Below are 72,089 nucleotides of genomic sequence, written 5' to 3' on the forward strand. Positions count from 1 at the left end.
CTTGCATGATGCTTGTCTGCTTATTCTGCTTCTGTTTTCTCATTGTTTACAATCTCATTAAGAGTGCATTGTCATCTAATTTACTTAATTTTAATACTTGCAGCTGAGAGGCACTCCATTTATGTCCGCAATTTGCCTCTAGATGTTATTGTAGCCCAACTTGAGGCTGAATTTAAGAGACATGGGCCTATTAAACAAGGAGGTGTAAAAGTCAGAAGTAATAGGGTTGGTTCAACACACATTATATTCATCTTGGTTCACTGACTCCTACTAATCGTTAATATGTGTCCACTTATTCCCTTTTCTACAGCAACAAGGATTCTGCTTTGGCATTGTTGAATTTGAAGATGAAAGCTCCATGCACGGTGCCATACAGGTTTGTGCCCCCTGAAAATATCTACTTCTAAAATTTAGAATGTGTTAAATTCCTAGACTTGGTAGTATATGATATGTTTCCTCATTAGACTTTTCAAGAAGATATGAAGGACCCTTGATCACAAAAAAGAGTGAATGTACATGGTCAATGACATGCCAGATTTTGAAGTTAATTTTATTTGGAATATAATGGTTAATGACATGCTAGAATTTGATATGGGTGTTGTTCAACATATAATGGTTATTTCTCGAAATAGCAATTGTTCGCTTAGAGGAGTAACGAACCTATCACACTCAAGCCGTGGGCAAAGTCCTGTGCTATTGGGCAAAGTCACACATCTTGCAGTCGTGGGTGCTAAATTGATATAATGCAAGCTTTAAAATATTCGTTCAACTTGAAAATTGTTGATGCGAAGGGAAGAAAATAATACGAGAAGATAGAATTGTAATTTTTTTAGTAGATAATTTTTATTAAAACTAGTACCGAGGAGCTAGTGCAAAAGTACAAAAGAAGAGAAATTACATCTTAACAAAATGATCTTCAGCTCATTCCCCAACCATCTGTTCCTTGCACCAACAATAGAAATTCTGTAACATCCATAATTTACAAATGAAATATGTTGCTTTTCCTTATTAAAATATCTCTGATTTCTGTCAAACCAAAGAACTCCATATGCTATATACAGGGACAACTTTCCCTGCATTCTTAAATCTGCCATCAACTTTCTGCCATACCAGCTAAGAAGTATATTCTTCACACCTTATGGTATGACCCATTGTACTCCAAAAGTGTTTAAAAACATATTCCGAATCTGCCAGGTAAATTCACAAAGCAAAAGTACGTGATTAGCAGACTCTCATTCCCTTTCACATGGAATACACCTATAATACCGGATCCCATCATACTTGTAATATTAATAGACACGACAAACGTTTGTTCCTGTTAATGACCGCAAAGCCCTTGTTTGCTCCAGCTTGCTACTTGCCTTTTTTTTACTACTTTGACTAGTGCCCAGCTTTCGAGACTCCTTCATATAGTTCCAACAATTTCTCATGCTCATCAAAAGCTCATAAGAACATAATTGATTCTCCTACATCCTTAACGTGAGGATTTGTTTTTTTAAAAGTGATATATGTGTTTATGTGTGTGTGCGCGCACATACATATGTGTATTTGTAAAGAAAAGTTATTGTCTAATAGTGCAGAGCAAATGTTGTCAGTAAAAGGAGATTTATTTTTTTATCAAATAAAAGTATTTTCATTCATAAACATGGCCAAAGAACGACCGTATACAAAGGATGTACCAAAATATAAAGAACCGACAAAATATGATTCTCTACAAACTCCACCCATTGCTCTATACAACTAGGAACATTCTGATTACACCAAAAGAAAATAAGGGAGTGAAGAATACTCCTCAGTTGAGAAAAACTTGAATCTATTCCTTCAAAATCTCTCTTGTTTCTCTAATTCCAAACTACCCACATCAATGCAAACGGAACAATGTTCCAAGACCTTTGTCTTCTCCTATGCCTCTTGCTCTTCCAACTGACCATCAACTCTTTCATAGTTCTTGGCATTACCCAAGAAGTGTTGAACCACCCAAATATGTCCCACAACAGTCTTATGGTAAACTACAATGTAGAAGAAGATGGTCCACGTCCTGCCCCGTCTCCTTGCACATGTAGCACCAGCTGACGCAAACAACCTTCCTCTTTCTAAGATTTTTCGCCATCAAAATCACTCCTAATACTATTGAGCAGTTCATTTCTTCACTTCTCTTTCTCTCTCTACCTCACTTGCACAGTTTCTGCTCCCGTTTGGTCATAGATTCTGGGAGCATATTTTGAAGATTTATATTCAAATCTTCGTTTGGCCATAAAATTTTGACAGATTTTGAAAACAAATCTTCAAATTCCAAATTCTAGCTCAAAACTGTTTTTGGGCCAAGGTTTATGTTTTGGCCTTTTCAAAACTTATAAAAACTACCCCAAACTTTTGTATTTTATAAAAATCCCCATCTATTTATGACCCAACTAATTCTATCTACCATGCTCTTCCATTAAAGTCGTATCTACCATGCTCGTGGTGAAGGGATTTTTGGTACCATGTGGGAAGCTTATATTGAAGAATAATAAGTTACTATAATTTATTTATTATGCAGATGGATCTTTGTATTGTAATTTGAATGTAGTAGCTAGTAACTGTGTTATTAGCGGTTGCTATTAAAATATCATGTTCTGGATAATTTGGGATTAGCAAAGTATGTATGTTTTGTATGGTTGGGTATTCTTGATAGTATTTAGAACTTATGGGTATAAGTAATGTTTCATGTTTTCCAAAACAAAAAGTAAAATGTGTTTTGAAAAACTACGGTCTAACACATTTTCAAAACTTGAAAAATTAACCCAAATCGAATCTTTCAAAAACAAATTTGGGAATCTATGACCAAACGCTAGCTAAAGCTCGAGAACTTGTGTATGTTGAAATTAACAAATATCATAAAGATATCAAAACAACAATTCCATTAGTTTCTTAGACGTCCCGTACATAAGATGTCAATTTTTCAACTTTCTGCCAACTTCTAAAAAATTATGGAAAATGAGGTACGGGACGTACATTATCTCGTACTTCTCATATTTGCGATCTATTAGTTGAATTGGAAAGAAAACTCGCTGAACTTGAATTTACATAGGTTATTCATTCCATAACTCCTCACATTCTAAGAGATATACCTCCCTCAAGTTGGACCAAAAATACTGTCTAGAATTCTGCCAAGTTTTCCCAAAGTTTCGACAAACTTAATTTCTTCGATTCACTTGATCCCGGAACCTTCAATAGGCACCTAACAACATGCAACAACTTCAAGTAAATCACCAACCAAGAACTTGATGAGATCATATGCTATGCAATTTTATGAAGTACAATACAATTGGAATGGAATGCAGTGCTATACAAATGCTATGTAATGCCCCTCAGGCCTCCTTTATGTACCGTACACACATGCTAAGGGCAATGCCTCAAAGGCATGACCCATGTAGGACTCGGGAAGTCCATGTACCCTCGTTCAGGCAAATGACCTCGGACACGATCATTCTCTCACTCTGGTAAATGACCTCGGATCACGAGCACTCCTTTGCTCCGGCAAAGACCACAGATCACGAGCACTCTCTCTCTCTCTCTTTTATGTTCTCCGGTAAAGACCTCGGAGGCTACACTCTCTCACTTATCATCATTTCCAATCACAATCATATCAAATCACATATGAAATATGGAATGCATGTCATGCACGAAATCAACCTCAACAACACCGCATATCATTGGATCCGCAGATACTTTTCATGAAATGCAAATCAAAACTCAATTCATCCATATTATCCTTCCTCTTCATGAGATAAGTGAGATATCAAGCGACAGAGATAAATACATCAAATTCACGAGTATAACAAACATGGCGACAAGCCCATATAACAACGTCCATACCAAACCAGTGGGTTTATCAACAACACTATGCCCGAAGGCCTATCATGTTTTTCTTGTCAATAATTATCATCTACATACGTTTCTCTAATAGGAGTCTAAAAAAGGTAAGTCGTAACCTACTTCAATGTCGAACAGGTACCACGAACTATCCAACTTGAGCCTTCCCCTTCAGAAATGTATCCGAATGGTCAAAATCCCGATCCAGACGAAGATTGAGTCTTCCGGAAGCTCTACCGTGTCCAAATTATCCAAACGAGTTCAATATAGTCGAAATAGTATTCTATAAGGTCAAACAAGTCTAACAATACCCATATTATTATACTTCTATTCGGAACCCTAAAACGAACTCAAAATAGTCAAACCCGAGCCCCAAGGGTAAAACTAGAATTTTATTAGTCAAAACAGTAATCTACGAGTTTAAACGAGTCCAATGATACCCATATTGCAATACGTTGATTCAGAATCCAAAAAATGAACCCAAAAAGGTAACCCTGAGCCGCAAGGGCAAAATTGGAAATTTATTTTAAAATTAGTTTATCCATAGCGTAATTAGCCTAGATCTAGAAAAACCATTCAACCCTCCATCATCTTGATCCTCAAATCCATGATTTATAACTTTTCAACTTTTGGGTTCAAAACCACAATTTTCCCTAACCAAACACGGATAAAATCAATAACCAATGGAAATAATCTTGAGGAAACAGCAAAGTAAAGTTTAGATACTTACCCCTTTATTAAGAAGAGAAGAACGCCGCGAAAATCACCTCAAACAGAGCTCTGGAACTCAAGATATGCTCAAAATACTAAATTGACGAAGTCTGATTTTTTAATACACAGTGATTTTCGCATCCGCAGCCAAAAGTCCGCACTTGAGGCCTGTCATGTGGCATTTACGCACTTGCATTCCTATTTCCACACCTGCGGCTTCACAGGTGGGCCCTTTTTTTCTCACCCACGGCCACACCAGAACAACAATCCTCTCTCATACTAAAATGGGCATAATATAGTGTTAAAACTTGACGATTCTTTTTGCTATGGCTTTGTAATTTCGATACGCATTTAATGATTCAATCGAAACACAAAACAAAGGTAGTTTGATCAATATGGTATTCTTTATGGCCAACGAAACTACATCGAAAACATTGAATATGACCGCGACACAACCCAAATCCATTCGAAACTCATCAGAATCTCACCAAAACTTGCGGACAATCCAATATCATCATACTAACTTGTTGAAACTTTCAAAACATTGGTACGGGGTCGTCTTGACCCTATGTTGACCGTGGTCAACTCTAATTCCTTAACTTAACTAGTTTCTCGACCCAAATCGCACCCGAACCCTTCGGGAACCGAACCAACGACTTCTCTAAGTCATAAATCACATTATGGACCTAACGGAAGTATCAAAAATCGATTCCGGACGCAATTACCCAAAACTCAGCTTTTGGTCAACTCTTTTCACTTATTCAACTTACAAATTTCTAAAATCCTCAAAACTAGTCAATTGCCTCTACGTCCGGCAAATTTGGTTAATATTTTTAATGTGTGTATCCTCGATAATCTCATTTCAAAAGTCTGATTGCCTCGGGAACCGCGCCACCCATCCCTGTAAGTCATAAATACCCAAAGGGACTACAGGAAGGGTATTTTGAACAAAACAGAGTAAAAGCTCAAAACAACCAAACGGGTCGTTACAATTAGAATCATAGCTGTCCCACTAATACTACAAGAGCTATCAACTGTACATAATAATCATAACTACCAAACTGATGCTAAATGGGCTGTCAACTGTATATAATAATCAGAACTGCCAAACTGATGCTACAAGGGCTGTTAGCTGTGTAAAGTAATAATAAGTGTCAGACTAATGCTACAATGCTATCAGCTGTGTATACTAATCATAACTGCCATCGCGACCAACATGGTCGCTATGAGCTCGGGTAGCGAGATCCCTTTCGGCTCGGACAATATATGGTAGAATGCTCATAACTTCTTGCTCTGACGTCATATCGATGAACGGTTTACTGCATTGGAAACTAGATTATTAGACATTTGATTTGATAGGTAGATCACTCCTTAGCTCCAAATACATAGGGAGAAAAGCTCCGAGGAAAATGATCAAAATATAGAGGAACTCATGAATGCTAACTTGCGACGACCTTTGTCGACTTTCAAATTACAACTTACTTGACTTCAAAACTTAACGTACGACTATTATATGATTTAAATACTTTATGACACGACTTACTTAACATGACAAACACTCCTAGTATTATTCCGGAGGTACGGATCATTAGAATACAAATGCTAATAGCTTGTCTGATTTGTTATTTTTAGCATGAAATTCTGCATTATGAATGTATTGTTTGGTTTATAGTAAACATCGTATTACAAATTGTTTATGTACCGTGTTGTTTTGGTATAAAACTCCACATAAATTATATTTGCACAACTTATGTGACAATATATCACTTCACACGTGATAGCATGCGAAATAAATATATGTGTATTCAATATTATCATGATAAAATTAATTGTTGATTTCGGTATCATAATCCTACATAATTCAAGTATTATTGTCACCTTATAGTTATTGCCACATCATAATCTCAGAATAATTGGTATGTGAAGCAAAATACTCTTATTAATATGTTCTTTTTATTTGGTAAATTTGTAAAGTCACTTAAAAACATGTTAGTATAAAATATTCACATATAGATTAAACGAAATACTCCACTTGGTAAATTTATCTTTAATCGTTAGCTATTATTTGTCCAAATTATTGTAAAAATTTCTCCTTTTAGAATACTCTCGATAAATATTTTGAAATAGTTCAAAGTTTTTTTTTTTAAACAACCATATGGTATCTGAAATATACTAACTCAATTAATTTAGATTTGGGTTTGCCTTAAGGCACATTTAAAGATGAGAGATAGATATACTAAATAAATTTATATTTACAATAAATAAAAATACTTTTTTCACTTTCAAAATATAGCAACAAAACCTTTACAAAACACATACAACCTCAATCAAAGCTCACAAAATTAAGGAATTTGGAGATTCTCCTGTCTTTTTTTCCCTCAAGTTCTAGTCGGTGTTGTTCTGTCAGTACAATGTCGCCGAAGTTCTCCTCTCAACTCCATTTGTGGTCGTCAAAATTCATCTAATTTGTGATGCTTGCCGCTGTCACGACGGAATATATCATGTGTATGCTATATGTATGTTACACATACTTCGCCATACCATCACAAGAAATAGGTGGCAACTTTATTGCGATATTAAGTAAAGATCAGTAGGAGGAAATCAAGGTGCATTCACTTAGTATTTTGTTATTATTGTTGTAAAGCGCATCCACTTCCTCATCTCAGTCTGAGCTCATGCGGACGTTGAATTTTCTCGTGCTACCGAATTTTGAGCAGACTAAGGATCCATTCGACGATCTTTTTACACAAGATTCAAAGCTACAATCTTCCTACTTTTATTAATTGGGAGAAAGCATCCTATCTCTATCATAGCCACCGTCATTCCACCATAACAATTCAAAAATCATATAAAAAATACTAATAAATAGAGTTTCCACCTTAAGCCTTATGCAAGAGTATCGTATCGAGATCTAATTTGTCCGAAAGGGTTGTCTGCTAAGTACTATTATTAATGGTTCAAATGATCCATTAAAGATCAAAATGTTCAAGTACTTCTTGAGAAGTGTTACATATTGCTTTTGGAGGGAGGAATGATCTTTACCAGTTTTGATTTTTTCTAGGGAGAGAGGCATGAGACAGAGGGTTGTGGGGGTGGGGACAAAGATAGAAAATGGGAAAAATTAGGAGAATAGATTTATCAAGTTTGAAGTATAAAATTAAGGAACTGTTTATTCTCTTGAATTGTTATGTTATGAATAATCTTATTATGGGAGACAATTATTTAGAAGTGTCCATCAAGATGGTAATTAGGGCTCTATAATCCTCATTTTCTAATCTTTTTTGATAAATTATTACATCTCTTTTCATTATGTGATACACCACCAATATGAGGAATAAGCTTATTATTATTATTATTATTATTATTATTATTATTAAAAAAACTTAAGAATCAAGGTATAGCTATTGTTAAAAAAATATGAATAAAGAGTAAATTAAATAATAAGTAAAAGAAAGATGAGACAAACATAAGCTAATGACACAAATACACCAAATCACTGATGACCTAAGATGACAAATTTTCGTTATTATATAATAAACAAATTTAATAGTATTATATAATAAAATTTGAGTAACAAAGAAAATAAATATCCTACTCAATGTAATAATTACCATCCAAAAGTACCCAATCAAGATGTAAGAGTGTTTGAATTCACTTTTTAAAAATAATTTATAAATTAAAAGCTAAAAGTCTTGAGAGTATATAATTTTTTATTTCTAGCTTATTTTTGTGCTCTTTTGATCTAAAAGTAAGTGTAATAGATAAGCCTAAAAAAAAGAGTTAAAATAACTCAAGGCAAAGACCGTAGTGACCCTGATGAGAAGCTAAATTGGGTAGAAACGGAGTAAATGTAGGTGCGTACATTGGAGAGAGATGACAAGGGGAAAGCAAAAGATAGAGGCCCAGCGGAAAAATGCTGAGAAAAATCAGAAAGGCAAAGGATCTCAACTTGAAGCCCGTGCTGTTGGCCTCAAAGTCATCTGTCCCATTTGTAAGGTAAAAAAACTCAATCACCCTTTTCGTCACAATTCGACCTGCTTCTTTTTTTTTTTTTTTTTAATTTTCTTTTATGGGTGGTAATCTGGATCTATTAAGTCCTCTTTTGTATAGTTTTGGTAGGTGATGTTGTTGAGAAGGTATTTGCAATCATCTAACCTTCGTTGTGGAAGGGTCAGTTGAACAAATATGTATACATACAAGAAATTTGCATCTAAAGTAAAAATAAAGGGAACAAAAAATGATTGTTATGGTATTTGTTTGTTTGAAAGGAAATTAGGTTTTAATTGCAAACTGACGTCTTTCTTGTGGTAAAGTTTTTAAATTTCCTCCAGACTCTCTTGCTTACAATATTCACAAAGAAAAATTACACAACACTTTTAACATTCCAGCACTTTCTTTTCCTGTTCTGGGCATCCAAACAACACCACAAAAAAGTTAGCGTTGAAATGAAGCGCATGTGAATTTGATAGTTGGTTAATCGGGCTATCCATATGTATTAATAATAAAGTTCCAACTTCCTACCCCCGTTAAGTAGCTTCCGTTGCACCTGTTAGTTATCGTTTCTCATTTGTTATTGTATTAGCCTGAAGTTATCCCGTGTTCTTAATTCAACTGCCTAGTAATAGTACCTGTCCTTTTCACTTTACTCGCTTACTACTTTCCCACAATTTTTTTATTGTTTTTGGATTACATTCCTCATCTGTTATGGTTTTTAGATGTTTCTTGAAACTTTCCTGAAGGTAATTTTATAATTTCAAATATATTGGCAATTTGTGTTTAAGATAGAAATATGAAAATCTTTTTATCGTAAAAATATAAGGAAACATGGAGTATGTGATGATTTCTAGTGTTTGTATAATTGGATGGGTTATTATGTTTGGCGCCAGAGCTTCTGTATTTCCGTTGAACTAGGTTGCGGTGTGCAGTTTGTTAGATTCCTTGAACAATGCTTCATGGTGTTTGTTATTCCTTCATTTATTAGCAGTTTACCTTTTGATATACGACCCCCCCAAAAAATAATGCTGGAGGAAGTCACCATTATATTGAAGTATCTTTACTGTAAAGGGTCAAGGCTGCTTGAAGTCATTCAGCTGCCCATGACAAGTGGGAATGTTTCTGTTGAAAATTGGGAACAGCTAAATAATAACCAAGTGATTGCTTTGTTATCCAGAGTTCTTTAAACATTTTATATTTGCTCCCTGTGGTGATGTAGTAACTTTCCTTTATAGTGGTTAGCTTGGCCATAGTTTTCCTTTTGTCTATCTATTTTCTAGGAACTGTTCCAGTAAACTGCAGGATCTAGTGAGTCCAACACGTTACTCGTGAGATTAGTGAAATGTTGGGATTCTATGTTAGTTAGGGCCCAAGTCTATGTTCTCGAAAATTGGTGGTTGAATGACTTCTTATTTTCGACTGCCTCAAATCACTAATGAACCTTGACCCATTTTCTTTACCTTCCAATTAGCTATTTATTCTGCATTACAACTTCTTAGTACAATTATTCAGCTATATTAGCAATGGAATTGTGAGTTTAACACTCATGATAGTAGTGGAATGTTGGGATTCTACTTTAGTTAGGTGTTAACAATTTGTTATTGAAAAATGGTGGCTGAATAACTTCTCTTTTTTCATTGCCTCAAATCACTAACTAAACTTTGTCTCATTTTTGTACCTCCTAATTAGCTATTTATTCTGCATTACAACTTCATAGTTCTATTATTTCAGCTATTTTTGTTATAGCATTGTGAGTCTGAAACGCCCTACATGGAACTTTGTCCAATAGTAATACATGAGAGTTCTCTCAATTCTGCTTGCTGGATCTAAGGTAATAACTGCATAGTGGTACATCATATATAGTGGGTGTTCCTTGTTTATATTTTCTTTTTATACCATTCTCTTTATTTTAGGTAGCGAGAGTGGCATGTATAGTTGGTGTTCCTTGTTTATATTTTCTTTTTATACCATTCTCTTTATTTTAAGTACTGAGAGTGGCATTATTCGTGCTTTTGTTCCCTCAGGCTTGTTAATTTGTCTCTACTGTCAAGATTCTGTGCTTGTTTGATACTTGCTCATGGGACTTCTGTCTTAAACCAAATTCTTTCTTACATAGGGATGCCTGGGGTGGGGCTAACTTTGTGGAACTTGTTAGCTGTTCAAGTGTCTAAGTGGCCTGCTGATTGTGGAGTTCCTTTTTGTTGGTTGCATTACTCTTAGCTTAACTTGTCTTGAATTCGGGTCCCAGGGTGTGGGGAGGGAGGCATGTGGAGTGGCATGCTCCCCTGCGATAGAGATCGACAATTGAGTGTCTGGAAGAAACTTTGAAGGAACTCTTCATTTACCCTTTCAATGAGTGTGACATGGTGGGTACTTCATATAAAACCCTCAAAATACACAAAAAAGCTGCTAAAACCTGATCCATAGCCATAAGAAATATTTATTGTACATTTTGACACATAAGAGATACTGATTGTACATGTTGAAAACTAAGAAATACTGATTGTACAAGAGAGTTTCTAAGGTTGTTTAAACTGCTATCTTTGAGAAGTAATCTATTGGCATTAGAAATTTTCTTTGATTGGTCAATTGTCCTTCAGAATACCTATAATGAAAAGGAATGTGCATAATTTCTTCAACATATTGCCCTCCTTCTGACAAACAAAAACCCAAAAAGTATATCAAGTGAACAATGATTATCCGTTTGAATTCGTTTTATGGTATAACATCATTTGTGGAGTTGGAGTGAAATTAGTGATGCTGCTATATGCGTAGTGTTTTCAAATTCAGAGCGGACTGATCAGTTCAACTGTGATGGCTGTGGTTGAACATGGGAAAGAAGCAGTACATGTAATGAATCTCAAGTATTACAGAACAACAACAACAACAACCTCATTGGCCTTTTCCTCTTCTGTGTCCTTCCAATAGCTGTTCCTTGTCGATGTCCCCAAATACATTCTCCCGTAGAAGTTTTAGAGGATAATCATGCCTAGCACTGTCAATAAGTGATATGATGTGCTGCTCCTCGCCTGAGAGAAAAACAACTTAAAATTGCCATATTAAGCGGAAGGTGTTGGGGAGAGGGAGTAGTTAATTCATTATGACTTGCTCTATGACCTGTCCAAATCATGTCCAGATTTGAAGATTTGAGGCCACTTCCAGAGCTATGACTTGTTTTGTTTGCTCGTTACGGTGCAGTCCCCTTCTCATTATACTCAAAGCACATAACAATTTATCCCTTCTCAAGTGAATGCACTCTCGTAAACAAAAACTTGGAAAGAGAAAATCGGCTTTACCCCTTTGAAAGGGCAGTGGCTAGATGCTCCACAATCCCCTCTCCTATTCTCCCAGGAGTCCTTTCTTACCTGTCATTGCCATAGCAACCCACACTATCCGTCCTTCCTTGTAGTGATCCATGTGTAGAAAACTTTTCCCAGTCTTTAGAATTATCAAGGTCTATGTTTTTTCCTCGAGTATATTTGTTTAAATGGTCAAGTTTTCTTTCTCATGAAATGACGCTGGTCACAGACTCCTTAGTAATTTCATGCCTATGTTCTTTTTTTTTTTTTTTTAAAAAAAAAAAATTATTTTGAGTGTAGGAACAAGTTTTCATGTCATTATGTGTAAGATAGGAGAAAAACTTACCTGCACCCGCTGTTTACATCAAACCAATGAATGCAAAAGAAGTGTTACCTACATTTGTCACTTAACCATGATTAAGTGATATGCATTCTCGGTTTGATGAAAACCCGTGCAAGTAAGTCTTTACCAAATAAGGTAAATCAGCTTCTTCTGGCATCTAGACACTTGCCTTTGAGCCTTTTTCTTCAAATGATCAATGGTCACTGTGGGAAGTGATTTGTTCTCCTTCACAGAAATGTTCTTACAGAAATTTATGAGTCACACATCATTTTCTGTGAGTACTTGTTCTAGTGCTGATCATGTAGGCAGAACGCGTTTTAGTGAAAAAGCTCATTATCTTCTCGAGTCTTTAAGAAGCTTAGCAACATTAATATACGTGTCTTTGCTAGTTCATTCATGTGTTCTCTTATGTTCAAGTAGTGAATCTTGTTAGGCATTTGATTTACATTTAATCAGGCTTCAGTGCCTTGCAGATTACTGCGTTCAAGAGCTATAAGCAGATTTGTATTTTGGGTCCGTCATATTACATGTTTAGACCGGGAAAAAATTTGTACCACAAATGATTAAAACTTGCTTTATAGTTGCACTAGGTTTAATCAAATGCTACATGTTCTATGTTGAATTGTCAACATATGTGCTGTACTCCTTTTCTCAAGGCATGCAATGGTCTTTGTTGGTTTTATGAGGCTTTCAATTAAGCAGTTTGTTTTGTTTTTTCAGGCGCAGCTAGCAAATCAAAACCAACTTGTTGATCACTATGGCTCCAAGCATCCAAAGGAAAAGCCTCCAAGTAACTCGGAATAACATGTCCTGTTTCTTGGGAAATTGCTTGCTTTTGTTCTCAAACCTTTGAATTAGTAAATACTCTGTTAAAAAAGCAGAGTCCAAGCTGATGGTGGTTGCTTTGTGAAATAGAATGAACATTATGTGAATACTGTAAACTAGAAAACAATAAAAGTTCAAACACTGATGTTTTGTTTCTTTCTTTTTTCCTATAATATTTCCACGAGTTAATTTATATATGACCCTAATCTCTGCCCCCACCCCCTACTTCCGTGAGGGAAAAAAAGCAATTTTTTTTTTTGAAGGGAAATAGAATAGAAAGCTGCGTACCTGAGAAAAATATTTATGTGAAGAATAAAGTGTAGAAACAGCAAACCGCAACATCAAACCATGGATTCGTTGGTGGAACTTTAAGCTAGCAAAATTCACATATTTCACGCACAAATTAAAAAGAAAAAAATATCAACTACTCTACTTTGTTAAGCAATCAAAATGAAGTTCATATATACTCGAGAGAATTTGTCAAGATGAGTTTAATGTAGAGTAACTCTACACGCACTCATCTAAAGAATGTGTGATTGTGTGGGGCAACATAAATTAAAATGTTTTAACCTAGTCAAGTTTTATTCTTATAATTGACTTACTTTTAGGTCTAATCTTTTTCAAATACGTGCATTCACGTAGAATTTTATTACTACATTCTTGTGGTTTGTAAAGGAAATATACACAGACCAGTGCTACCAATTTGCCTGTAGATATTCGATTTTCATTTTCATATTTTCCTTGTTTTTCTCTAAATGTAATCAAACTTAAATCTTCTTACCTTGTCTTAAATAAGCTATGCAACTCTTTCTGTACTGTTCTTTCTCAAATTCTAGTAAATATTATTTTTCCTAAAATAAATTAACCAATTAAGGAAATACAACTTTTTACTCCTACTTTTCTTTCTATGACGCTTTGCACGAATAAAGGAAAAAATAGACGACCCCTTCTCCACTTTGAAAGGGGAAGAGATGCTGGCGGAGATGACAGTGGTGGAAGGAGAGGAGTAACATCATTGACATTTGAGTAATAATATTTGTTATAGGAAAAAAAGATGCATAAAATCTAATTTTTCATTTGTAATTGTCAAATCCTAAACTTAATCACACTTTGTATAACGAAAGAAAATCTATTAATGATGGAAATATAAATTCATATAATATTGTTTGTCATAAATAGTGTATTAAGATATTCAGTCAAAATCTCTACACTTATTATTGGTAATTATATATATTCTATTTTTATAAAGATGATTAGTTATTTATATTATCATAAGAAGAAGATAACTGTTATATGGGGGTAATTTTACAAAGAGCGTACTATTATAAAGGAGTTGATTGTTGCTATTATATGTAAAATGCTGTTATAGAAAAATAAAATATAACATAAAAAAATCGATTCCAAAAAAACTTAACTGTTATAAAAAGATGCTCATATACGCGGATGTTGTTACGAAGGTTGGACTGTATTGTCAAAAGGTGCTATGCTTTCGAAAAAAATAGCAAACATAACCCATTTTAATAACAAGGGCCCATTTAACCTCCAAGGGAATATCTTTATTTTACTACTATATATAAACGCTGATATTGGATTTTAGTCGTTCTCACAGGGGTGGGATCGTAATTTTGGTTTATTTTTTAATGCAATCCAGTGGCTACATATGGCTGGAAGTGGGTCCCAATACCCAATTTGTTTGTCCTCTTTCTTCGTTCCCAGTGAATCTTCAGTAACCAAACCACAATGTGCAACCTGTATGGCCCACAATGGACACTTGTCACGCAGAGGGACCCTCACACAACTGAGTCTCTTTGTTAAGACCACTTCCATTTGGACCTTTTTTTATTGGTATAGTGTAACTTTTTGTAGATCCGCCCCTTATTTTGTTACATCTCCGTTTCAAATTATTTGTCATGGCTATTAAAATAATTATTTCAAATTATTTATTGTTTTAGAAATTCAAGGCAAAATTATTTTTTTTTTTCATTTCACTCTTAGTAGAATTTTATCATTAATAAAGATGACATATAATAGAATAAACATTTTACTTTGTTTATCCTTTTACATTATCGTAAATTTAGGCAATGTTACCTGTCTTTTTTTCTAACCGAACCTTTATCAAATCTCATTATAGGTTAAATATATCTCATGTCATCCATACATGTTTTTTCAGGCTTTTTTTTTTATTATTTTCAATCCATACATGTGCTTGTGGAGATCTCTCTTGAATCATTTTCTAGCATAATTTCAAAAAGAAAATTATTTTATAAGTTTCTTGAATTATTATTATTATTATTATTATTATTATTATTATTATATTTATAAAATTATTAGATTTATTTGGAAACATACATTTTGAAATTTCTGTTATTACGTGTAATTGTTACTTGTTATTTCACTCATTTCTTTTCAAATACCTAATGATGTATAATAAATAATGAAAGCAGAAATCATTAACGAGCAATTCCTTATAGAATTCAAATGAAGCCGTTATAAGTCAACAATTAAATTATCTTAAAAACCTCTAATTTGATAAACCGATCAAGTAATCTTTTTAATCATAAAATATATTCTAAGAACTAAATTATTTCTTGAGGTTCATTTTAATGATTAATGAATTTAAATTTTTTAAAAATTTCGTCTAAAATTAAGATTAGATCATCATATATAAATAGCATAAACTCTCACCACATGAAATTTCCCCCCCCCCCCCCCCCACGGTCCCCGTTGAGTATTATTTGATTTTTTTAGTTGTTTGCACACATATTAAGAAAGTTATTTGAAATATTAATTAAGAATGTTATGACTACATTAACCTTTAACTTTTTTCACATTTACTCACAGAAAGAAGCAAAGACTTTTTAGAAAGTTAGTTTAAATCATCTGTTAAAAAGGGTAACTTTAGAAAGAAATTATTAACACCTTTTTAAAAAAATTAATTATTTTGGAATAAATAAAAATTCGTTAAAATGAAATAAAAAGGAATAGAGGAAGTTATAAATACCAAAAGAGTTTACTTCTATGAACAACGAAAGAATTATATGCTCATAAAATCATAAAATGCCAACATATTTTTAAATTTATGAGCTTCGCCAAGTGAACTTTATTTTTCTACAAAATAATGTTAGTTTATTAAATATTGAATCACTTGTATCTTTAATTTGGTGTTTGCTAATTCCATACCAAGCTTGCTTCCTAAAAAAAAATCTTTAATTTTTTTTTAATTTCTCATCCGGTGTCCGGTATATGCTTTGGGGTCTGACTAATTCGGATTCGCATTGGAAGGTCTTTGCTTTGCGGGTAAAACACTCCCTGCCAAAACGACTCTATCCCAAGGGCTCGAACCTAGGCCTCTTGTTAAGAATAAAAGAGCACTTACCATTTCGTCACAACTTTAAAGATAAAAATTATGTAACTAAGAAATTTTAATAATTGTGAAGACTTATCAACAAGACAAAATTAACATGTCATTACATTAAATTAATTATAACAAAAAAATATGACAAAAATTACACTTCCTTAATTAAAGTTATTACTCTTGTCTCATGAGTTTGGGCCCGAACTTAGCACGGCCTTCTCCAACTAGTATTATTTATATAAGTTCAGGGCAAATGCATAAAAGTTTTTTATGTACTAGAAAAGAAAAGAGAGAAGAAAAGGGGAGAAGACAAGAGTCCCTTTGACTATTCCAATTTCCGAATTTTAATTCTTCAAAAGTCAGAAAGGAAAGCCGCGGTAAACCGTGCGCTGCACAAATTATGCCAACAATCTTCCTTGGCAAGTCTTTTTTTTCCCTTCGCTACTAAGTAGTACTCAATAGTATATAACTTGTCAGCACTGAAAACATTCAAACAATGGCCACCATCGCCAAGCTTAAAGTGGATGACCTTCGTAAGCAGCTTTCAACTCGTGGTCTTGACACCACTGGAACCAAACCCATTTTGGTTAGCACTTACAACCTCACTATTATTCTTTTCTTTATTTTATAATGGTGTTATTCATGCCTGTAATAGTTCCCAGTAATTGTGTAGATGGAAAGATTTCACCTTGAATTGCCTTAGGCTCAAACTCTTGTGTCTTGCTTGTTATTACCTCAGTTTCAATTTATTTGTCTTTTTTTATCTGACACGGAGTTTAAGAAAGTAAACAATACTTTTGAGTTTTTTTTTTTTTTAGTGTGCATTGGGTAAACCCAGCTCCTCCTGTGCAATAACTCGCAAATCACACAGGAGAGATAACCCGCACTAGACAAGCCCCGTGCGACAAGCTCGACCCAGAAGGCAAATTCCCTGTTGTCGTAGGAGGCGGGGGGTTCGATCGTAAGACTTCCAAGCCCCATGCTCAACCAACTGAGCCTCCCTCGGTCCCATTCTATATGACACTCTTTCCTTTTTAGTCAGTCCCAAAAAGAATATCACCTTTCTATATGTAGAAATAATTTAACTTTATGAGATGATTTACGGCTACAAAAATATCTAAGGCTTAGTTTGGACCACAAATTTCAAAATTCTTCCCTTATTTCTTAAACTCTGTGTCCAATCAAACACCCTCATATATACTAAAGATATGTAAAATGTATCAAAATGCTTTTTAATCTTATGGTCTTAAACATGCCATGTGAAAAGTTGGAATTAAAGAGTTGTCAAAAAAGGGAAGAGACGTTCTTTTTGAAACCAACTAAAAAGGAAGTAAGACAAACAAATTGAAAAGGAGGGAGTATGTACTTTTTCTATAATGGTGTTAGTCAGGCCAGTTATAGTTGTGTTGCCTCAGCTAGGCTCAAACTTGTGTCTTGCTTGTATTTTTTGTTGCAGTTTTTGGTTTTAATCGAGTATCCATATTGGGGAAATTGCAGGTAAAGAGATTGGAGGAGGTTATCGAGGAGGAAAACAAGAAGAAACTGAATGGGGATAGGAAAAGATCGAGGGTTGATAATTTTGACTCAATTGGGTCAGGGAAAATGAATGCCGTGGAGGATTTTAAGAAGATGAGTGTTAAGGAATTAAGGGAGTTAGCCACTTCTCGTGGCATTTCCAGTAATGGGTCGAAGAAAGAACTTGTTGAGAGGCTTTGTGCTTCTGCTGATTCACAGAATAATGAGTCAAAAGATGATCTTGGAGGTATTCGACTTGCTATGTGGACAAATCTCTTTTTCTACTTTCTACCAAATTAACTGTCTCATAAAACTTAAAATTAATGAAATTTGACCATCAGTTAATTCATTAACATAACTAGCTTTGCTTTGGACAAAAAACACTAGGTGATTTCTTCCCATCTTTCCTAACCTTGGTGGACAAAGTTACCCGGTACTTGTTGCTGGTGGAAGGTGTCAGGTATCTAGTGGAATCAGGCAAGCTGATCCGGACACCACGGTTATCAAAACAAAAAAACTAGCTTTGCATTGGGACCCAAACATAGTTTCTTTGATTGCAATTCTATAACATAGTTTCTTTGATTGCAATTCTATCCAAAATTCGGATATCTTAAGTGAACTATCACCCTCAAAGTTAGGCACACCAAGGGGAAGAGTAATTTATACTGGTTTAGTACTCGTTTACGCGATTATGTTAAGTCTTGTCTTATAATTTGATTTGACATTTTACATTTTACTTCCTACTTCGTCGCATAGTTTTTCCTTTGACTTTGCAAAAGAAAGTGGCTATGACCAATAACTTTTAAGTGTATTATTAACTTGTCAATTTGAGATGACACCTTTGCAAATTATTAAACTTTTCATATAGCTTTGTGATTGTCTAACTTTTTATTTGCAAAGTGAATCGGTTTAATCAAAAGTGACTACATTTTGAAACTTAGGGAGTAGCTTTGTGCTAAGTAGAATTGAACTCTTTTAGGAAGCTTTTAGACAGTGGACTATTATCGTAAATACTTGTATATACTACAGTAGTTAATGCTACAGAATGGTAATAATGCACTATATTATACCGATTAACACAGAAATGTAGTAAAATGACTCAGGGCTACAGTCTATCCTGAAACTAACTTGACTATTTACTCTATCTATTTGGTTGTGCTTTTCATCCCCTTTTTTAGTGAGAAATGATCGTGTCTTGTTTACTGTTAAAATATTTGGCACCAGGGGATGAAGGTGAGACAGAGAATTTGGTCACAGCAGCAGAGAAGGGTGTAGCTGTTTTGGATCAGTACCTGCCAGATGACATCAAGACACGTTACCATGTCCTGCAACAAGTAAGTCTTTTTGGAAACTTTTTTCTTCAGGCTGCGAAGAAGTATTTGCATTGTTCTTTTATTTTCTTCTCTTATCCTCCTAATAAGGATCATTTGGATTCAATGAATTCTTGTTGATATGCAGGGCACTGAGATTTATGATGCCACATTGAACCAAACAAATGTTGGGAACAACAATGACAAGTTTTATATCATTCAAGTTCTAGGTTATTCTCTATCTGTTGCCTCATATATGCCTTAATTTGTTGGAGGCATACTACCTAGCAAAGTGTAAAAGATGTTTTGTTTTCCTTTTGAAGAGGTTTTCTGTGCTATGGAAGCAATATATACTATAAATTGTTCCAGTTAATTGGTGGCTAAATCATGTGTCTACTTAAGATTGGTGGGCCAACCCTAAGAACAACTGTGAATATTGTATTTTGGTTCATCATGTCTAGAAACAATTAGAACTGTTGCATAGTTGAAATGTTTGTGATGTTACATCGTTTCATTACCCTTTTCCATATGTTTGGCCTGATTCTATTTATCTGATTGCAGAGAGTGATAGTGGTGGGAATTTCCTAGTTTACAGTAGATGGGGAAGAGTTGGTATAAAGGGTGGAACGGAGATCAATGGTCCCTATATGTCCGCCGATGATGCCACATCTGAGTTTGAGAGAAAATTCTATGAGAAGACCAAGAACTATTGGTCTAAGCGCAAAGATTTTCTTTGTCAACCAAAGCAATATGCTTGGTCGGAAATGGACTATGATGGAAATGGCAAAGAGTCATCAGTAAGTTGTTTAAATTGTGTAGATGGGAAGGATGCACCGGATGCTGCCTCTGCTAGGCTCAAACATGTCTCTTGCTTGTTTTTTTCGTGCATTTCTTGGTTTCATTGAGTACCCATTTGGGGAAATTGCAGGTAAAGAGATTGGAGGAGGCTATTGAGGAGGCAAACAAGAAGCAATTGAATGGTGACAGGAAAAGATCGAAGGTTGATTCTGACTTAATTGGGTCAGGGAAGATAAATGCTGTGGAGGAGTATAAGAAGATGAGTGTTAAGGAGTTAAGGGAGGTAGCCACTTCTCTTGGGATTTCCAGTACTGGGTCGAAGAAAGAACTTGTTGAGAGGCTTTCTGCTGCTGCTGATTCACAGAATAATGAGTCAAAAGATGATCTTGGAGGTATTGAACTTGCTGTGTGGACAAATCTCTTGTTCTACTTTATACCAAATTAACTGTCATAAAGTTAAAATCTTATGAAATTTAACCATCACTTAATTTATTAACATAACTATTTTGTTTTGGAACCCAAACTTAGATTCTTTGATTGCAATTCTATACAAAATTTGGAGATTTTTAGTGAAGTATTACCCTAAAAGTTAGTCAGACCAAGGGGAAGAGTTATTTATACTGGTTTACTGCTTGTTTGCGCGATTATGTTTAGTCTTGTCTTATACTTTGATTTGACATTTTACTTCGTCGCATAATTTTAGATTTTTTGCTTTGCGAAAGAAAGTGGCTATGACCAATAACTTTTAAGTGTAATACTAAATCGTCAATTTGAGATGACACGTCTGCATATTATTACACTTTTCATATAGCTTTGTGATTGTCTAACTTTTTTTTTTTTTTTTTTTTTGCAAAGGGATCGGTTAAATCAAAAGTGACTAAATTTTGAAAGTAGGGAGTAGCTGTTAAGTAGCCTGGAACTTTTCTGAAAGCTTTTAGACAGTGGACTGTTATCATAAGTACTGGTATATACTACAGTAGTTAATGCTACAGAATGGTACTAATGCACTATATTATAGTACTGGTTACTATAGAAACGTAGTTAAGTGGTGTGTGTTCGACTTAGTGCGGCAGTCTAGCCTGAAACTAACTTGATTATTTACTCTATTCATCTTGGTTGTCCTTTTCATCCCTTTTTAGTGAGAAATTATTGTGTCTTGTTTACTGTTAAAATATTTGGCTGTTGGGGATGAAGTTGAGACAGAGAAATTGGTCACAGCAACAAAGAAGGGTGCAGCTGTTTTGGATCACTACTTGCCAGATGACATCAAGACACGTTACCATGTCCTGCAACAAGTAAGTATTTTAGAAAGTGTTTGCTTCTCACTGCAAAGAAGTATTTGCATTGTTCTTTTTTCTCTTATCCTTCTAACAAAATTCATTTGGATTCAATGAATTCTTGTTGATATGCAGGGCAAGGAGATTTATGATGCCACATTGAACCAAACAAATGTGGGGAGCAACAATAACAAGTTTTATATCATTCAAGTTCTAGGTTATTCTCTAATTGTTGCCTCATATAGTCTTAATTTGTTGGAAGCAAACTGCTGCTTGGTTTTCCTTTTAAAGTAGTTTTCCGTGCCGTGGAGCAATATATACTATAAATTGTTCCAGTTAATTGGTGGATAAATCCTCTGACTACTTCTGATGGTGGGTCAACCCTGACAAAAGCTGTGATATTGTATTTTGGTTCATCATGTTCTGGAAACAATCAGAACTCTTGCATATTTGAAACTTTCTACATTGTGTCATTACCCTTCTCCATTTTTGTTCGGCCTGATTCTATTCATCTGATTGCAGAGAATGATAGTGGTGGGAATTTCCTTGTTTACACAAGATGGGGCAGAGTTGGTGCAAAAGGTGGAACGAAGATCAATGGTCCCTATACGTCCGCTAATGAGGCCACATCTGAGTTTGAGAGCAAATTCTATGAGAAGACCAAGAACTATTGGTCTAACCGCAAAGATTTTTTCTGTCAACCAAAGCAATATGCTTGGTTGGAAATGGACTATGATGACAACGGGAAAGAGTCATCAGTAAGTTGTTTGAAGTTACTTGTACTCTGTTGGGACAATGATGTAGTAAACTTATTATTTCTGAATTGATGTAGAATCTATTGCTCTATAGCGCAATTGTGTAGATGTGTTAAACTCGTTATTTTTTCCATCAACTTAGAATCTTTTGCTCTATTTTCTGCTGTTGCATCCGAGTTCAGTTCTGACAAAATTCACGCAATAACTTGAAATATTCCTATCATATGAATAAGCAGTTCGGTTTGAAGTACCGTTCTTGTTTATCAAGTCGACAATGCTATATATATAAAGTGATGTATACTGATCTGAGGGCTTCATGAACCTCTCAAACAGGTCCAAGTACAGTCCAACCAAGTACCAATTCAACCTCGTGAGACTAAGGTGGAGGCTCCAATTGCAAAGTTCATATCCCTTATTTGCGACATCAATATGATGAGGCAGCAAATGATGGAAATAGGTTTAGCACTTCTTTCACACCATAATGATTCTTATCTTGATATTCATCACTTCTATAATAACTGATATATATCCTTGTTATTATTGAACAGGGTACAACGCCAACAAGTTGCCACTCGGTAAATTGAGCAAAACAACTATTTTGAAGGCAAGTATCTGGTGTGATTTATGCTTTAGTGTCTCATTTCTAAACCACTTATTTTTGTCTTCATTTATTTAAATCTGTGTGGTCCTGAATGAAAAATAGTCGATGAAGCTTATGCCAAATCATGTAAAGATTCCCTTAAACCTAAGTTATCTTCAAAGTTTGATATATCTTTGGTTCCAGTTTTACTTGATTTGACTTTACCATTTCCTCCTGATGTTCTATTCCTTCTATGTAGGAATGAAACATTCTAAATAGTATAACTTATTTCTATTATATAATTCTTTTTTTGATGAGATATAGTTTTACTCCCACTAATATTTCCTCATCAAAGCTTTGAGGTATTGATTGGTGCTGTCCTGGAGGGCGGAAAATTCTCTGTGTTGTTGCTAGATTGCCCGACTTGAATCTGATGCAGAGGGCTTTCACAAGGTCTTTGCAGAAGAAATGAAAAAATTAGGCACGGAGAATTAAAAGTATTGAAGGGTGTATAGGGAGAAAGTAGTTAGGTAGGACGACATCTATCATGCTTTACTACACTTACCAAGACATAAACAAATAAGGGCTGTTTTCATTTTTGACCCGTCAGCCGAAATTAATTACGAGCGCTAGCTAAAATATACAAAACATATACACTGATTATGTATATTTTGTGTGTATTATATTTATATGTATATTATCTGTACAATAAGTATATTATATGTATATTTATATTTACTATACAAAACCTATACATTTGCTGGCTATTTTGTAAATTGGATTACCGAAAGACATTGGACTGTAATTATCTCATAAGTAAATGGATTAACAAATGAGAGAAAAAAGAGAATTACTCTGGATTGTTCAACTAAAAGTTTGTCTCTGTTTAGGGCTATGATGTCTTGAATAGGATTTCTGATGTAATTGGCCAGTCTAACAGAACACTGCTTGAAGATTTGAGCAGGTAAGTTTGCTTCATCCCTACTGCAAGTTGTCTGCTTATCCCTAACCACGTTATTTCTGGAGCTTTAGAAGCTTCAGGAGTATTTTGTAACCATGAATGTATGGTTGCTGATATTTTCATCATTTTTATGTCGCAGTAAATTCTATACAGTCATTCCTCATGATTTTGGCTTCAAGAAGATGCGTAAGTCATCTTAGTTCCTTTTCCTTTTCCAGCAAAGCCTCATTTTCCCTCCTTGTCCAGCTTCATCTGCTTGCATGATCCTCCAGTCTTTCTTTTTCCCTGTGTCCTTTTTTTCCTCAGTTACTTTAGGTAGATGGTAATGTTGGTGGTTCTGTTAGATAATTTTCGTGTAACTTACTAATATACTCATTGTCGTACTGTCAGGTGAATTTGTCATCGACACCCCTCAGAAGTTAAAACGCAAAATTGAAATGGTGACTTTTTTTTTTTTTTCTCTTTTCTAAATTCACTCCTTTTCTCTTTCCTCCTGATCATTATTCTCTATGTATTACACTGTCATAGGTGTGCATCCTCAGTTAAAGGGGTGAAAGTGTCTGCTTTGTAGTGCTTTTGGCAGTTGTAGGACTGACTGATCGTTTGATGTTTCATCAACTGTTATGTCCATCTTGAAGCATGAATTTCTTATTACTGTTAGTTGACGTTCCCTACCAATGAGTTGGTTCTAAGTTGTCCTATTGTACGCCTTCAACTGTAGGATATGTATGTGGTTTATGCAGATGAGCTAACAAAGCATATATTAGAAAGTTGAGATTAGCTGGCGTCAGTCACAAATTATCCTCACAATGAAATTTTAGTTCAATATTTTTCTACGTTTATTCTCGTGCTGCTTGTCTATTGTTTTACTTATTTCTACCTGATCTTTTTGCTGTGGTAAAACTCTTGGAAACGAAAAGGTCGAAGCTCTTGCTGAAATTGAAGTAGCAACTAAGTTATTGGAGGATAACACAAAAATACAGGTACTGCTTTGCCGAGTCCGGTTGAAAGTATTCTCTTTAATTTTGGTGCAATAAGAATATTCTTTTTTGTATATATAGATATTCTGAAAGCTCAAAAATTAAGAAATACTATAACTTTTTTCTCCATCTTGGTGCATTATCAGTTGAATGATTCTTGATTTATCTTTGAAATAATAAAGAAAACGGTCTTGGTTGAAGCTATGTTCCAACAGATCTGGCTTTTAGCACAACTTAATTTGCTTTTGCACACAATAACTGTTTTGATGTTTGAGATATGACTCAGAATTGGCGTCATCTTCTTGTAGGAGGATCCCTTGTATTATCAATATGAACAACTTCGTTGCGAACTTATTCCAGTTGAAATTGGTTCCCAGGAATTTCAAATGGTATGAATTTTCTTTTATTGGATCTGTTACTTCACGGTCTTTCATCTTCTGATTATTGTATTCCTTCATTCAGTGTGTTGATCAGCAAGACAAGTATGAACATTGTGTATTTTATTTGTTCATCTGGTGCATGGAGTAATCAGCACGTCATGTCTTGTATTATCTTTATTTTCGTCTCAGATTATTATTCATCTCTGGAGTGTATGAAGCTGAATAGTGTTATTTTTGGTCAGATTGAGAGCTACATGAAGAACACTCATGCAAAAACACATTCTGGTTATGCTGCCAATATTGTTCAAGTATTAAGGGCGTCAAGAGAAGGTGAAACTGAAAGATTCCAGAAGGTGAACTCTGAAGTCTCATAAAATTCATTACAACAGGTTTTTCTATTTTATTAACTTTTAACTACTTCTACCACCCAAGATTGATGTAAAATCTGTGTAACTCTCTCTGTAAGCAGTTCTTTGATACAAGTAATAGGATGCTTTTATGGCATGGTTCTCGGCTCACAAACTGGGCTGGCATTCTTTCACAGGGTTGTTTGCTTATTCTCTTGTTTAAATTTCTTCAAGCGTATTTTAAGTCATCTTATAATCCCTTAATGATTGATTCCCCCGTGATACACTAGGTTTACGAATTGCTCCTCCAGAAGCACCTTCGACAGGGTACATGTTTGGGAAAGGTGTTTATTTTGCTGATATGTTCTCCAAAAGTGCAAATTATTGCTTTGCTTCCTCTTCTGCTAGGGATGGTGTGCTTCTGTTGTGTGAGGTTAGTTAGCCCTTCAATCTAGCCCAGTTCTTTTCCCTCTCATTTTTATGTCACTCCTTTAGACAAATCCTTTTTTGTGAGCCACAACCTCTCTATATCCAGCTTTCTGTTTCACATCTTCTCTTTTTCAAGCTCTGGATAGGAGGGAAAATTAATGATCTTTCTACTTTCCTTACAGGTTGCTCTCGGTGACATGAATGAGCTGCTGTCAGCCAACTGCAGTGCTGATAAGTTGCCTTCGGGAAAGCTAAGGTTTCATTCTTTTCATTTTATGTTATTGCTCAGATAGTAAACTCAAAATACAACAAAAGAAAGAAGAAAACTGTAGTTTGTGGTTATAGAGAAACCTGTTTTTGAGCTGGAAAAGAATGATTCATGGGCATATCATGATTCCTGATATTGCAGCACTAAAGGAGTCGGTGCCACGGCCCCAGATTTTGAAAAAGCTCAAGTACTTGAAGATGGTGTAATCGTTCCTTTGGGAAATCCTAAGGAGCAGCCAAACAGCAAGGTTTGCTCTCTTGTTTCTGACACCATCTTTATTTCACTATTCCATTTGCTTGAAGCGTTATGTGCATATGATGTTCATGATTGTGAAATTATGAATGAGAAATCCTACCTTTTGTGTTAAAATGAACTTCGCGTCCTAGCTGCCTAGTCCCTTAGGCCTTGTGCCATATATGCTCATTGGATGTCATACTAAATATTGTTTAAATCTTTTTGCAGGGTAGTTTGTTGTATAATGAGTACATAGTTTACAATGTGGAACAAATAAGGATGCGCTATGTTATCCATGTTGAGTTCAATTATGGGAGATAATCCTTGTGAATGTCTGGTTATGGAATTTCATCTTTAAGTTTAGAATATGAGGAATTTTGTTTAGGCATTGTATCATGTAAATTTTGATACATTTGAATCGTAAACGTGATTCTAGCTAGGTAGTATTATATCCACAAAAATGAGAAAAACTAGCCACTGGTTAGGTATTTATGGAATGCTCTTGTTAAATCCTCCTTTTGTATCAGCACTATCTTTGCTTGTGTGCTCCTTGTAGAGCATAAAATTGCTGCTTGAATTTAGTTCCTCTGGGATTAATGTGAGTGGGAACTAGAATGTCACAATTTGAGTTTTTAACACAAACGGTCCCTTAAATTCGGCAGGTCGTATATACAACCCTTAATTTCTTCAAAATTGAGCATTTTCATTTTCCGTTAAATTATTAATACCAATGTTAGCTAATATAAACTGAATTATCACGTGTAGAAGATTATGTCAGACAATTTCAGATGTCGATTCTTTGGTTCATTTTAGTTTCAGCGATCCTTGTAGAGTATTGTGATTTGGATGCATCTTACTAGTGTTACTGAGAACTTTAAAAAAGGTCTTTTTTTTGTGTTAATCGTTAAATAATTTCCCCCCTAAATATGATCACATTTCCATTAAATAATTGCAAAATAACATAGTCCTCGATAAACCGGTTTGAACCGGACCGGTAATCGGTTAACAAACCGGCCGGCTTCCGGTTAAAAATCCGGAACCGGCCACCCCTTTCGGTTAAACAGGTTCCAGTTTACCGGTTAAAAACTCGAAATCGGAACCGGTCCGGTTCATATATATATATATATATATATATATATATATATATATATATATATATATATATATATTATATGTTATAAAATAATAAAAGAGAGGAGATGAATTCTTTTATTTCTCTCGTTAGGGATTGATTTATAATGAAAGAGAACCTTTATATTTATAGGGGAAAAGTGACTTGATCCTAAAGTCACTAACCCTAATATTTTTCTTAAAGATAGACATCCATAATAATAAATATTATATATAACACTCCCCCTTGGATGTCTATTTGGTAGATAATGTGTCTCGTTAAAACCTTACTAGAAAAAATCCAGTGGAAAAAATTCTAGTGAAGAAAAAAGAGTACACATTTTTAATAATACGCCATTTGGTTGCCTCATTAAAAACCTTACAAGAAAAAATCCAGTGGGACAAAAACCTTGAAAGGGAAAAAGAGTACAACGCGTATTAACTCCTCCTGATGAGAACTTCAATCCAAAAACTTGAATCTTCACATCTCAATCTTGTGCACCATCTTCTCGAAAGTTGCAATTGATAGAGACTTGGTGAATAAATCAGTCATATTATCGCTCGAGCAAATCTCTTACACGTTGATATCACCATTCTTCTGGAGCTCGTGTGTGAAGAACAACTTTTGTGAAACTTGCCTTATGCTTTTATGAATCCTCTCTTTAGTTGGGTTATGTATGCTGCTGCATCTTCAGTCTTTGGATAGAGTTGCATTAGTATATAATATTATTGAAATCACTCCAAGTGCATTCCTGACTTACTTTATAAACAGATGTTACCTTTATATGATTTGACTGTCATGTAGAACAATATCGTATGACTATAATCCCCCATAGTCATAGCAAAATATATAAATGCATTAATTGCATAAAGATATGACACTTCAGGACCAAAAAATTCTGCAAGTTTCTCATTTCAACTTCTTTCAACAGATAATATATTGCTTTTGAGAACTCTTCAAGAGTTTCAATAATATTCAAGTAATCAACTTGCACCAACAATATGACAGATTTTGATATTCACAAAGACGTAAGGATAAATGGAGTCATTTGTACCCTTAGTCAGTAAATATTCATTAAGGTGATAAAATCGCGTTCACCTTGCTTAACTTAATTCATATAAGAATTATGAACAAATTTCTACAACTTGTATATGCTCCAGGCATTTAAAATTCTTCAGGAATTTTCATATAATTTTGTCAAGTAATTTGTATAGGTTGTGACAACATCTATTTCTATTTAAATATGTGACATCTTCGGGTGTCTGGACAGCAGATCCAATAAGCTTTACGCTTACCAAGATGCGTCATTACTTAATAATAATTTCTACATTAGCATGCTTTAATAGACGTACAATTTAGATCCTCACAATATTTTACAATATTGCATTATATTGTACCAAAGATATCGTCGACGATATATCATTTGTATCGGTTCGCAATGTGACATAACTTATTGAGATCTCATCACTTTCATTATTTTTAACTACCTAAACCTCTCACGAGGTTTCATGAAGTGTTATGTCATAGGTTCTTCAAGAGCACATTGCCCCTTTATAATGGTCATTGTCTCCTTATAATGATTATTGATCATTTTGCCTCTCTTTCTTTTCAATGATTATTGCGTTTGAAACCGATTAGTCTACCACGCTTCATGCATGCTGTAGACTCTGTCCTTTAGGGACATGAATTTAATAGGAGCATTTTGCAGCTGAAATTAGAAATTAACTTTGGGTCAGCAAATGCTTCTAGCATTTGAGTTGAATTATCTTTTGAATGAGGATCATACTAATGATAATTCATAACATATTTCTCAGCTGCTTCTTCTCTCCCCTTTATGTTAGAAAAACTAACATGTATCCCATCTTCTTTGGGGGAATCCAGCTTTGTGCATCACGGTAGATTAATTAATCATTTACCACACATAAAATTGTTAGATGAAAATATTTGGTTCCTGAACTTGAACCAATTGTGAGGGGAGAATTTATCATAATTCTTTGGTCTGAAGCATATAAGTGTTGTTGTATGCAATATATCATATTTCAGATCAACACATGAAGCTTTGTTCTCATAAATAATGGTTTAGCTATTTAGTAGAGGTATTTAACGCCAAACCAGCTTGGATATAAACCAACATTAACAAGATGAATTATTTTGATTACATAATCTGAAAATTGTGCTCTCAACTCAATTATTTTGAGCAAGTAACTTTGCATATGTCAAACTGCGTGTTGGCAATAAAAGCGCATGTGACCGTCTTATCGATGCATCTATTTAAGACATCACATAACAGGGAACGGGCCCATATTCACTTTTTATATTTTTTTCAGAATTTAGGGAACTCAATCCCAACTTTAACCAGTATAATCAACTTATCATGAGAACAAGTAATAACAATAAATTCTTGAAGAATCTTCTAGTTCTTCAATATATGCCAAATACTCAATTTTCACATCATATTTGAATCGGGATGGCCAACTGCTCATGCCGACTAATGAAATTATTTATACTAGTAAACTTCAGGTTTACCATACCATGTGTTATATGTTTTAGTAAACTTCTGGTTTACTATGACATGAATTATATTTTTTGCACCAATAAAATTCTAGTTTACCATGTGATTCATCATGCTTATATTTGTGTAGTACAGTTTGGAGAATAAAGAGGGTAACCATTCATATACATATTTCTTACCCAATATGGTTTTGAAGATATTTAATACTCCAATCATTTATAGCTTCAATATGATAGTCACTTACTTTAGTAAACTTCAGGTTTACTACAACTTGTGTTTCGATCATAACAACTTTGTATATTACAATCTAGAACGAATTACATAATAGTATATAAGTTCTTCAGGAGCCTTTAATTTATTCTCCATAATCACACATTGTTTGGACAGTACTAGTGCCATGATCTTCTAGATAAATAGTTAGCTCTTCTGGAGCCCTTAATTGATTTTGTACTAACAAATATTACCTTCACATCGCTGGTGTCATGAAAAAGAAAAAAAATGTTGCAGCCAGATGAATATCATAATGACATTCTTAAATTCATACATGACAAAACGTAAACATTAAGTTATACAGTCTTTGATACTTTTATCATCAACTTCTATGGTAACTATCTCCTTCAGGGAGAATACCCACTAACATCCAAATATTTTATATCAGCAACAACCACATAGTTATTTCTTTCTTCAGGAAAGTTTTATATGAATTGTTATTTTCTTCTGAAAAATCAGTAAGTAAACATAATATCTTGATGTGGTTATAGGAGAAAGTATTCTACAAAATTTGTATCCTTTTGCCTTAGATTGATACATAGGTTGATACATAATAAAAATATCCAAGATGATTTGACGTACGACAGGTACGTGCAGCAATGACCTTCATACTACAAAATAACATTTTTATCCTTCGTTGTTTTATCTCTCCAGGAGGTGTGTCGTGATATTTCTTCATTCACTTCGGGGAATGAAACTTGATCATTTAGATGAACTTTATACATAATTTTCAATAGCTCATCATTTCTCTCAACCAAAAGAAACATATTGAAATACCACCACTTCTGATGATTATGAGCATAAATTTAGCACTACATCTATAAGAAAATTCAAAATTAACAATTATGGATAAGCAAATCAGAATAAACTTCAAGCACAGTTGAAAGTAGCACAAGCATATTTTGATCTCAATTAATAAATTGGTCCTCACTTGCAACTGCTTCTAAGAATAATTATATAGGACTACTGATCAAAAGAGTCAATATTTGAATTGGTTCTATCCTCGGTTTTTGGCATCTACGTTGTTGCCTTTTGGATCTGCCTAAGTTATTCAACTCGATTACAAGTTTCTATACCTAGATGAGACCTTTACACCTGTGCAACTTATTGGTGCACTCGTCACAGAGGCTGCAATATAAATGGTTGTCAACAAAGTTAACTTCCTCGATACGGTTCAAAGTCTTACTACAGTCAAGAGTAAATTTCAAAATCTTATTATTTTAAGAGTAAATTTCAAACTTACTACTTCAAGAGTAAAGTTTAAAGGTTTACTACTTCAGGAGTAAAGTTCAAAATTTTCTCCTTCGGGAACAAATTTTAGAGTTTGCTACTTCGGGAGCAAATTCCTGAATTTCTTACTTTGGGAATGTAACATAGATTTTTTTTCTTCTCAATTATTTTATCTCTTCTGGAGATGAGTCGTTATAACTCCCCAAGCAAACGCACATCGGTATTTATAAGCTTTATTACATGCTCTCACATTCACTTCAGGGTATGAATCTGTATTTCTATATTTATCAAAGTTCTAATTCTTCGAGAATGTAATATAATCATTTGAACGTGCCTTAACCATATCATATTTATGATAGCTTAGTACCTCTTTAAAGATGTTGCTACTTCTGGAGCAAATCGAGGCATACATATATAATATAGAGAATTTCTCTTTAACATGTCACGATAAACCAGAAGATGAAATATTGTGATAATAATCTTACTTGCCACATCAGTACTTGAAGAACAATGTGTGACAATAAAATTTTAAATATATCACACAATAATCAAATAGCCATAAAGTTACTGTCATAAATATGCTTATGGTTAGATTTATCATACTTACCTCCATTGCAAACATATATTTACATAGTTATGACGCAGTAATATGTAATTGGGACTGTTAGAATGCATCAAAATACATGACCACGTAGATCCAAATATTGCAGCATATAGCTTATAAAATTTAACATGACAAGGAATATATTTACTCCACAAGAGAATTAACATAAATAATTAATGTTGAACCTTTACGTTAAAAACAACAATTAGGAGATAAAAATATACTACTAATTATCACACTGAATAAGATATGTCATTAGAATCAACTACTTTATCAACAAATTCTTTGGCAGACATATATATATATATTGTCCACTACAAGAAAATAGGCTTTTAGCGAAGGGAAATTTGGTCGTTGAAAGTGTTTTTCCGGTCGCTATTACTCATTTACGACGGGAAAAAATCCAGTCGCCGCCGGTCACTAAAAGCTCCGTCGTTAAAAGTGGACGACCGGATTTGTAACCCGGTCGTAAATATCCTTTAGTGACGGCAACAAATTCAGTCGTTAATAACCTTTCCTAACGACAGGTACTCCGGTCGTTGCAACACTTTTTAGCAACAAAATATACTCTTTCAACGACAATTAAAGATCTGGTCATTACTAGCTTCATTTTGTGACTAGAATTTCCTTTCCTCTACAACAACATAAATATACAAGCCAACATGTAATCCGAAAATAATCAATTATTATATAGAATTTCATAGTTAATTACAAAAGAAATAAAGTGTCCCAATGCTAAAAAACATATATCTTCCGATTATGTGAAATTATTTCTTCGGCTACTAACTCCACTGTAGCATTTACAAATTTGAACTTCAAACAGCTCCTAAAAAGAACGAGCAAGATGAACATGCATTTGCCTGTAGCTTTACACTAACTTCAATCGCCTCCATTTTAGCAGGCAAGTGACAAACAAGCTACACCCAGTAACTGCATCTTCCATGCTTCTCCCTTTTATCAAAACAAGAACATATGCAGCTATGTGAGTAAATGAAACAAAAAACATAGTATTACCAAAAGCAATGATCAAAGAACTTACAGGTAAATCCTATGTAGATAGGCAGTGGCAGAACCAGAATTTTCACTAAGTGGTGTCAAAATATAAAGAAGTAAATTCACGAAAAAGCCAAGAAGTGTCAATATGTAATATATATACATAAAAATAATTTTTTTTTACCTAGCTACACAGTGTAATTTTCCGACAAAGCTCAATTATATCCGCCAGTGTAGATAGGAACCATAAAGGTAATTGACAGTCAAATATGCATACATTAGTCCAATCACAAACAGTAGCGCAAACTCCAGGAACACATAGAGGGTGTGCTTATAAGATCCTACAGAAAAAAATAGAACATTAATAGAAAGTGAGGAAAATATATTCAACCAATCCCAATCCTTTTACCCATTAACATCTTAGAAGATTTCACAAAACCTTTATCACTTAGTTTTTGACTTTTCGGGAATAGAAAGTGAATCAAGAGACACGAGGAGCAAATGATTACTATAATTTAGACAAAGCTAGATCGAATTTAGCTTTTAACAGTTTTAAGTTGTATAGGGAAATGGAATAGTAAAAAGTTAATTATGTTGTATTCCACATCATTGACACCAAGAAGATGTTAACAGAAAAGAGTCGGGACCTAAATGATCTCTTAATTCCTCACATTATACTTTTAACCTATATGTTTGGAAAAAATAAAGCAAGGAATTCCTCAAGCTAAAGGACATGATAAACAAACTAATACAGGTATTATTTGCAAGTTTAACAATGAATACAAATGATAGAAAATCTCAACGAATCTCTTGAAGTTTAGAAACTCAGAAACTGATGGTAAATTGGTGTTGGAGAAATGGACTTTTCTACTAGCTTTTTCAAGGTAGGATTAATTCATTATCAGCTAGTCTCTGCATTGTTTGACTAGTCTAAAACTAATGTTAGGCAAATAAAATTGTTTGCTTAGACAAACAAAAAGAAACAGGTCCTAAACAAGGCTAAGCTTCCAGCAGCCCCAAGTACAATAGAACCAAACCACAACAAATGTTTCAGTTTTGAAAAAATATAAATGATTGCTCTGTTATTTAAGAGGTGCTGCCCAAAACTGACTGCTTTTAGCAAGGAGACTGACATAAAAAAAGGTACATTTAATTGTGGCAAGGAGACTGACTTAATAATGGGCCATTAAGCTAGTTTAGCACCAATGTGAATGAAGAATGAGCTATTCCAGTTTTGCTTTTGATAAAGCTTGATTTAAGAAAGATTATACTAAGTCATTTGACAGTTTTTTCTTACTTGATAGGTTATGTGGGAGACAAGAACCATTGTCATTTAGTTACATATTCTTCACATAATTGAATACCTTGTATATGCCAAACCCCCTCTCCAAAACTGCAGAAAGAATAAATACATAATTAAATAACTGTCCCTCTAAACCCAAATCTAAGCCAACTAGCAAGATATTTCGGAGATCAAGAAATACAGAAGTTGAATCCTAATAAATTCAGGGTAAACGCAAAGCAAAAAAACTCCACTAAAATTTCTTGATGTTCATTGTTAGCTTTTAATTCAGCTAAATGTCATTGGAAAAATAGAGAATTAACATGATATACAACCAGAAAGTATATATCCAAGAGCATAAAGACTTTGTGAAGAAGTAACTCACAGGAGTGGTGTTAGCTTCCTCAAGTTCATCGTCAAAATTATCAATGTCAACAACGTGGGACTCTGAGTCATAAGGTGAGAGCGACTAGATGTACCAAAAGAAAACAGAAAAGCACGACATGAACCCGCTTTTGGTTAGAATAAACCCAAACACTAGAATCTCACAAAACATTTTAGAAATGGAAATTCCAATACTCTAAGATGAGCCATTACCGAAGCAACAAACCTCAGAAAAGGTCCTGCATAGACAAGAATAATAAGAGCCATTCTCAGCAAAAAGTACCTTTGGTTGACAAACTTGATCTCCCCTCTTTGTCATGAATCCTGTCCAATATTGAAATGCAGACCTTCAAGAGAATCCTGTTGCTCGTAGGTGGAAAGATTTTCTGAATGCTACCACCAACTGATAAAACGTGTCGGCGCCCAATCAAAGTTAACATTTTCCACGTATAAGCATTTCTATGTTAACAAATGATGATATCTTAGTGTACTGCATATATAGTGAAAATTGAAAATGCCTTATTTTACCACGATAAGGGAATAGCAAACTTGAGTATTGTCTAATTGAAAAGAAAATGCACCAAACCATTGTTATCCAAAAACTTAAAGAAAACTCTTCAAAGTAAAAACGTATGGTTCCACCATTAGATTATAAATTGACGTAGACAACTCTGATATTAATAGAAATAAAGGAGGTGCATTTGTGGGGATTAAACATTTTTACATTTTCGTGGATCATCTGAACCACAATTCTAGTGTCAAAAATTAAATGGCGAGCACAGATGAAAAACAATTAGGAGTTCAATCACGGAAGATAAACCACATTAACACTCACATACCTGTTCATACTTTATCAATCAAAGGATTTTCCTTTACAGCAAGGTTGACTGATTACCTAGCGAAGGTGCTATGACTTTCCAGAATGCAACTTGCTGACGAGGCCAGCAAAACATCTTAATCGATTACCTGCAATTGGGGATTTGGCAAAGGGAAGGGACTTTTTGGCATTAAATATAAGAGATCAAATTTCGCAATTAAAGTTGGATCGTAACTTCTCCTTTTCTATCTAATAATCCTTTCATCTTTTACCAAGTAGGGATCACATACCTCTCCTTTCAGATACCTCCATCAGTACAACTATTTATTGGGCACATAATAGCCGCCTTGCTAATAACATTAAGTATCAAGAGACACACCTTAAAAGTCACAGATATTTAAGCAAATTTATATTATACTGAGTAGCATCTTTACTAACAATATGAACCTCTATGTATTAGGAAGGTGTTAGTATCCCCAAACTCCATAACGATTTGTCCCATTTAAGGGATAAATATAGTGAAATTATTAGTGAAACTGCGAGCAAAAACATCTTTGGTAAACCCCAATTATTAAGTTTAATTAACTAAAAATATTAATCAAATAATACCATTAACTCTTTCCATAGTTATATCATCAAAAAAGGCGCACAATAAGCCAGAGGAAAAAAATAAGCGACTGCTGCACATTAATCGTAATGCTCTAAAAAGCTGGATGTAATTATATAAGCAAATATGCAATTCTAAGAAAAAAACCAATATATTTGATAAATACCAAGAGAAATAACTGGAACAATAAAGGAATTCTCAATTCTACAACAGTTACAACTAGAAGTTTAGATACTTGGCAGAAAACTTAACTTGATGAGAAGGAGAACGAAACCATAAGACCACTTCAATGGAAACGGAAGATTAGTCGCAGTGAGGATTCCAGAATCGTTTGCGGTTCTTCGTGGAGTTGCTCCGTGCTCAGTAACTGTAAATTTTGTATAGAAAATAAGGGTGTTTCTTTCTTTTATTTGAGGGTTGCGGATGGTCGGTTGGGGAAAGCACAACAGAGATAACATGAGGGATTTTGCTTTTATTTGCGGTTGGGGTTGGGGGTGTGGGTGGTCTTAGTGGAGTGTTGGGAAAAACTAAGAGGGAAAGGTTAGCGCCCTTTTTCTTATTAATTAAGTGTTAACGACCGGATGTTATGCTTTTAATGGCCAAATATTATTCCCTCGTTAATATTGAAATAAAAATTGACTTTAACGACCGGAAAAAAAGTATGTCGTTATAAATATGCTTCTAATGACCGGATCCGTATCCCTCCGTTAAGAACTGGTCGTTAAAAATCTATTTTCTTGTAGTGGTCAGCGCATGTCTGCCAAAGAATTTGTTGATAAAGTAGTTGATTCTAATGACATATCTTATTCAGTGTGATAATTAGTAGTATTATATATATATATATATATAACCCATGATCAAATTAAAATGGATTTCTGGGAAGCGTACCAGGCATAAGGATGACAAACCGAATTGTTGGTTGATATGCTCAACAACACACCACAGTGGAGATTGAAAATTAATAGAGACTCATGCTGATAACGTGTTATAAAATAATAAAGCAAACAAGAACAATATTATAGGGAAAGAGAGAAGAGAGGAATTCTTTTATTTCTCTTGTTAGGGATTGATTTACAATGAAGGAGAACCTTTATATTTATAGGGGAAAAGTGACTTGATCCTAAAGTCACTAATCCTAATATTTCTCCCAAAGATAGACTTCCATAATAATAAATAATATTTATAACATTATAGTATTTATTAGCATATTGTAGGTATATTTACATATGTTATATATGTTTATAAGTAAAGTTTATATATTTACTGACTAACAGGCTAACAGCAAGTCAGCAATACAACATATACGTGTATATATATATATATATATATATATATATATATATATTATATGTATACTATATATAGTTATAAGCTATACTCCCTCTGTTTCAATTTGTTTGAACCTATTTTCTTTTTAGCCCGTGCCAAAATGAATAACCTCTTTCCTAATTTGGAAACAAATTCACTTTATGAATGATTTACAGCCACACAAATTTTCAAGGCTTATTTTGAACCACAAGTTTTAATATATATATATATATATATCAATATACTTAGGTTATATAACTCACACACACACACACACACACACACACACACACACACATATATATATATATATTAAGTTATACTACATATACCTAAAATATAGTAAGAATATACTTATATACATCAAAATACTTTACCTAAAATATAGTAAGAATATACTTATATTATAAGTATATTCTTAGTATATTTTAGTTATTTTTCAAGTATATAACTTTCTAGTTTTTAATTTAAATAGATGTATATAACTTTCAAGTATATAAGTATATTCTTAGTATATTTTAGGTATATTCCTAACTTAATATAAGTAAAAATATGAATACAAGTAAATAGAAGAAAGCTTAATGAGCCATATATTTTATTCATTCTTGGATAACATTTATTTGCAAGTTGTAGTTTTTTCAAACTTGCAAATAATACATGAGTTACAAAGAAATAATAGAATAATAATTCTCAATCATTTGGTTAATTTACCCCATATCATATTCGGCCATGGAGATGTCTTCAAAGTCTTCCATTTGGTCCAGTCTACTTGCTATCAAATCTTCAATCTCTTCCTCTTCGCCTTCCTCCACTTCTAAGTTTTGGTTACGTCGCTCCGATCTAATCCAATCACGAATGCACACTAGTACTTGCAAGCTAAAGCCGGGCAATGAGTGTCTATGGTCTCCAATTTGTTGTCTTCCTTGGCTAAATGCACTCTCCGAATCCACGGTTGATACTTGAACCGTAAGGGTATCTCGAGCCATTCTTGAGAGTATCGGATGATTTGCCTTGTATTTCTTCCACCATGCTAAGACATCCAACTCATCTAGTTCCTTGATATCCACATTTGACTGCATCAAATAAAAGTTATATTCATCAAAGTTTGCACTACAAGAAGGAGTTGGCTATAAATGTAAAACTTTTAAATGCGACAAACCCGACAATCCCTTTTTGCTACTTTGAGAAGTAGTAGGGCGTGGAGCAACGGGTGTAGCATGTTCTTCCAAATTAGAATAATGAGTAAAATTTTTTTTAAACTCGTCATCATTAGCGAGTTCGGCTTCAGCTAAAGATGGTTGAACTCCCTCTTCAATTTCTAAAAATGTATAAATTTGACCAACCAATGCTTTAGTATAAGACACATTTAAACAAGAAAAGAAAACCCAATATAAATAAAGTTGGGATGGGAAAAAAATACTTCTTAAATTTTGTTGTCATATAAAAAATAGTCGCTTGATAACCGGGTTTATATTTATACTCTTGTAAAACTCTAGCTATTTCCGGTAAGTAGGCTAAAATTCCGGTTACCGTGGAATTGTTTAGAAAAAACAAGATTTGCATTATAAATTTTTTCTAAGAGTTCAACACATTCCTTAACATCTTCCCAATGCGTAAAATTTAACCAATCATCATTATTAATATTATATTTGTTGTGAACTTGTTGTATGGGAATCCTATACTCATATGCTTGTTGTAGCAAAATGTAAGTGTAGTTCCACCTAGTCTCAATTTCTACTTGAATTTTTCTATGTCTAAGGTTATTTTCCACACAATAATTCTTAAAATCTCTAAGTCTTCCCCTATTAGCATTACAAAAAAGAAACGCAATCGCATCTCTAACTTTTTGAATAGAACCGTCAAAACACACAAGACCATCTTTAACAATTAAGTTTAAAATGTGACAACTACATCTCACATGAAAAATATTTTTTAGCGGAGGGTTTAATTCTCTTTTTAAAAGATCAATTGCCTTTGTATTATTAGAAGCATTATCTAAAGTAATACAAAGTGTTTTTCTATAAATGTTAATAAATCTCATAATAGTAGACATTGAATCCGCTAAATTTTTTCCATCGTCACGACCTTTTCCTTCATCATATAAAAAAGATATAATTCTTTTTTGCATAACCCAATTGTCATCAACCCAATGACATGTAATAGCAAAAAAATCTAACTTGTTAAGACTAAGACCTAAATCAGCGGTAAGAGAAACATTACAATTTAAATAATTAAATACATGACGCAAATAAAATCTACATTTTTTATACAAATCTATAACATCCGCTCTACAAGTACTTCTAGGAATACCTTCAAATAACGGATTATAATAACGTTGAATGTAAGCAACAAACCCCAAACCCGAAGGAAAGGAAAATGGTAAACAATCATAAGCTATCATTTTAGCTATTTCTACACGCTCTTTTTTCTTGTCATACTTAAAATTTTTACCAGTTCGTGGGTCTGTCGTCATTTGAATACCCCCCACATTTGAACCTGTTTGCTCTCCCCAAACATCCATATGTTTCTTTTTCATATGACCATTTAGTGTGCGCGTTCCACCATCTTTACTAGTTTCTTGCTTAAAAACAAATATTTGTCCACATAGGGTACATTTAGCTGTTTGGCTTTCCCTATCCTTAGTCATAAATTTTCAAATTTTAGCTGTTGGCTTACAAGTTCTAGGCGGTTTGTCTTGTGTATATGATTGTGCAGGACATATATCTCCTATGGGATTTTCGGTGGCTTGTGTTTCATCATCATCATCATCATCATCAATTTCATTAAAAGTGTCAGTATAATGTTGTTGCATTGCCTCATGACCTAAAAGTGGATTATTTCCATCAACATCAATACCGAAATTAGGTGTTTCTTCCACAAATGTTTCATTATTAAGCCCACCCCTAACAATACCACTACTACCGGCACCACGTCTAAATATTTTCGCCATTATTAAATAGAATTAATTTAAATCACACTCAAATAAATCACAAGAAAATAAATTGCAACAAATTAAATTGTGAAAAATAAAGATAGAGTTAGAACGAAGGTACTAAATTGCCGGACTAATTTTCAACAAAGTGAAGGCGGCTAGAATTGCAAATCCACCAAAGCTACTTCGGATTGTTGCAAAATCACCAACTCCACTAACAATATTATAATTGCAAAATTAATAATTGAAACTATAATAAGACTTTATAATATTTATTTGAGAGAAATTTAAAGTGGCTAATTGTTGCAAAGTAACTATAATTGAGAGATTGAGATTTGAGAGAAAAAGAAGAGTGAATTGGTGTGGATTAAAATGAAATTAGAGAGGGGTTTATATAGGGGTGGGGGATGGGTTAAAGTGTTAAAAAAATGTTTGGGGGGTTGGGGGGGGGGGGGGGGGACAAAAAATGGGTTTGGGACCGTTTGGCAACGGCCATTTTTGCAAATGGACCGTTGCCCAACGGTCCAAATTAGCAGCCCAACGGCTACAATTTTTTTTTTAATTCGATCGGTTTAACAAGTTCGGTTCTGATTTTACCTGTTTAATCGATTCCAGTTCCAAAAATATAGAAACCGGACCGGTAGTTAATATAGGGTTAACCGGAACAGGTTAACCGATTCAACCGGTTTTGATTTTACCGGTCCGGTTACCGGGTTGAACCGATTAACCCGAACCGGTTGACGGGTTTAGTCCTCGATAACACCCATTTCTCCACTTCTCTTCTCTTCTAACATAGTCCTAGCAAATTAAATATACTATATTTGTTTTTACTTATTATTATTGACCAAAGAAATTTACTTTAGAGAAATCTTCAAATTTTCATGTACTTTCTACTTTTCAATGTCATATATTCAAACATGGAAAGTTAATAGAGTTAATTAAGTATACTATAATTTATTCTCATTTGCCCAACAAAAAAGAGGGGAAGTATTTGTGATCTTATTATAATACTCATCATCTAGAGCACTAATATACATAACAGTTACTTTTGGCAAGAAAGGCTTATTACTAATTATTCAGATAAATACAATTTGTTAGTGTCGTGTGAACTTGCTCTTCAAGAGCATTTGGCGGAGCTCGACGGCATCAATCTGATTAGCTTGATTTTCAGGCCTGTAATAACCTGTTACGGGGTCAGGTATCCATGGTGATTTGGGAGCTGATTCTTCTTTCAAGTTGTTCATCATCATGTTGCTCACCCCACCATCTTCTCTAATTCCTTTGCTTTCTGTCGCTGCCACTGCATATCCCTTCCTACTAAATGTAGCAAAAAAAAAAAAAGATCTTTTTGCCTCATCTCAATCAAAAATCAACTTTTCTTTTAACTTTTGGAAAGCAAAAGAATCGTACTGGAGAGCATCAGTGGTCAATCACCCGAGAAAATTCAAAATATAAAGAAGTAAGCACAGAAAAAAGTCAACGAAAATCAACATAAAATCTACTCCCTCCGTCCTCCGTCTCAATTTATGTGACACAGTTAGAATTTCGAGAGTCAATCAAGTTTTTTATTGATCGGAATTTCTTTATATGTCTTTTAAATATTTTAGGTTATTAATTATTGTGATTTATATTACTTTTCATATAGGTTTCAAATATATAGATTTTATTTCAAAAAACTTAAAATTTTTATGTCTGAATTCACGGTTAAAGTTTAGAAGTTGACTCTCGAAATTTCAACCGTGCCACATAAATTGGAACGGAAGAGTATATACATAATTTTTCATTGTATATTTTCCGTCGAATGAAATATCAATTGACTCCCTTAAATAAGGTTAGCTGCGGCCCTGGGGAGTATAAGATTGAAAAGCATAGTTACCTGCATACAACAAGAGAGACTCTATCAGAAAAGAGCTTAACGTTGGAAAAAGAGCGAGCCATTATTGTCCAAATGATACGCCAAAGAGTAGAGTGGTAATAAGAAAAGAGGATATAATATGAGTTGTTTCTGTTGAGAGTTTTGGATGGAAGAAGAGGTAGCCATATTTATAAGCAGCGGAAATAAGAGGCCAACAGTTTTTTATTTCAGCGCTGTTGGGTTTGTCAAAATTAGTTTTGAAATGTGAGAAAAGGTCTACTTGGTTCTGACATGTAGCGCCGTTTTCTACTTTTCTTCAAACACCAATTTTCCTGATAATTAACTTCCCAACTTGTAAAGCGAATTTATTTCTTGTAGAAAATTCATTTCACAAGTACATGATCAGCATCTTAATTAGTCCAACTCAAATTTCTTAGATTTGCAAAATTAATGGAGTATTAGTTTGAAATGTCAACCAGTCAAAACTTAACAAATCAAACTTGAAATGACCATATAGGAGTAAGTAATAGTACTAAAAGTTTATATTCGTTTGGATGGTTGATATCTTGGTGAATAAGGAAGAAGAAAGAAAAGACTATGTTGTTTGAATAAAGAAGTCATGTTTGCTTATGAATTGAAGTAGAAATATAACGGAGGTAGTATCTGATTTGTTTTTTAACCACCTATTGCTTAATTACACAACTGATTTTTGAACTGAAATTCTTAAAAAATTTTTCCAGAAATTCGTTTCTCTAACGACTTTTGGTTGAACTTTCTTTTTGTTGAAAATTTTGAAAAGTTCAGTTAAAAAAAATAAAGAAGAAACTTTTGAAAAGATTTTCCAAACCTTTTCCCTATTTTTGAAGCAAATGCCACCATTTAGTCACCTTTTATTGGCCACGACTGCACATCTAATATTAGAAACAAAACTCCTGGACATTTTAGGCGCACCTACTAATTAGACTGAGAGGTAAAAAAGTTTTTGGTTGAAGGTTTGATATTTATAGGTCAGGTGAGAAAAGTTACTACTAAGCCCGTTTGGATTGGCTTATAAGTTGTCTATAAGCTGTTTTCAGCTTTTTTGAGTGTTTGACTGGCCAACTTAAAGCCATTTTGTGCTTAAAATAAGCCCAAAAAATTAATTAAGCCCGTTTAGCTTAACTTATCTAAAACAGCTTATAGGCTGAAAACAGCTTATAAGCAAAAAAAAAATAAGTTGGCCTACTCTAACTTATTTTTTTTTAGCTTATAAGCTGCTTTTTTTCAGCCCATCCAAACAGGCTATTCTTTTTCAATATTTAAAATGCACATCAGCGGAAAAGAATGTACATAAGAAACCAATTAAGTAGGCGTTTGGCCATAAGAATTATTCACTTTATTCCGGATTTTGTTTTTTTGACTTTTCAGCGTTTGGCTATAAGACCATATACCGATATATCCATTTTTTATTTATTGAATCAAACAAAAAATTAGTGTTATATAATCCAAGAATTATTAATTCCAGTATTATGATTCCAACATTACAATTCTAGCATAATAATTTAATTGCAATATGTGTACATTTCCCCCCTTTCAAATGGTCATCCGTTATATTTTAATTGTGACTTTCCATTTAACTCCAAGAAATCAGACGAATATTAACTTTGATTGCTTTCTATCATTTCAAGCTTGATGTGTTGAAAAGTTCTCAACTAACCTTTTTACTTGTTGACATTTCAACCTAATACTCTATTGATTTTGCAAATCTTGGGGAATTAAAGGAATTTGTGTTGTACAAAGATATACATGTTGAGGAACTTTCTTCGGGACGAATTTTCTGCAAGAAATAAATTCACTCAGCAAGTTTAATAGTCAATTAGGACTAGGTCTGCGTGACTATCAAACATGTCAAGACCAAGTAGACCTTTCTTCACATTTCAACACTTTTGACAAATCTAACAGCGCCATTAAGATGAAACTAAAGCCCCCTGTTTCTCTTTTATTTCCTCTGTTTAAGAAATTTATCTGCAAATTATAAAACACTCCACGAAGTTATGGCACCGATTGTCTAGCTTATGAATTAGTTATTGGCTCATAGGAGCCATAAGCAGACTACTCTTATTTTTTTTTTTATAACTGTGGTGTTCGGATTCAAAGACGAATCTAGGAATTGAACTTTATGGATTTAGATTCGTAATTTTATCATTTTCATCAAATTTACTGGGCTCACAATATATTATTTACACATATTTAGTGAATTTTTTAACACATATGTATAGCCCAAGCCAAAACCTTCAGTGGTGGAGCCAGAAATTTCTTCAAAGGTGTTTGAATTTTGAAGAAGTAATATATATATATATATATATATATATATATATATATATATATATATATATATATATATATATATATATATATAATGGAATCTAGTGCATCTAGTTCTAGTCCGTTCCAAAGAACAACTCCTGAACAATACACCAGTACAAGAAATATACCTAGAAGAAGAGTTTTTAGAACAGCAGGAGAACTCGTAGAAAAGGTAAAACCATCCGAAAAAAAGAATGCTTATAGAAGAACCTATTACTCTCCAAGAAGGAGGTAATAAAAGTAAAATATTAAACATAGCGGCTCATGATCCACAGAATTCAGTAATAGACCTTTGGAAAGGAATAATAGTAGCAGACTACATAAAAACTTATAATGACACAGATCCAGAAACAATGTATAAATATCTAGAGACATTTTTAGGAGAATCAACAAAGACTTTATGGGAAGCATACAAAGAAAATTTCCCAATGGAATTTCAACACTTAGGATCCATGGGAGCAAACCCATATAACTTTACTAACAAAATACATACTTTAATTACAGGAGAAGACCCAAATAGTGGATTACTAGTATTACAAAGAAATGCAGTAATAAAATTAGAACAATTAAGTATAAGTAGTTGGTTTCATATTAATTTTTTTTGAATGATTATTTTTACTGTTGTACTATTAGCGGAAATGCTTTTGATCAAGAGTTAGGTAAAAAAATATTTAATAAATTATCAGGAGCCTTAGGAAGAGAAATAGAAGACAGATGGAATAACAGAGATGGAGTGGTACAAAACCCTAATCTAAAATGGTCAATAGGACATATAATACAATATATATATATATATATATATATATATATATATATATATATATATATATATATATATATATATATATATAAAGGGTTTTCAATATGTAATACATATCTATAATACGTAATAATTGATATGTCTACATGATATAATTTTCGGCAAAGGGTGTTCGGTTGAACACCCTTGCTGGGCTGTGGCTCCGCCACTGCAAAACCTATGGGTTTAAATGAACCTATAGCTTGTAAGTTGGATACGCACCTGTTCGGGCAAGCTTGTGTGCATTTTAACTAATTTTATGAGTTATTTCGCACTAACACATATATTGGATAGCTCTCTTCACCAAGACTTGGACATATGAGGATAAATCATGTGTATTTTTACAAGCGGACTACTAATGTTAAATTTAGTAGGCATTTGGACATGAGATTTCATCTCATGAGATAAAATCAGCATTTGGACATGCGATTTCATCTCATGAGATGAAATCCCAAATCATCCAAAAATGCATGATTTGGGATTTCAAATCATGATCTCAAAATTTTCAAATGTAAGACTTGATCCATAAGTTTATATTTTGTAAAAAAAAAGACCCATAAAATTTTTAAATGTAACAATGTTGGTTCATCTTCTTGGTCATCTGATCGGGAAATGCATGCTCGGCGTGAAGAGATTGTTCGTATCATGTGGGAGGATTATATTAAAAGTAGTTACATTACTATTCATGTTAAAGTTTATTTTTTAATGGACTGAAGTTTGATCAATTTATGTTGTATTTTTTAGAAAGGTCTTAGTAGCGTATTAATTTTATTATGTACTATGACTTGCTCATTTGGTAAGATTGTATAATAATTGAGAAAGTTTTGATGGTTTTCACTACTTGTGGGGTTTTTATGCCTATAAGAAAAAATGCAACTTAAGAAATCCAAATTGCATATCCAAATAGGATTTCATCTCATGATTTCAAATCATGTCCAAACGGCTCCTTAGTTCAAACAACTGCAAACAACTGCATACATAGTGATGACATATACTAAGTATCTTTTAACATAGAAGCGAGAAACAAGTTTTATTATTGTTATAACATGATAAAGGCAAATAAGTCTTGCTATCAGTTTCTATGGGAAATTTCAGCAACTAATTATTTAAAAGCCCAGAAGATTGTATTCTTGCAATATACCAAAAACATTTACATCTTTTATTGTTATTGTTGCATTTTTTTCATTTATTAAGAGCTGTTCTAACGAAATAAATGCTTCCATTTAATATTTTCCACCAATTAGTTCTGGAATGTTTATTAGTTCCGAAAGCACAACTTGGAAATACTAAAATTCTCTTCTGTCAGGATTTTACAAGTATTCATTTGGAAATATCATGAAAAAGAAGAAATCGGGGGGCTAAAGAGAACCAATTGTATAACAGAAAAAGAACAGTGTATTATTACTGGAGTTTAACTTCTATACACAAATTACATGAGAATTTTTGCACTAAGCAGGTTTGTAACCTGAAATTAAGATAAGATCAGTTACTAGGTTAAACAACGCCGACAACATAAAAATTCTTTATATTGACAGTGTACACAAAAGTTACTTCCTTATTAATGTGTGATAGCACGTGTATTTGGTAAACGATGACACCAGGCGAGTTGGCATATCTGGAGACCACAACGACTCGGGACATATTATAGCTGTCTCCCATTTCTGTCAAATCCCGTCACATCCACCCACTCCAGTCAGAGCGCCATAACGCACATGGGCATGGTGACTTCTGCATAATCTTGTCATCATGACTTGTAGGGTAGGATAGCCTAGTTCGGGTCTATATAAACAAAAGGCTGAGGAAGAAAGAGGAGCAGGCAAGACCTGGGACTTCCCCCACCACTTTGTAATACTGTCACTAGATTATTAATGGAGAGATTCATGGAAGTTAGTCCGGGGGCATTCTTGAGGTCATTTTTGTTATTCTTATTCCTTATTCGCCGCGTTTATACTTGCCATTACTCCGAAACGGACTCACAGATAAGAGTTCTCGGGATCGGATACGACCCACTTGTCTTCAAACCCTTAGAAAACAAATCTCTAACTGATTTTTTGGTCAAACCCGATTTCACCGGAAAACAGCATGATTAAGGCAAGTGAGACTTGCTATCGGTACTTACTGAAATGAAAGCAAGGAGAAAGATTGTAATTCACTTTGCAATACATCAAGAAAAAGAAAACCAGTTCTGAGATCAACTTCATTAATTAATCAGACCAGAAGATTTCCATTAAACCCCGCTTTGGGTCTTTTTCAGAAATACCCAAAGCTTCCCACACAACTTCAGAAGCATCGACTATATTATTCTTACACCCTCTACTTGTGTCACATTCATCAACAACCATGGCTTGTGTACTCATCCCATTATTTGCATAGATATAGTAATATTTTCAAAACAACATCTCCCTTTGCTGTAACATCCAGTGGATAAAGCCACCACTGGAATCGAGTTATCGTAATATTTGCCACTACATTCTGATGGACCGCCACCTGAACCGCCTTTCTCAAAGTCATTGATTGTTAGCATTGCCTTTATGCCATCATTTGGCTTGTACTTTTCAGCCTCCACCATTAATGTGTTACTACAAGCCAATGAAACAACAATCAAGAAAGCAACAAAATGAACTAGGCTGAAATAATTAATTCTCTTGTTCATTTTTGCACTTAGTAATTTCAACCAAAGTGTTTAATAGTTTTATTACAATTTGGTGCTTTTTGTGGTGGAGAGTTGATAGAATTGCTTAGGTATTTATAGAAAGATTTGCCGACCAACAATACTTGGAATGTAAATAGAGGTGGTCATGTAAATCCAGCCCATGGAAAACAATGGGGGTAAGAATAATACTAGCAAGAAAAGAATATCACAAGAATAACAACTTTTACTAGGAAAATTTTGGCTCTATTAGATACATCGATCATACAAGTAAAATATGTTGCAACTCTATTGTTTGTTTGTGTTGTCGATGTGACATCCTTGAAATTTTAGGTTGTTTTAAACATAGTAAATTTTTAAAAAGATTTGAAAGTGCTTTCAGTTAACTCCTTTGTTATTCAAAGTTGGTTACATCCAATGTCTTCACGAGGCTATCTTACAAAAACAACTCTTGGAGCAACCCCCCTCTAATCCGAAATTTCGAAATTCAAGTTTTTGCATTTGAGCGTTGGATATATGTATCAGTCCATGGAAGAGCGAAAGGGTCACCCCACTAATTAATTCCCAAAAATCTATCAAATTTAAAAATTTGCAATCTTTTAGAAACAAACTAAAAAAATGTCTTATAAAGTGAAACCAATGGAGTAAATTAAAAGAATCGATGTAGACCGATTTTGTATTGAAGAGAGAATCGGTTATCGATCAAATCATTGACCCCATTAAGAAAAGTTTCGTAAGAATAGATTCACAAGACAGGTCTGCCGTCTGTGTAGAAAAATGATAACAAATCATCGGGATTTGAAATGGACGGGCAAAACTTACATTGTTATAATAATTATCAAACTGTATTTCAAAAACGTTGAAACCTTAAAAAATAATTTCTGAAACCAGAAAACAGAAACTGGACAGAATCTGGAAAAACCAGTAGAAAACGAAAACAGAAACTGGAAAAGTAAGAACAGTCTCTGAAAAAAATTTAAGAATTAAAATCGAGCCCATTGAATGCACAGTATGTCCTTAAGGAAATTATTCCCCTCAAGTACCCGAGGTTAATGGAATATATCCTCCCAAGATAGAACGATCTTACTCACCGGTGTATCGGCACCTAAAACAACGACGTCAACGAACCACTCAACAACAGTAAACTACACCGGAATTTATTTGTGCAGAAGAAAAAGAAGTTTTGAAGTTCAGAAAATTTACAAGGAAAATTCGAAGGAATCAAACGAATTTATAGCCATGGAAGTACTGTTTCTGAAGGTTTGCAACCCTTCTGAACAGTCACTTTAAAAACGGTGGGAAATTTAAATAACATATGGGAAAGAACCGGGTCGCGGGTCAGACATGCGGATCCGGGTCACTAACGGGTAGGATTGGATAAGTTAATTAATTAATTAACTAATTAATAATTAATTAAATAATTAAAATTAAAGAAAATTTGGTCCAAAAAGATTATCAATCAATCAGATCATTTGACCAAATTTAAATCCAAATCCGAATCCGAGCCGAGCGACAACGACGTCGCGAGGGGAGACCCTCTTCTTAACCCTTTAGCAACAAGAAGGAGTACTTCTACTTTTAAGTAGGAGAACTTTTCTTTCCACTACCAATGAGGGACAAATGCTCATTTTATAAAGTAAGAGGAACAACTCATTTTCTCTCCACTTCTTTTCCCTCCATTTCCCATTCAATCTATCATTTAAACCCAACAATCCCCCACATGAATGGGGAATGACTATAAGATAAAGGAATGCACGGACAAGTGTGTAATTTACAAGCAAGGATTAATTTCATCTGGATAAGTAGGTTTCCCTTTGAACTTTCCGTAGTGAACATATTTCGGATATACTCGGTCAATTGGTAGATTTGATATCTTTGAACCGTCGATCTTTGGTGTATACCTAGACAACCACATGTCACACAATCAATCCTTTACTGTCTATAGTTCTTACGGTTGTGTTCGTTTCAGCCATGAACACCTCCTGGTTTCATGAGTGTATAGAGAATGGGCTTCTTACAATCATCCTCTTTGAAGCGGCTTACACTTCACACTCACATAGGTGATTCCTAAACGTGTTATCGCGTAGATACACTATTTGGTCAAACCTGCCAAACTTAGAAACCATTAAAAAACTTAAGCTTTATTAATTCGTTAAAAAAAAACCTTAGCGTTTTATCCTTATTCCTGAACATTGTCTTCATCACGAGAATGGATTGAGTTATTTGAAAATGTCGAACCGTCAGTCACAACTTTGTTTGATCTCTTTGAACCTAGCTCTTGGGATCTCCAGTCTGCTAGGTAGAGTTACCGCCATGATGACTTGTCCTTAGCCTTAAACCCATTCCCTTAGATGATCTTTCAACCGCCTCTCTAGATAGGCCTTTTGTTAGCGGATCTGATATGTTATCTTTTGACTTTACGTAGTCAATAGTGATAACACCACTAGAGAGTAGTTGTCTAACGGTATTGTGTCGCCGTCGAATGTGATGCAATTTTCTGTTATACATAACGCTCCCTGCCCTACCTATTGCCGCTTGGCTATCACAATGTATACATATAGGTGCCACAGGTTTGGGCCAAAATGGAATATCTTCCAAGAAATTTCGGAGCCATTCAGCTTCTTCACCGGCCTTGTCTAAAGCTATAAATTCAGATTCCATTGTAGAGTGGGCGATGCATGTCTGTTTTGATGATTTCCAAGACACTGCTCCTCCACCAACGGTGAAAACATATCCATTCGTGGATTTAACTTCAGATGATCCGGTGATCCAGTTTGCGTCACTATATCCCTCAATTACTGCGAGATATTTATTATAATGCAAAACATAGTTTTGGGTGTGTTTCAAATACCCCAAGACTCGTTTCATTGCCATCCAATGAGTTTGATTGGGATTACTCGTGAATCGACTCAGCTTGCTAATAGCACATGCTATATCTGGTCGTGTACAATTCATAATATGCATCAAACTTCCCAAAACTCGTGCATAGTCCAATTGTGAGTCACTTTCACCTTCATTCTTTTGAAGTGCAAAACTTACATCAATTGGAGTCTTTGCAACATTGAAATTTAAATACTTGAACTTGTTCAAGTACCTTTTCAATATAATGTGACTGGGATAATGCTAGACCTTGTGGAGTTTTATGGATCCTAATTCCTAAGATCAAATCAGCAACCCCTAAGTCTTTCATGTCAAATTTGCTAGCGAGCATACGCTTCGTAGCATTTACATCGGCAATATCTCTACTTATTATCAACATGTCATCAACATATAAACAAACAATGACTTCATGATTTGGAGTATTTTTAATGTAAACACATTTGTCACATTCATTAATCTTAAATCCATTTGCCAACATTGTTTGGTCAAATTTCACATGCCATTGTTTGGGTGCTTGTTTAAGTCCATAAAGTGACTTAGCAAGTTTGCACACTTTCCTTTCTTTACCAGGAACCACAAAACCCTCAGGTTGTTCCATGTAAATTTCTTCCTCCAATTCTCCATTTAAGAAAGCTGTCTTGACATCCAGTGCCACTAACACCCGAATAGATGTTATTCTTGTTACCGGCGAGTATGTGTCAAAGTAATCAAGGTCTTCTTTTTGTCTATAACCTTTGACCACAAGTCTTGCCTTATATTTGTCAATAGTGCCATCAACTTTCATTTTCCTTTTAAAAATCCATTTTGATCCTAAAGGTTTATTTCCAGGAGGAAGATCAACCAATTCCCATGTATGGTTGTTCAAAATTGATTCAATCTCACTATTGACTGCCTCTTTCCAAAATGCTGAATCTAAAGATGACATCGCTGCTTTAAATGTTTGAGGTCATTTTCAAGCAAAAATGTCACAAAATCTGGTCCAAAGGAAGTAGATGTCCTTTGATGTTTGCTACGCCTTGGATCCTCTTCACTTAGTGTACTTTCCTTTGGTTCTTCCCGCGGTCGTTTAGATCGTTCACTTGACGACTCACATTCAGTTTTATACGGATAAATGTTTTCAAAGAATTCAGCATTATCTGATTCAATTACCGTATTAACATGAATTTCGGGATTGTCCGATTTGTGAACCAAAAACCGACAAGCTTTGCTGTTTGTAGCATAGCCAATAAAAACACAATCCACAGTTTTTGGTCCGATTTTTACCCTTCTAGGAAAAGGAACTTGGACCTTTGCTAAACACCCCCACACTTTGAAATATTTCAAGTTGGGTTTTCTTCCTTTCTATAGTTCATATGGAATAGATTGTGTTTTGCTGTGGGGCACCCTGTTGAGTATTCGATTAGCTATAAGGATAGCTTCCCCCCACAAGCTTTGCGGTAAACCAAAACTTATTAATAAAGCATTCATCATCTCCTTTAATGTTCGGTTTTTCCTTTCCGCAATTCCATTTGATTGTGGTGTGTAGGGGGCAGTAGTTTGATGAATAATCCTATATTCTAACATATCTCTGCAAAAGGGGATTCGTATTCTCCACGCCTATCACTTCTAATCATTTTTATCTTTTTGTTCAATTGGTTTTCCACTTCGTTTTTGTATTGCTTAAATGCATCAATTGCTTTATCCTTACTATTAAGCAAATACACATAACAATATCGAGTGCAATCGTCAATAAAAGTTATAAAATATTTTTTCCCACCGCGAGATGGTATTGACTTCATATCACATATATATCTGTGTGGATTAAGTCTAAAGGATTTGAACTCCTATAAATAGACTTATATGGATGTTTAACAAACTTAGATTTAACACAGATTTCACATTTTGATTTATTACACTCGAATTTAGGCAATACTTCTAGATTAATCAATTTTCGCAAGGTTTTGTAGTTGACATATCCTGAACGAACATGTCATAAATCATTTGACTCCAATAAGTAAGACGAAGCTGAATTCTTATTAATACTGTCAACAACCATTACATTGAGTTTGAAAAGGCCCTCGGTGAGGTAGCCCTTTCCTATGAACATATCATTCTTACTTATTACAATTTTCTCACTAACTAGCACGCACTTAAACCTGTTTTTGATGAGTAGTCCGGCTGAAACTAAATTCTTTCTAATTGTTGGAACGTGCAGAACATTGTTGAGAGTCAGCACCTTGCCGGAAGTCATCTTCAGAAGTATCTTCCCATATCCTTCAACCTTGGCTGTTGCAGTATTTCCCATAAATAGTTCCTCTTCGGGTCCAGCGGGAACATAGGCTGCAAATGTTTCTTTTACAGCGCAAACATGTCGAGTGGCACCAGAATCAAACCACCACTCCTTTGGGTTTCCAACCAAATTGCACTCCGATAGCATTGCACACAGATCATCCATGTCATCATTTTTCTCCACCATATTGGCTTGTCCCTTTCCCTTGTCCTTTTTCGGGAGACGACAATCTGGGGCTTTGTGGCCAGCTTTCCCAAAATTATAGCAATTGCCCTTGAATTTTTTCTTGTTCTGCTCCTTACTCTTTCCAAAAGGTTTCTTCCTTTTCTTATTCTTTCGAGCAGCTTCTTCAACGATGTTCGCTCCCATAATTGTTGAATTTCCATGCGACTTCTTTTCAGCTGTTTTGTTATCTTCCTCAATTTTGAGACGAATCACAAGATCTTCCAACTTCATTTCCTTGCGCTTGTGCTTTAGATAATTTTTGAAATATCTCCACAAAGGAGGCAACTTTTCAATCATTGCAACCACTTGAAATGCTTCGTTAACTACCATGCCTTCAGTAATAAGGTCATGAAAAATAAGTTGAAGCTCTTGAACTTGGGTTCCAACGGTTCTGCTGTCTATCATTTTATAGTCTAGAAACTTAGTAACCACAAATTTTTTCAAGCATGTGTCTTCAGTCTTATACTTCTTCTCAAGTGCATCCCACAATTCTTTAGAATTTTTCATAGCACTGTAGACATTGTACAAATCATCCTCCAAAGCACTTAGGATGTAGCCCTTGCATAGAAAATCCGCCTGTTTCCACGCCTCAGCAATCATAAATTTTTCATTGGCCGGCATATCAGCAGCAGGCATAGGAGGGTCTTCGTTGGTGAACTTCTGCATACTAAGAGTGGTAAGACAAAAGAACACCCTTTGCTGCCATCCTTTGAAGTTGGCTCCAGAAAATTTCCTCGGTTTTTCCGCCGGTGGCACAGCAGTTCGGCTTGTTGCCGCAACAGTCGCAGAAGTAGTAGCGCTTTCAGTTGCCATTTCTTTTCACTGTCAAGATAGACAAGCTATCACGCCCTGAACCATGGACTGGGCGAAACACGACACTCGGTGCCTTGCTGCATGTGACCGAGCAAACCACATGGTTTGCTGAATCATCATGAGGCATAACATGAGCGGAATATAACGTGAATGCATGATGAGCCTTTATAACACGTAGTAAGTCATAATACTTAATAAAAATACTTGTTTAAACATGAGTACAGAAATAACATGAATGAGCCAAAATGGCTATACGACTCCGAATGTCTGACATAACATAACTGACTTGTCTAGTCTATGAAACCTCTACCGTGAGTCTGACTGGAAAACATACTTACTGGGACAAGGCCCCCAGCATACCTTAGATGCAAAACTAAATAAAGAAAGACAATGTCTAAACCCCGAATGAGATGGGGCTCACCAATAAGCTGGTACGTGCAAATCCTAATGAGCAGAAGCGTCGTCCTGTAAATCCGTACCTGCATCGTGAAATGCAAGCCCCCGGGCAATAAAAGGGGACGTCAGCACATTGAATGTACTGGTATGTAAAGTAACCGAAAGAAACAACATGGGACATGGAATAACATGATAAGAACTGAAACTGACAACCTGGACATGAACATGAGCATGAGTACATATATATATATATATATATATATATAACATAAGTAAAAACATGATAAGTAGGGAGAGCATTTCATAAACCGACATGTGATATCACCACGTGGATACGTGAATTCTGGTACCTCGCCGGACCAGCGGAGCCCCTATACCTTGCCAGGGTATAAGGTGGTAACGTGCCTGATGGATCCATTCAGTGTAAAATTAAGGTATCGTCCTATCTGGGCGGAGCGATCCTTGTCCTATGGTGGCTACATAGTTTCAGGCTATCTGAGCCTTCACGGTAATTCGTGCAACTCCCAAAAACATGAACATAATATAGTTGGCTAAGAAGCCCATGATTTTCGTGAATTAACTTGTACTTGTCTTGTAATCATGATTTTACAAAATAACTTGTAAACATGGTTTCATGAAATAACTTGAAATATAGTTTCATAAGATAACTTGTCATAGTTTTGCAAACATGTTCTTGATTCATGAGTAATAACAATAGTTCGTAATCATATATATAATTGACTTGAAAACATGCTTGTAACTTGCTAGATAGAATCATAAAGTTTCATATAAACATAATGAGAACACATGAGGAAGAATTCATGATTTATGGATTAAGCTAGGGTTCCTAATAACCTAAATGGAAGATTAGGAATACAACAACGAATATAGATACAAAATTCATGTACATAAATACCTAAATACGGGCTACCAATATGTTGGGTTTAATGCCCTAGGGTTTGAACTTCATGAATATCAAGAAACGGAGCATGGGGAAGAACGTAGAGATTCCCACATATGGATGGAAGTTCTATATACCTTGACTTCCTGCTTTTGAGCGTATCACAATGTCTTTCAATCCCTTCAACTTTAATCTATAGCAATACAGGTCATAGGGATTCTATATTAGTATCAATATCCATGCTTTGATCATCTAAGCATTTTATCAAACACTTGGTGGGCATGAAGCTCCACAACCTTCATTAATGGTGTTTTCTTCACTCAATCCCCATTCTATTACTTCTAGCTGATTCTAAAATCTCAATTAGATGTAACTAACATCATTATTCATCACCCACATGAATACAACAATCCCAAGTCAACAATCCAAAAACTCTAGCATAGTTCATATAATTCTCTTTATCAAACCCATTTGTTATTCTCCCAAGAACTCATCAATCCACAACTATAAATGTTTAGAGAGTAGAAACATTACCTTTTTGAAGTCAATCCTCTTGAATTCGGGTTCTAGGGTTTCCACATCCAACAATAATGTTCCAATCACAACTCGATAGATTAGAAGGGTTTACTCAAGTTAGAAAGGGATTAGAGACTTGGATTCAATCTAAAATCATGATAAAAACTTACCTTGGAAGGTCTTGAGGTTTGGGACTTGTTCTCTCTGAATTTAGGGTGAGTTTTCGTGAATGGGGTGTGAAGAATGAAGTGAAAAATCCTTAAAACGAAGTTTTATAATTGCTGTCGGTGACTTTTTACGCCCAATTTTACGTCCCGTATAATTTGTACGGACCGTATATCATACCGTAAAACAATTCCAGTGATTTGGACTTTCTGGACCAATTTTACGGCTGGAATTTACGGCCCGTATAATTTTTACGGTCCGTATGTTCCACCGTATAATTTTTACGGTCCGTATGTTTCAACCGTAAATCGACAGAACACTGTTTAGTAAAATAGGCATAACTGTTTGTACATATCTCTGTTCAAGACCCATAATATACCGTTGGAAAGATATTCCAAAGGGATACAACTTTCATCAAGGAAGTTTTCCCAAATGCCAAATTAATAAAGGGGTTATGGTCGTTGGAAGTAAGACCTTCTATAAGCTCACTTGCAAACATGCCCCGCAGAGTGGCTTTCAACTTTGCTTTGCCCAAAGACTCTTCTCATGTCTTGGTTGGGTTTCAAACACCATTTATACACTACTCAAATTGGGTTCATTATACCCCTGTCTTATGAGACAAATCTTAGCCCGAATGCACGTGGTGTTACACAAGCTATCTTAATACTCAGAATAGCAAACTTTTTACAACAACAACGATGAAGTTTTTATGTTCTTCAAATCATTGTACAAGTATGAACTTTAATACTCTAACAAAGTTTTTATGTCTTCAAGTCAGAATACTAAATTTCATACAGATTAGAAAACCACACAGGTTTTAGTCTCCAGAACAGAATACAAATTAATATATAAAAAGAAAACTAATTTCCTTAAGATTGTTATCAAACTGTATTTCAAAAACGTTGAAACATTAAAAAATAATTTCTGAAACCAGAAAACAGAAACTGGACAGAATATGGAAAAACCAGTAGAAAACGAAAACAGAAACTGGAAAAGTAAGAACAGTCTCTGAAAAATATTTAAGAATTAAAATCGAGCCCATTGAATGCACAGTATGTCCTTAAGGAAATTATTCCCCTCAAGTACCCGAGGTTAATGGAATATATCCTCCCAGGATAGAACGATCTTACTCACCGGTGTATCGACACCTAAAACAACGGTGTCAGCGAACCACTCAACAGCAGTAAACTACACTGGAATTTAATTGTGCAGAAAAAGAAGTTTTGAAGTTTAGAAAATTTGTAAGGAAAATTCTGAGGAATCAAACGAATTTATAGCCATGGAAGTACTGTTTCTGAAGGTTTGCAACCCTTCTGAATAGTCACTTTAAAAACGGTGGGAAATTTAAATAAAATATGGGAATGAACCGGGTCACGGGTCAGACGCGCGAATCCGGGTCACTAACGGGTAGGATTGGATAAGTTAATTAATTAATTAATTAACTAAATAATAATTAATTAAATAATTAAAATTAAAGAAAATTTGGTCCAAAAAGATTATCAATCAATCATATCATTTGATCAAATCCAAATCCAAATCCGAAGCCGTGCCGAGCGACGACGACGTCGCGAGGGGAGACCCTCTTCTTAACCCTTTAGCAACAAGAAGGAGTACTTCTATTTTTAAGTAGGAGAACTTTTCTTTCCACTACCAATGAGGGACAAATGCTCATTTTATAAAGCAAGAGGAACAACTTATTTTCCGTCCATTTCTCATTCAATCTATCATTTAAACCCAACAATAATAATCTCCAAGATTTTTTGTCAAATTCTGAAGAATCGCCAAAATTGTGGCACAAATCTTGGTGATTTCAAGTTGATGGCCACCGTATCTTTTATGGAAGTCATTTAGAGTGTTAATGAAAGGAAAACGATATTTGAGGAATCGTTTGTTACTCAAATACAAAAATTCAACAAAAATTCTAGGTTTGAGTACTCAAACTTGATAGTTCAATGTAACCAGAAGAATTGGAATAGAATAGAAGAGAGAATAGAAGTTTAGAGAGAGAATTTATGAATCTGTATATTGATGATTGAAATACTTCAATTACAATGCTTTATAGTTGTTGAATACAATGAAAATATCTACTAACTACTTGACTAATTACAACTAATGAATCAGCTACTGAACTAACTTGAAAACTGCTTAACTAACTTCTTCTAACCAACTGCTGACATGGCCAACTAACTTTTAAATGCTAACTGATTCCTGGACTTCACTTCTAACTGATATAATTCTGCTATCAATACTCCCATCCCAAAAGAGATCCTTGACCTCAAGGATCAACTGAGTCAAACTGCGGAAATCTGATCTTTAGAGCATTGTAGTATTCCCATGTAGCCTCATCTGATGGTAACCCTTTCCAATGAACCAACACTTGTGCAACAGCTTTATTACCTTTCTTAACCATCCTTCTCTGAAGAATAGCTTCAGGTTCAGGACAATGTGGATGAGCAATGTCAATAGAAGGAGGATAAGTGATCAAACTAGGCACCTCATGACACCTCTTGAGTAAGGACGCATGCACAGTAGGATGAATCTTCACAGAATCTAGAAATAGGAGAGTATAGGCTACAGGACCCACCCTCTTGATGACTTGGAATGGACCATATTACTTGGCATATAGCTTGTGGAAAGACTAATTTGTAACAGTCATCTGCCTATAAGGTTGAATTTTGAAATACACCCAATCACCAACCTCAAAACTCCTGTCACTTCTATGAGCTCTTAACAAATGGTGTTTGAGTAATTGTAACTTCAATTCCCTGTTGAGTAGTGTGTGATCCACTTCTGCAGAAGCAGACTCCCTTGGTAAGTTTGGCAAGTGTAAGGGAGGTGGTCTGCCATATAAAGCCTCGTAAGGTGTAGTGTGAATGGCTGAATGATATGATGTGTTATACCAATACTCAACCATAGCTAGACAAGAGAACCAATCAGTAGCATCTTCATTACAAAAACACCTCAAATAAGTCTCAAGACATCTGTTCAGCACCTCAGTATGACCATCAGACTGAGGATGATATGCAAAAGAAGTGTTTAGTTGAACTATTTGTAAACTGAACAATTCTTGCCAAAAAAAGCTAAAAAATATAGCATCTCTGTCACTAGTTATGGTATCAGGGAATCCATGCAACCTTACAATAACATCCATGAATTCCTTAGCTACAGATTGAGCAGTGTAATGATGTTTCAATGGAATGAAATGTCCATACTTACTCAATCTATCAACTACCACCAAAATGACTTCAAAGCCTTTGGACTTGAGGGAAACCATCAACAAAATCCATGCTTATTTGTGACCAAACAACATCTGGAATTGGCAAGGGTTGTAGCAGCCCAGGGTAAGCTGCCAAATCAGACTTGTTCTTCTGAAAAATGTCACACTTCACCACAAAGTCCTTGACATCATATCTGATGCCTTTCCAGTAAAACAAGGTCAATAATCTCTTCGGGGCCGGGCCGGGCTTGGAGAGGGAAAGGGTGTCCGGCCCAGCCCACCTCGGATAGGGGCTACACCTCGGGCTAACCGGGCCCATTAGTGGGCCGGGCCGGGGTTTAGATAGTGGGCCGGGCCGAGCCGGGTTTTAATTAGTGGGCCGGGTCAGGTTTTAGTTAGTGGGCCGAGCCGGATTTTAATTATTTAAAAAAAAATTCTAATACTAAAATTTATTAAGTTTGATACTTTAAAATCTAGTTGTTGTCAACTTTATTTTAACCATCAAGTTCCTTAAATTATACTTTGGCCGTATTTTCAATCTATAAATACCATTCATTCCTCTCCATATTATCTCACAATTCCCTACTCTCCTCTTTCTCTAAATTTCCTACTCATCTAAATGGGAACTAAATGGGAACAATGCACATGAGTTTTGATACTAAACCAAAGTTCTTAATTTAATTATCTCATCTGATCCTAAGTCCTAATGTCATGTGCAGATTGTCGCACCTCCATCATCGGCTAAAAAATACGCTAAACAATATTTAATTATTATTATATATAAAATATTTGAAACTAATAAGATTTTATTAATATTATATATATATATATATATATAACTAATAGTTTATATTATTATGTACTGTATAACCTATTGAAATATTTTTGAACTTGTGTAAGCCAACATCAAGATAGTAACTTAAAATGGGTATTTGATTTATTTCACGCATCAGCAATTTCAGAGGCTTGTCATTTCACTGATTTTGTCAGCCTCTTATAATGTCTTGTTACTTTTGGGCACTGATCAATGTTTGTCTCTCCTTGCAGAAATTTATATTGGAGTTGCTGCTTGTGTAGGATTAGTTTTACACAATTACATTTATAGTTCTATTTTGACTGTGTACAAATTATTATTCTTGTAATAAAATTATAAATAAAATTATAACACAAATTTGAAAAGAAATTCAAAGGCTCAGTGAGCCTTTAGTTTTATTAATCGATAATTGCAAAGTCGAATTTAAACTTTAAAGCTTACAAACTTACATTTACTTTTCTTTGATTTCGTAAACTAAAACTAGAAAAAGAAAATTCAATTTGACAACTCTTCAAATTTAAATCTACATATTTTCCACCATTTTATTCAATTCATCCATATTAACATTAGGAGGAATTGGCTCAAAAGTTTCATAATCGAGAGCTAATTAGTTTTCATTTAATTAAATATTAACGGATCCGACTCCTCTCCATTTTCACAAGTTCTTACTTGAATAAGAGACACATTACATGAGTTAAAATTAATGGTTAAGTTTTAATTAACTAAAGTAAGATTCCAACTATGGTTTGAATAATTAATAAATATTTCATATATTTGCTTCCAAAATTTTAAGAATCCCACAATTATAGCTACAGCTATTTTATTGGGATACAATGTTTTTAAAATACTTATTATTAGTAATAAATGTAGTACTTATTTTTTTTTTATTTGAAGTGGGCCGGGCCGGTGCCCTGGTGGGCCATCACCCGGGCTGGTGGGTTGTCCACCTTGTTCGGCCCAGCCCCCTGATAAAACCCACCTAGCCCAGCCCCTTACACCTCTTAGTGGGCTTGGGCCGAGCCGGTGGTGGACCGGTTTTACTGGACCGGGTCCGGGCTGGCCCGGCCCACTTAACACCCTTACCCTTAATTTAAGATTTTGAAAAGAAAAAAAAAAAGAATTTCTGGGAGCAACTCCCAGTTATGATGGACTCAAACAGAAGTCAACTTTTTACACTTTGGGATTCGATTTGGCACCATCGAAGTATTATGCCTTAAAGAGCAGCTCAGTTCCACTAAAAATGGCTCCAGTAACTATCAATACCAGCTTAAATTGATGACATGTGGATTGCTTTTATTTTGTTAACTTTATTTACCCTTAAAATGGATAACAATTGAATTTGTATGCGGTGCTAAGGATATGCGGTTTAATTCAACACGACATTAGATTATACGACAAACAAAGAAGTAAGATGAAATATATAGATCTAACCGCGATGAATGCTGACCGGCCTCGGGTACTGAGAACCGAGGTCAATCCCCCATGACCGGGTGTTGAACAATGAGTAACAATGGGAAACTTAGAAAAGATGAATGAGCTTTGACGATTATATTGCCTGCTTAGTACATGGTACGTCTCTATGATAGGGAAAAATTGACTGAAAATAAATGGGGCCTCCTCTTTATATAGTAGGGGAGTCCTAACCCTAGTACAATTCTAAAAATGGAACAGAATCTGCTAGTAGCTGTTTAATGTAATCAGTGCCGAAATATCCAGCTGATGGCAGATATTTCGGTCTTCTGGTCATGGTGCTTAACCGCCTTTTGATTTCGCTTTAACGCCTCGTTCCAAGTCGAGCTTCGATACCGGGTCTGGTAAGGTCGGTCTAATCTTGACCGACCATAACTTGAATGGCGGGAAATCGAGGATATTCGATTTTACCCCTATACAGATAGTCCCCCATTTCCCGAGGTAAAATATTGACTACGTGAAATGGATCTAGATGAAGCTAAATGAGTTGTCCCTACTTGCCTAAGACAAGACATTCTTTCAAACCTTTTGCACTCTGCCCGATGCCGGCTCATGATGGAAGATAGTCTGTGTATTGGTCTTGATTATGGAACTCATTAGCTATACCACAGTGCTGAAATTAAACTCTTTCGATTCTACCGATGATCCCAAGTTTGCCAGAGGCACGTGTTCGAGTGTCCATTCCTTGAATCTACAAAGGACCACCTGTAGCTTTTCTACATATCTGCGCATTCGTTCATCTTTGACCTCGAATGTACCTTTCAATTGATTGACCACCAGGAGGGAATAACATTTGGTCTCAATGATTTTGGCTCCCAAGCTCTTTGCTAGTTCTAGACCTGCAATCATAGCCTCATATTCGGCTTCATTCTTAGTCAAATGAACAGATCTAATAGACTGTCTTATTATATCACCAGTTGGTGGTTTGAGAACGATCCCCAACTCGGACCCTTCATATTGGAAGCACCGTCCGTGTATAAGGTCCAGACTCCCGAACTAGTTCTCGAGGTGAGGAGTAGTTCTTTATCGACTTCAGGGATCATGGCCGGCGTGAAGTCGGCCACAAAGTCTGCTAGTATTTGGGATTTAATAGCAGTCCCGGGTCTGTATTCAATATCGTACCCGCTAATCTTGACAGCCCATTTTGCTAACCGACCCGAAAGTTCGGGTTTTTGCATGATATTCCTCAATGGGTATAATGTTACGACACATATAGGATGGCATTGAAAGTAAGGTTTTAACTTTCTAGGTGCACTCAATAAAGCTAATGCAAGTTTTTCTAAGTGCGGGTATCGGGTTTCAGCATCACCTAGGGTCCTGCTTATATAGTAAACTGGGTATTGCGAACCAGGACACCACTTACCGCTATCTCGGACACCGCCAAGTATAGGTAGAATTGCTCATTCACCTTTGGTGTATGTAGCAAGGGTGGGCTCGATAAGTACTTCTTGAGTTCCACTAAGGCTTTCTGGCACTCGAGGGTCCAGGCGAAGTCGGTCTTTTTCTTTAGTAATGAGAAGAACTGATGGCTTTTGTCCGAGGATCTGGAAATGAATCGGCTCAGGGCGGCTATGCGTCCGGTCAACCTTTGCACCCCTTTGATGTCGTTTACTACGGTGATATATTCAATTACCTTTATCTTGTCCGGGTTGATCTCAATCCCCCAATTCGATACCATGAATCCGAGAAACTTACCCGAACCGACGCCGAAGGCACACTTTTCCGGGTTCAGCTTCATGTTATACTTTCTTAATATGTCGAAAGTTTCCTGCAAATACTTTAAATGGTCCTCTGCTCGCAGGGACTTAACAACCATGTCATCTATATAAACTTCCATTGATTTTCCTATTTGGTGTTCGAACATGCAGTTGACTAGTGTTGACACTCAATTTTGTCCCACCTTTCCTCCAAAATATCTATTTACGCTTCTAGTATTTTTGGAAACTTCAAAAAAGAATTATTTACATTTTTTTACTATAATTATTAGTTTTTATTAATACCGGCATTTCATTATTCTATTGCAGTCACAACTGTTATTATCTTTTATTTTATTACCGTTACTAGTATTACTATTACTATTATTATTATTATTATTATTATTATTATTATTATTATTATTATTATTATTATTATTATTATTATTATTATTATTATTATTATTATCCTTTTGTTACCAGTATTATTATAATTCGCATTTTTTTTTATCATTTCAGTATTTTTTACCAGCTTATGCACACGCATCGTATTTACCTTCGCATAATTAAATAATAGCGTTTGTTTATGGTTGAGTTGCAAAATATTATTGCACGGCTATTGCGACGTAATGTAATTTCTATGTAATCTAAGCACTAATAATTACATATTGTGTATTAATGCAGTCCATATCTAAGTCCTAAAACCATTTGGGCTAAAAGCCAATTCGTTGAAACCAGCCCACTTCAATTCCCGGCCTACTCACTTACCTGACCAACCCAAAGTTTATTCACCAGTCCAGCCCACACCCGCAACCCGACTCGACGGCCCAATCCTCCTTTTAACAAAAGAACCTTTAGGGTTCTTATTTTCTTTCTTCCGCCGCTCCCCCCCCCCCCCCCCCCACCTCTTCTCCCTTTCTCTTTCTTTCTTCTTCTTCAACAAAAATAGAAAAGCCACAGGCTCCTTTCGTTGAATCCAGGCCATGCATGGCCGTTTAAGGGTAAGAATTAATTAGCCCGTCCTTTGCCTTTCAGATTTTTGTTTGTTTGAAGGGTTAGCTTTTGTTTCTTCCCCTCCCCACTGCTCTCGATCTAAGGCAACCTTAATGGGTTTTGTCTGTTTATGAACCCAAAATCTTTTATCAGTTCCTTTTCTTATTTTTCGGGTACGAAGGTTTTAAGAGTTTTTTGTCCACTTCTTTTTTTTCTGATCAAGCTTCTGAAAATGGACAGAATCCGAATGTTGTGTCTGGGGTGGGGGTTGTTGACTAAAAAAACCCGGCCAAAAGTTTCAAATCTTTGAACTCCAAAAACCCTAGAGGTTCCTCCTATAAATAATCTCTTTGGGAGGTCAATTAGGGGAAGTTTTTCGGATCGGAGAAATCCACCTAAAAAATTAGAAGGTCTTTTTTTAGTCGTAGAAATCCCCTAAAAATATAAGTGTGAAACCTCGAAATTCCCTAAAAAATGTAAAAGTTTTCAGCTGCAAAATTCCCCCTAAGCAAAGCATAAGTTTAGCCGCCTAAGAATACTCTGAAATATCAGTCCTTTTAGCAGTTAAAATCTTGTTTTAATATCAAGTCAAAATATCAAGTTATTTTTTTGGTTTTCGTTGTCTTGGCATTACTTCGAATCCGAGCATCGCAAGCTCGGATTGGGTAGTCTTCGAGGTGGATTGGAAACCCCGTACCCTGTTCGCTGCACCCGAAGAAGGTAAACCCCTTTCCTTAGCTATTTCTGTTTGTTTAAATTGTTGTTTATACTGTTTATGCTATGTGTTTAATCCTGTGTTAGTAGTAAGCTTGATTAGGATAGTTATGTTGTTTGTTAGTTTAAACCAGGATTGTACACGTTAAAGTTAGTTAGGTGTAGTCGTATTTTTATCATTTGCAAAGTTTAATCATGTTTAAGAGCATTTAATTCCTGCTTATTTGTTAGCTGGGGTCCTGTTTAGCCGAGATTCAGTATGTTGAGTAATCCGTTCGATCAATGTTATGCCTACTTCAGCTTCTGTTTAGCATGTTCTTAGTTTAAATCATGTTTAGCTACACCTCTCTATTAGGCGCTTAATGATTCAATCCCTATTATGTTGAGAATATGGTGTTAGTAGTAATACCTCCCCTGTTAGACTCCATGTGTGTTTTAATCCACTAGTACTGACTGTTGCTGCGTGTTTCAGGTTTAATACTAGGTATGCACATGATTGATAACTCACATAGGCTGGATTTTATGTTGCTAAAGGAAAATGGAGACAGCTCCATGATAGTTCAAGTAAAAAGGGAATAGACTATTATTGGTGTAACCTTGTGTTTGTATACAACTGTATGTTTCCAGAATCACTTTGTTAGCCTGAACTAGAATCTGACTAAGTTGTGTCAAGGTGATTATGTGTTGTCTTTGGCTTCAATAATTCTTAAACATCCTGGAAGCTGGATAACTTGCAGCTATAACTATATATATGTGTGATATAAATTGATGAAACAGAACTCTTTTGTTTAAATTTGGTGCACTGCCAAAGGAAGATGATTGTCCAAGTTAGTTCCTTCATTGTTTTCTTTCCCAAATAACAAGTCTTTTCTCAAACATGAAGCAGTTCAGTTTTCTTTCTAAGTTCGAATTTGGATAAATTGGTTTTCTTCTATTCTCTTAAGACGTTTTCTAGTTGAAATCTGAGTTCTGAAAATAGTTGATAGCTATTCTTAAGATAACCTGACCAGATGTGTACATTTGTTTCTTTCCCTTCTTTAAGTTAATCCTAATGTTTCTTTCTTTTGCGGATAATGTCCTTGAGATTCAAACTTTGCTTCGTTGGAGTCTTTAAACTATTTTACTGCCTTAACTTGGACATACCAATATCCCCAATTAAATGGTTGCCATACACTGATATTATTTGAACCCAAATGTGTCAGCTAATTACGTAAATTACTAAAGAAGGTTTGATTGTATGAATTCCTATATTTGTCTTTGTCTATTACCGTTGGTGCCTCATCTGATAATCCGGTAGTTCTGGGCAGTGTATACATTGAATATAAGTTTGTAGAATGAGATTTCTCTCAAAGCTACTCTCTCTCTGTTCGACCATCTAAGTATACAAATAAAATGACTTAATTAAATGTGCAGTCAGTGGGATTGATAATGGAACAACAGTACTTATGAAAGTTTGCTATGTGTGTTTTTGTCTGAAAGGACCATGTTTTGTAAAAATTGTCCTGATTTGGTTCATGTTGCTTCCATATTGATGACACGAAATGCTTTGTATCCTGTTCGTTCGCCTCTGCAAGTGATTAAACTGAAGTACTGATTTGAGTATTATCATAGACTATGAAAACTGGCAGTTAGTTCAATACCTTGAGGCTGTTATTGATTAAAACATGAGATATACTTAAAATATACACAGAATATATACAATCTACTGATCTATTTTGAACTTATATTCTACATGTTTAACCTTACTTATTGATTAGATACTAATCCTTTTCCTTTCATTTTTGCATGACCACCGCATACGAGTCCGAGGGACTCGCTCTTCCCCCGCACTCGGTGTTGGGCCGAAAGCCCAACATAATCTCGCTCGAGTCAGCTCTTTGTCCGCTGTCCGCAGCATATATTAAAAAAAATGGAAAGGAATTCTGGGCGAAAGCCCAATAGCATAAACAAAATTTGCAACATTGGCCAAAATGGGCCAGATCCGTTTGCAGCAGTGCTAAGGTTCTGGGTCAAAGCCCAGCGCCAGAAACAGATTTTTCGGCAGTGGCCTAAATGGGCCAGATCATTCGATCGTGTTTCTGTTTTTATCTTGTTGTTACGTATTTGATTTAGTTGTGCATATCTAACATTTTATTTTTCTTGTCTTTAGTTTTAGGTGAACCCTAATGAATTAGTGGGGAGTTAATGGGTAGTTAATTTAAGAAAACTGACAATTAATTCCATAAGATTCATTTTTCTTTGTTAAAATAGTATCTAAAATATTTATTTTGTGGGAACAGTTGATTTTCAAGAGCATGTCTTTATAATATTTTAAAAAAAATTAAAATGTATGTCCTATATCCGTTTTGCTCTGTAGCACCACGCTAGAAACTATTTTCTAGAATTCACCAGCATGTAACGCAATATATTTTCAGCTATATGTAATTATAAGTTCAAATACATTTTATGAACATTTTTTAAAGTCACCCAATTATGTATTTTTAGCCGAGCATAGTTAAATAATAAAAAGGAGAAAGAAATTTCACGTCCTTTTGCATCATATTTATGAAATAGAGCTAGATTTTGTTTGCACTGTCCTATTCACATAATATAATTTTTATCTAAAGTTCACGTTTGTTAGATCTTCTCAAAAAGCTATTATTCATGGGCAAATTATTCTATTTTTTTACAAATCTTATTTTGAGTAGCATTACTATATTTTCTAAGGCCTTAGCAATATCTTTAAAGTTCTATTTAGCATTTAAAATCTTCTCTTATGCAAATTATTACATTTTTCTACAAGGCTTATTTTTAAATAGTATTACTATTTTATTCAAAGTTTTAACAGCATTTATAAGTTTCATTTTTAAAAGCATTTTCTTTATGCAAATTACTATATTTGTCTACAAGTTAGTTTAAATGGCATTATTATATTTCCTTTAAAACCTTAGTAATATGTACAAGCTATTTTCTTAAATTTTAAGCATCTTATTTAGCATTAATTAATTAACCTAAGTTTGACCGGTAAACCGTAGTTAACGGATTCTAAAGGATGCCTAACCCCTTCCCTTTAGGATAATTAGAACCCTTACCTAGAATTAAAGTTAAGCAGACCATTAACGGGGTTTAGTTAGCTTTACTTAGTTAATAATTAGGTGCCCTAATTCACTTTAAAATCAATTAGGTGGCGACTCCTTAAAATAAAGCAAAATAGGAATCTCCAATATGTTGTACTCTAATTTAACCCGGTTTAAATGGGGTATAACAACTAGCCGCTGATAGGTAGCACCGACATTTTTCAAACCGAAAGGCATTACATTATAGCAATATGTGCCAAACCTAGTCACGAAAGAGGTTTTTTCTCGGTCCCCCAGGTCCATCTGTATTTGATTGTACCCGGAGTAGGCATCGAGGAAACTCAGTATATCGTGACCAGCCGTAGCGTCAATCATACGATCGATGCTGGGCAAAGGAAAGGAATCCTTCGGGCAAGCCTTATTTAAATCTTTATAGTCTATGCACATTCTAAATTTGTTTCCCTTTTTAGGCACCACGACAACATTAACTAACTAGTCCGGGTATTTAACCTCCCGAATGGATCCTATTTTAAGGAGTTTGGATACCTCGCCTTTGATGAACGCATACTTGACCTCGGGTTGTGGCCTTCGCTTTTGTTTGACTGGAGGGAAACTTGGGTCTAAACTCAACTTGTGTGCTCTCACTTCCGATGGGGTACCTGTCAAGTCTAAATGGGACCAGGCAAAGCAATTAGAGTTATTTTTAAGAAATTCAATAAAAAAATTCCTGAGCTCGGGGGTTAACCCCGTGCCCAGGTATACCTTCCTATCCGATAGATGAACGAACAGTATGACTTGCTCGAGTTCTTCGACTGTGAATTTATTGGCATCTGAATCATCGCGCATCACCAAGGACCTCGTGTCACGCCCCGAACCTGGGCCTGGACGTAACACGGCACCCGGTGCCTGACTGCATGTGACCGAGCGAACCAACTGGCTGGCTGAATCAACATGTGATATCAAAAACATAACTGAATGTGGAAACAACTAAACACATGCTGATATACTAAAGGTCTGACTGAAATCATAATGCGGAAATACTTAGACAATCTGAAATATCTGAACATAGCCAACATGGCTTAAACCAAAACAACTGAACAACTGCCAACAAGGCAAACATAATAAATATCTGACTTTCTGAACTGTGTCTATGAAGCCTCTAAGAGTATTGAATAATAGAGCTGTCTATAAACTAAAATAACTGGATAGCTGACAATGCACCGAAGGAATTTGGGGCTCACCAGTAGCTGATACGTGCACTCCTAAATAGCTGAGTCGTCAACCTGTATATCGTTGCCTGCATCGCGAGATGCAGGCCCCCAAGCAATAAAAAGGGACATCAGCACATTTGAATTGTACTGGTATGTAAAGCAACTGAAGCAATAAAATACTAGAACTGAAACTGAAACTGAACTAAACAGGAAAGCAAGAAGCTGAAGAACTCCCTGTTCTGGATGAAGAATCACCTGTAAAACTGTAAATATAACTGTGGCCTAGGGCCCAAATAATGTGCACAAAAACTGTGGCCTCAGGCCCAAGCAATACGTATGCATAAACTGTGGCCTAGGGCCCAAAAATACAGATACAGGTGTTCAACATTAACAATTTACAAAACTGAGACTGGCTATAGCTGATAGCATGATAACTGTTTCTGATTATGGGACTCTTGCAAATAACTGGTTATACACTGACTGAGACTCATGTGATAATAATGCATAAGTCCATAAAGATTACGTGCTGAGTTCATGATTTTCAAAGTGACAACCATGAACGAATTCTGTAACTGCAACCCTAGAAGATAACAGTTCTATATCATATCATGAAACTAGGGCTAACTATATTCTGAGTCAAATTGCTGACAAGTATGAAGAATGAGGCGTAGGGAGAATCATGAACATTCCCTAACGTAGATAGTTAGCCTCACATACCTTAATTGCAGCCTTTGAGCGTAATACAATGTTCGTCACCCCTTTCAACTTTGATCTATATCAATACAAGCCAAAGGTATTCTATATTAGCAATAATATTCATGCTTTGGTCATCTAAGCATTTTATCAAACTCTTAGTGGGCATAAAGCTCCACAATCTCCATTAATGGTGTTTCTTCACCCAATTCCCAGTATATTACTTCTAGGTGATTCTACAATCTCAATTAGATGTAATTAACATCATTCTCCATCACCCATATCATTATAACAATCTCAAGTCAACAATTCAAAACCCTACTATAGTTCGTGTAATTCTCTTTACTAAACCCATTTACTATTCTCCCAAGAACTCATCAATTCACTATTATGAATGATTAGAGTCTAGAAACATTACCTTTTTGACATTCAATCCTCTTGAATTCAAGTTCTAGGGTTTCCACGCCCAACAATAATGTTCCACTCACAAATCTATTGATTAGAAGGGTTTACTCAAGTTAGAAAGAGATTAGGGACTTGAATTCAACCTAGAATCATGATAACACTTACCTTGTATGGTTCTTGAGGCTTGGGACTTGTTCTTATTGACTTTAGGGTAATTTTTCGTGAATGGGGTGCTGGGGAAATAAACCCCAAACCTTAGATATAACTAAAAACGCGTAACCCGACTTTTTGACCCGAATCTGACCCGATTCGCGATTGGTCCGCGATGCGGGACCATCGTGCAATGGTCTGCAGCTAAATACTCAGACTTGCACGATCGGCCCGCGATGCGGGGACATCGCACGCGCCCACACGCGCTTGAAAGAGCTACGGGTGTCGGTTCTGCACAGCGTTCGGTAAAATGGACATAACTTCTTGTACAGAGCTCTGTTTGGGCTCCATAATATACCGTTGGAAATCTATTTCAAAGGGATACAACTTTCATGTTTTAAGTTTCCTCAAATTCCCAACGGAGTTTCACCAAATTGGACTGGAAGACAGACGTATCGAAAATTTAGCCGATTCTATCGAATTTTAAGTGTCTTACTATTAGCCATATTGAGACGATCATATCTCCTTGCTCCGATCTCTGATTGTCTTGGTCCTTATATCGTTAGAAAGGTATTTCTACATACTACAACTTTCATTAAGGGTACTTTCCCGAATTCCCAACTAATCAAGGAGTTATCTCTGCCCGAAGTAGGCCTATCAACCATTTTCGCAAAACGTTCAAATCTTCAGTTTTTCCACTAAAACTCTAATGATATGAGTCTAAACTTAGTTCCAAGATACGGGGTGTTACACCTCGGAACTCTGAAATCTAGCTCTTCATTGGGTGTGTTCCTATCTCGATCTTCCGAGGACCCCGGGATCGGAATCTGTGATTGCTATTTGGAACTTTCCCCTTTGTTCCATTCCGGTATCTTTGCCATCGTAACAGCTTCTTCGACCGCGAACATCTCTTTTGCGGCCTGTTGCTCACCATGAACGGTATTGATCCTTTCTGAGGTCGGGAACTTTAACGCCTGATGTAGAGTTGAAGGGACCGCTTTTATAAGGTGAATCCATGGTCTTCCTACTAATGCATTGTATCCCATATCTCCCTCTATCACATGAAATTTGGTCTGCTGCGTAGTTCCGGCCGTGTTGATCGGTAAGGTGATCTCACCCTTCATCGTTTCACAGGCCATGTTGAACCCATTGAGGACTCGGACCGCTGGCACGATCTGATCTAGTAGTCCCAGCTGCTCGATGACTCTCCATCGGATGATATTAGCCGAGATACCTGGATCAATCAACACACGTTTAATTCTAAATTTATTAACAAGGACAAATATTACCAGTGCTTTGTTGTGAGACTGAACGATGCCTTCCATGTCTTCGTCATTGAACGAGATAGGACCGTCGGGGTCATAATTATGAATACGCTTTTCTCTCATTATGGAAACTTTGGTACGTTTCATTACCGGCCCCTGGGGAATGTCCGTTCCTCCCATTATCATGTGGATCACTTGCTGAGGCTCTTCCGGCCTATCCAGCTTGTTGGCGTCTACGTTCTTGAAGTAAGTTTTGGCTGGTTCACTTAAGAACTCTCGAAGGTGGCCTAAATTAAATAGACGAGCTACCTCCTCTCTTAACTGTCG

At 35.1% G+C, this 72,089-nt stretch overlaps 4 protein-coding genes, 1 long non-coding RNA gene and 1 pseudogene across 27 annotated transcripts; 3 read left to right on the top strand and 3 right to left on the bottom strand.

Annotated features, from left to right (window-relative positions):
- LOC132637264 (nuclear transport factor 2-like) overlaps positions 1 to 494 on the top strand; it is a 2,895-nt pseudogene extending 2,401 nt beyond the window's left edge.
- Positions 495 to 8,200: 7,706 nt separating this feature from the next.
- Positions 8,201 to 13,182, top strand: LOC132635518 (uncharacterized). Its single transcript, XR_009580584.1, has 2 exons — positions 8,201 to 8,562; positions 12,922 to 13,182. It is a non-coding gene; the product is annotated as an uncharacterized LOC132635518 (long non-coding RNA).
- Positions 13,183 to 16,664: 3,482 nt separating this feature from the next.
- LOC132635519 (poly [ADP-ribose] polymerase 2) lies at positions 16,665 to 26,725 on the top strand. 4 transcript variants are annotated; one of them, XM_060351952.1, is made up of 22 exons: positions 16,665 to 16,967; positions 17,879 to 18,143; positions 19,121 to 19,230; positions 19,355 to 19,436; positions 19,768 to 20,003; positions 20,135 to 20,396; positions 21,199 to 21,299; positions 21,417 to 21,498; positions 21,804 to 22,039; positions 22,370 to 22,493; positions 22,585 to 22,640; positions 23,507 to 23,580; positions 23,717 to 23,763; positions 23,968 to 24,017; positions 24,498 to 24,560; positions 24,866 to 24,946; positions 25,180 to 25,290; positions 25,407 to 25,482; positions 25,575 to 25,717; positions 25,896 to 25,969; positions 26,123 to 26,228; positions 26,444 to 26,725. In XM_060351952.1, exons 1-22 carry the CDS (start codon positions 16,878 to 16,880, stop codon positions 26,534 to 26,536), a joined length of 2,562 nt encoding a protein of 853 aa, XP_060207935.1. In that variant the 5' UTR covers positions 16,665 to 16,877; the 3' UTR covers positions 26,537 to 26,725. The 4 variants fall into 4 exon arrangements, 3 of the variants coding, with proteins under 3 accessions (XP_060207935.1, XP_060207937.1, XP_060207936.1); XM_060351954.1 differs by having other exon boundaries at positions 21,223 to 21,299; XM_060351953.1 differs by having other exon boundaries at positions 19,130 to 19,230.
- A 5,882-nt stretch (positions 26,726 to 32,607) lies between these two features.
- On the bottom strand, positions 32,608 to 36,563 carry LOC132635520 (uncharacterized). Of its 18 annotated transcripts, none has more exons than XR_009580601.1 (4): positions 36,278 to 36,563; positions 35,441 to 35,567; positions 34,603 to 35,004; positions 32,608 to 34,328 (listed from the first exon to the last, which is right to left on the bottom strand). XR_009580601.1 is itself a non-coding variant. In XM_060351956.1 (4 exons), exons 2-4 carry the CDS (start codon positions 35,446 to 35,448, stop codon positions 33,155 to 33,157), a joined length of 306 nt encoding a protein of 101 aa, XP_060207939.1. In that variant the 5' UTR covers positions 35,449 to 35,567; positions 36,278 to 36,563; the 3' UTR covers positions 32,608 to 33,154. The 18 variants fall into 18 exon arrangements, 3 of the variants coding, with proteins under 3 accessions (XP_060207939.1, XP_060207940.1, XP_060207938.1); XR_009580599.1 differs by having other exon boundaries at positions 34,603 to 34,686; positions 34,885 to 35,004; positions 35,441 to 36,563; XR_009580596.1 differs by having other exon boundaries at positions 32,608 to 33,276; positions 34,300 to 34,328; positions 34,603 to 34,686; positions 34,885 to 36,558.
- A 4,679-nt stretch (positions 36,564 to 41,242) lies between these two features.
- Positions 41,243 to 42,544, bottom strand: LOC132635523 (protein SENESCENCE-ASSOCIATED GENE 21, mitochondrial-like). 3 transcript variants are annotated; one of them, XM_060351959.1, is made up of 2 exons: positions 42,142 to 42,302; positions 41,243 to 41,579 (listed from the first exon to the last, which is right to left on the bottom strand). In XM_060351959.1, the coding sequence occupies exons 1-2, from the start codon at positions 42,201 to 42,203 to the stop codon at positions 41,360 to 41,362; spliced, it is 282 nt and encodes a 93-aa protein (XP_060207942.1). In that variant the 5' UTR covers positions 42,204 to 42,302; the 3' UTR covers positions 41,243 to 41,359. The 3 variants fall into 3 exon arrangements, 2 of the variants coding, with proteins under 2 accessions (XP_060207942.1, XP_060207941.1); XM_060351958.1 differs by having other exon boundaries at positions 41,243 to 41,582; XR_009580602.1 differs by having other exon boundaries at positions 41,512 to 41,674; positions 42,142 to 42,544.
- Positions 42,545 to 47,618: 5,074 nt separating this feature from the next.
- On the bottom strand, positions 47,619 to 47,918 carry LOC132637265 (putative ripening-related protein 2). Its single transcript, XM_060354376.1, has one exon. The coding sequence runs from the start codon at positions 47,916 to 47,918 to the stop codon at positions 47,619 to 47,621; it is 300 nt and encodes a 99-aa protein (XP_060210359.1).
- Between the last annotated feature and the right edge of the window lie 24,171 nt (positions 47,919 to 72,089).

Source organism: Lycium barbarum, chromosome 4 (genome assembly GCF_019175385.1).
Source record: "Lycium barbarum isolate Lr01 chromosome 4, ASM1917538v2, whole genome shotgun sequence".
In the NCBI taxonomy this organism is placed as follows: Eukaryota; Viridiplantae; Streptophyta; class Magnoliopsida; order Solanales; family Solanaceae; genus Lycium; species Lycium barbarum.

Coding starts and splice junctions, on each gene's coding strand:
- LOC132637265 (XM_060354376.1), bottom strand. CDS start 47,918: ATGAACAAGAGAATTAATTATTTCAGCCTAGTTCATTTTGTTGCTTTC.
- LOC132635519 (XM_060351952.1), top strand. CDS start 16,878: ATGGCCACCATCGCCAAGCTTAAAGTGGATGACCTTCGTAAGCAGCTT. Junction 21,300..21,416: donor GTTACCATGTCCTGCAACAA/GTAAGTATTTTA, acceptor GTTGATATGCAG/GGCAAGGAGATTTATGATGC. Junction 25,291..25,406: donor AAACTGAAAGATTCCAGAAG/GTGAACTCTGAA, acceptor CTCTGTAAGCAG/TTCTTTGATACAAGTAATAG.
- LOC132635523 (XM_060351958.1), bottom strand. CDS start 42,203: ATGGCTCGCTCTTTTTCCAACGTTAAGCTCTTTTCTGATAGAGTCTCT. Junction 41,583..42,141: donor GTCTCTCTTGTTGTATGCAG/GTAACTATGCTT, acceptor TGCTACATTTAG/TAGGAAGGGATATGCAGTGG.
- LOC132635520 (XM_060351956.1), bottom strand. Junction 33,277..34,884: donor ATCAAGTTTGTCAACCAAAG/GTACTTTTTGCT, acceptor TTTTTTCTGTAG/GATCTTATAAGCACACCCTC.